Genomic DNA, 72,089 nt, shown 5'->3' with positions numbered 1-72,089 from the left:
TATTGTACAAGTTAGCCAGGCAAGACTTGTGGCCCGTTGTACAAAAGCTAGCCGAATTCCCTGTGTGTCAGGGGACGATGATCTATGGAATCTACGGGGTCCCTTTATGGTTCTGCATGGGCTACGAGTGTACAAAGAGCATCAGTCGATTAGAGGTTCGGGCCGCTCGGGAGCGTAAGACCCTATGTCATGTTTGTGTTTGGTTGATTATGTGGGTTCAGGTACAAGAGTGCAACTACCCGTCAAGAATGCTCAAGAGGTGCAGTTACGTGTGCAATTGAACGGGGTGTCTACCTCCTCAAAGGTAGACTCGGGCCTCATTTTATAGTTCAAGGGGTCACCACAATGTCTATAATGGTCTTTTCGTGGGTGTACAGTGCGTACTGCAGCTACAAACACTACTTGTTAGGATAGGTAGTGGGAAATACCTAACTCTAATGGACTGTTACACTTGCATTGATTGCGCCATGAGATGGCGCGCTGGCAACGTTCCCCGTAAAGGATTGCCTCTCCTTGTGCACCGTCCGCCGAGCTTCCTCCTAATATTGTGTCGTGCCGTAGGACGGGTTTCATTAAAGCTACAACAGGCCCGCCATCGTGGCCACGTGCCCCTGCTAGCCCCGCCTGGCCGCCTGCCTGCTTGTCACCTTAGCTAATGTAGAGAATTATCCTCATCGTGAGGTGGAGCGGTGGCTTGGTAGGCTGGAATCTTGCCCGGCATTGCGTGTGGGTGGCTTTACTAACTGTTGAGAGTATTGTTGCCTTGCTTCGGTCTTGGCTTCGAGTTGCTTTGAGGGTTGGTATGAGATTGAGTTGCCAGCCTGAGGGCCGCAGTTTCCCATGCATATGTCTGGCTGCTAAGGACCCCATTTCTTAGTACACCGACACTATGCATAGTCAATAAAATTACTCTTGGGCTGCCAAGGTTCCTAGCCTACTCTATTGTGCTCTTATCTCTTTTTTCTCAAAAAGGAGAAGAGACACTCGCGTCCAAGTACACCCGACGGAGTAAGGGTATCTTATGGACGCGTTCAAGGACAAACACCTCATGACACGGAGGACTCTGAGATTTGTTCATTGCACGTTGTTCCCCTTGAATGATTCCAATTATATGGGAAAACCTGCAAGCGAAGGGACCTTGTCGAGACTACTTACGCTCTTTGTTGTTTCGAGTTTTCTCAACAACTTAGGCAACCACAGCAAGAACGACAATGTGGCCTTGCCGGCAGCAGCACTCCTGGACAAGGCGCACGGACCGGAAGGAATTCCCAATAACCGTAGGAGTCAAAAACATACAATACAAATCGACCATGGGGAAACTAGTCAACATTTCAGAAACAAATATAATACATTCCAACCAAGTTGTGGTGCTAATTAAGAACAAAGGTTTTCATACATGCCCCATGCAGCGTGAAGGAGTTCACCCTTTCAGGGTGACTGAGCCAATCCTGTGTGAGAATCGGGTGATGAGGGCATCAAGGGAGCTGGTACCAAATCATTTCGGTAGCTTGTACAAGGCCTTCCTCAAATCAACCCTCGGGTTTTGATAAGAGATCTTCACCAAGACCATATGGAGGGCCTCATGGCACAACTCGCGGGAAACACGAAGGAACTCGTTAGCCCACTCGGCCTCATACTTCGCCAACTTGTCTACAAGCTTCGTGAAGAAAATGGATAGCCTGACGGTGGTAGTCACTCGGAGGTCATTGGAGAAGGTGCATCCATGCAATCCCATATCCGCGAGATGGGCAGAAAGCCTATCGGCGGTTTCAACGAGCTGTTCCATATATAGTTTGGTGTTCTCGTGTAGCTCATTGGAGGTCCGGGCGGCTGAAGCGAGCGGTGTTTTCTCCTTCTACAGTTCCTCGAGCAACTCACGCTCCTTATTATTTGTTACCTCGAGATTGTCCTCGTAGGTGCTCATGTTCACCTACAGGTCGGAGCTGGCGTTTGTGGCATCATTTAATGCCTTTCTGTTGTGAGAGAGGCTGACGTGCAGATCCTCCACAGCGTTGGCCGCCTTCTAAATATGTCCTTCAACTTCTAGGCCTATTGGCGGGACAAGGCAAGGGCCAACTCCAACTATTGCACCATGCTCTCCAGCGCGTCCTTGGCGGACCTGGCGGCTTTGTCAACCTCAACAACCTCTTTGAGCTTCTTAGCATGCCCCACTGTTTGATTCTCGAGGGCATCCTTATGCTTTGAATCCATCTCTCGGATCTGGCTCCTGGGACCCGTCTTGAGGGCCGCCTCCAGGGCAGCAAGTTCCTCTTCGTGCGCATCAAGCTGGACTTTCTGCACGCTCTTCTTGGCTTCATTCTTAGCAAGGGACTCCTCGGCTTCTCTCCAGGCCTTCTCTGCCTCGGCATTCTGGTTTATGGACGCAATTTGGTCCTTGTCGAGGTCCTCTTGTTTCTTGGTGAGCTCCTTGCACTTCTCAACGAACCAGTCCTACAAATCAGCGACGCGCTCTCGGAAACAGTTTCCCGCCATTCAGAGAATGTGTTCCCGGCGGTCCAACCACTCCAAGAGGTTGACATCTTGCGCTTGCAACTGCCTAAAGCCCTTTCCCAGGGAGAACAAAATGGCATGCTGCTTGGCCTCACTGTTTCCGCCAAATAGGTCAACTCTCACCTCCCCTTCGGCGTTATCGATGATGTCATGGACACCTTCCTCTCGGGAGAAGGTCTTAAGAATTGTGTCGCGTGGAATGCTAATGAATTGCAAGTCTCCCACCTTGAAGTACAATCTTGGAGGTAGCGCCTCCAACGTTGACAGTCGAGTGGCAGCACCGTGGGCCACCCCGGTCATGTTGAATGCGCTCGCTCCAGACACCCTGATACGTCTCCAATGTATGTATAATTTTTTATTGTTCCATGCTGATATATTATCATTCTAGAATACTTTTAGGGTATTTATTTGCCATTTTATTAATTTTGAACACTAACCTATTGACCTAGTGCGCAGTGCCAGTTGTTGTTTCGTGCGTGTTTTTCATTTTTCACGTTTTCCATACCAAACGAAGCATTGGATTTTCTCGACCAAAATAAGCCCACCAAGCATTGGAAATTTTTGGTGATTTTTCTCGACCAAAATAAGCCCACCAAACTAATTGCCTTCAAACTTTTTGGTGATTTTTCTTGACCAAAATAAGCCCACCAAGCATTGGATGAAGGCTGCAGGCCTCATGAAGGGCCCACAAGGCAATAAGGCGTGACCTGGGCGCGCCCTGATAGCTTGTGCCTCCCTCGCGGACCTACCGACTCTGTTCTTTGGCTTATAGATTCTCATCTACCCTAAAAACAACACATGGAGTCCCAAATTTTTTTTATGCCGACGGAAGTCTCTGTTCCGATTGGAGGCCCTCTAGAGCTTTTTTCTTGCACCCTACTGGAGGGGGAATCATTCACGGAGGGCCTCTTGATCAACCTTGCTGCCCTCATGATGATGTGTGAGTAGTTCACCATAGGCCTACGGGTCCATTGTTAGTTCCTATATGTCAATCTCTCTCTCTTCGATCTTCAATATAATGATCATCGCATCTTCGCTTTGACCCATATGATGTAATCCTTTTGTGCAGTCCGTTGGTTGGGATCTGATAAATTGTAGGTTTATGTTCATATTATTCATGATAAACATTTGAGTCTCCTCTTAATACTTACATGATTCTTATGTGCATGATTGTGATAGCTTCATAATTCTCTTCGAGCTATTGAAATAGTTTCGCCAACTAGATCGATATTTTTTTCAGTGAGACAGGTGTGTTGTGGTAGGTTCAACCTGGAGAACTTCTATATCCGAGTGACATAAGGGGACAAGATGCATCTTGCTATTTCCACTACTAAGGATAAAACGATGGTGTTTATTCCTATTAATTGAGTTTACAGTGTCTACATGATGTCATCGTTCTCCATGCATTACTCTCTTTTACTTAATAATCTAGATGCGTGCTGGTTAGCATTCAATGTGTGGAGTAATTGTAATAGGTGAAGGCAGGAGTCAGCCTATTTGTTTATGTATGATATGCCTATATACACATGATCATTGTCGTCAATATCGCATAACTATCCGCTTTTCTGTCATTTCCCAACAACAATTGTTTTACCCTTCCGTATGTTATTATTCATGCGAGATGCCATTAGGGAAAGCTATGTCCCCCGGGTCTATTCACAACACATTGATAAAACATTCATTACTTTGTTGTTATTTACTTGTTTTGGTTTTATCTCACTATCTACAATTATCTACATACCTCACTTGCTTGCACATAACAAGACAAGAGGATTGACAACTCTCTTGCCCATGTTGGGTGCAAGTTGTTTGTTTTCTGTGCGGAACCTCTTAATACAGTTGAGGTTGATATTGCTATTGGTTCGATAAACCTTGGCTTCGGAACTGAGGGAAGTACTTACCCACATTGTTTTGCGATATCCCGTTCCTCTTCACGGAGAAACCCAATGAGGATTTCTGGCGCCGCTGCCGGGAATATCATCACAAACTACCAAGTAACTCCACACAAGATTTCATTCACTTGTTACTCTTTTTTATGGTATATTTAGTTTGTCTCATAAAAAATAAAAATACAAAACTATTTATCTTTGCTTGTTTTTCTTGTCACTAGATCGCATCTTCTCTCTCTAGTTTACTTGAAAGTTATTGTCGAATGTGCTAGTGAAGATAGCACTAATGATTTGTACAAAGCGTGAATAAAATTTATTAATCCCACTCAAGACCCTCCTACGGATCAAATCCTTGGTACTAACACTCACACAAGCCTAAATTTTAAAATTTATCATGTGGGTAGTGGGAACATTATTCGAAAGAATGCCATCCAAAAATTCTTTGAGTATTCATTAGCTTCCCCTTTCCTTTAAATATCTATACTTGATTAAACAAATTATTATGTTCGTGCTATAACTATGCTTATTTTGAAAATGGAAAGAAAATTTGTGGATCTCGATCATATCCTTCAAAAGATATTCTTGGGACTTCCTGGCTTGTATGATCCCAAGATTGAGGAATTTTCCACCACCATTCCATTCATGAATTTGATTATATTTTGCAAGAACCAAAGGCACTTTTTATCTTCTATGGCATAAAATATGAATGTCCTCTCATAGAAGCTATCCTCCATAACAAAGATGTTATGCATAGGTTGGAATCCAATTTGATATGAATATGAGGAGGAATGTACTTCCCGAAGAATTAACCCAATCTTTGTTTCTCCACACATGTGATAAATTTGAATGGATTTCTAAAGGAATTAATGAAGGTTTTAGTGAATTCGCAAGAAATGCTATTAGGGAACCTATTAGTTATGAAATACATGTCTCATATGAGGAACCCTTAGATGATAGTGATGTTAGCAATGATTGTATAAATCCCTTTGAGTACTCCAGTGCTTCAACCAGGCTAGACAAGGGTGATTTATTAAGTAAAATTTTGGAGGAACTAATTTTGAAATATGTGAAGGGATCCAACACTTGAAACTACGCAATATGCCTAGTTAGGGCCATAAAATAATAGCGCTTGTTGGGAGGCAACCCAATAGTTATTTAATTTTTCTATTTTTATTTTCTGCTAGTGTGTGATAACATGATTATTGTGTTGGAATTATGCCCTAGAGGCAATAATAAATGTATAGTTATTATTATAATTCCTGTATCAAGATAATAGTTTATTATCCATGCTACAATTGTATTGAATGAAGACTCATTTACATGTGTGGATACATAGACAAAACACCGTCCCTAGCATGCCTCTAGTTGGCTGGCCAGTTGATTGATGATAGTCAGTGTCTTCTGATTATGAACAAGGTGTTGTTGCTTGATAACCGGATCACGTCATTAGGAGAATCACGTGACGGACTAGACCCAAACTAATAGACGTAGCATGTTGATCGTGTCATTTTGTTGCTACTGTTTTCTGCGTGTCAAGTATTTATTCCTATGACCATGAGATCATATAACTCACTGACACCGGAGGAATGCTTTGTGTGTATCAAACGTCGCAACGTAACTGGGTGACTATAAAGATGCTCTACAGGTATCTCCGAAGGTGTTAGTTGAGTTAGTATGGATCAAGACTGGGATTTGTCACTCCGTGTGACGGAGAGGTATCTCGGGGCCCACTCGGTAATACAACATCACACACAAGCCTTGCAAGCAATGTAACTTAGTGTAAGTTGCAGGATCTTGTATTACGGAACGAGTAAAGAGACTTACCGGTAAACGAGATTGAAATAGGTATGCGGATACTGACGATCGAATCTCGGGCAAGTAACATACCGAAGGACAAAGGGAATGACATACGGGATTATACGAATCCTTGACACTGAGGTTCAAACGATAAGATCTTCGTAGAATATGTAGGATCCAATATGGGCATCCAGGTCCCGCTATTGGATATTGACCGAGAAGTCTCTCGGGTCATGTCTACATAGTTCACGAACCCGCAGGGTCTGCACACTTGAGGTTCGACGTTGTTTTATGCGTATTTGAGTTATATGGTTGGTCACCGAATGTTGTTCGGAGTCCCGGATGAGATCACGGACGTCACGAGGGTTTCTGGAATAGTCCGGAAACTAAGATTGATATATAGGATGACCTCATTTGATTACCGGAAGGTTTTCGGAGTTACCGGGAATGTACCGGGAATGACGAATGGGTTCCGGGAGTTCACCGGGGGGGGGGGGGGCAACCCACCCCGGGGAAGCCCATAGGCTTTGGGGAGACACACCAGCCCTTAGTGGGCTGGTGGGACAGCCCCAAAGGGGCCTATGCGCCAAGAGAAGGAAATCAAAGGAAAAGAAAAAAAAAAGAGGGAGGAACTGGGAAGGGAGGGGGACTCCTCCCACCAAACCAAGTCCAACTCGGTTTGGGGGGGGGAGTCCTCCCCCCCTTGGCTCGGCCGACCCCTTGGGAGTCCCTTGGACCCCCAAGGCAAGGTCCCCCTCCCTCCTCCTATATATATGGGGCTTTTAGGGCAGATTTGAGACGACTTTCTCACAGCTGCCCGACCACATACCTCCATAGTTTTTCCTCTAGATCGCGTTTCTGCGGAGCTCGGGCGGAGCCCTGCTGAGACGAGATCATCACCAACCTCCGGAGCGCCGTCACGCTGCCGGAGAACTCTTCTACCTCTCCGTCTCTCTTGCTAGATCAAGAAGGCCGAGATCATCGTCGAGCTGTACGTGTGCTGAACGCGGAGGTGCCGTCCGTTCGGTACTAGATCGTGGGACTGATCGCGGGATTGTTCGCGGGGCGGATCGAGGGACGTGAGGACGTTCCACTACATCAACCGCGTTCTCTAACGCTTCTGCTGTACGATCTAAAAGGGTACGTAGATCACTCATCCCCTCTCGTAGATGGACATCACCATGATAGGTCTTCATGCGCGTAGGAAAATTTTTGTTTCCCATGCGACGTTCACTACAGTGGCATCATGAGCTAGGTTCGTGCGTAGATGTCTTCTCGAGTAGAACACAAAAGGTTTTGTGGGCGGTGATGTGCGTTTTGCTGCCCTCCTTAGTCTTTTCTTGATTCCGTGGTATTGTTGGATTGAAGCGGCTTGGACCGACATTACTCGTACGCTTACGAGAGACTGGTTTCATCGTTACGAGTAACCCCCTTTGCTCAAAGATGACTGGCAAGTGACGGTTTCTCCAACTTTAGTTGAATCGGATTTGACCGAGGAGGTCCTTGGATGAGGTTAAATAGCAACTCATATATCTCCGTTGTGGTGTTTGCGTAAGTAAGATGCGATCCTACTAGATACCCTTGGTCACCACGTAAAACATGCAACAACAAAATTAGAGGACATCTAACTTGTTTTTGCAGGGTATGATTGTGATGTGATATGGCCAACGATGTGATGTGATATATTGGATGTATGAGATGATCATGTTGTAATAGAAATATCGACTTGCACGTTGATGGTACGGCAACCGGCAGGAGCCATAGGGTTGTCTTTATACTAACATATGTGCTTGCAGATGCGTTTACTATTTTGCTAGGATGTAGCTTTAGTAGTAATAGCATAAGTAGCGCGACAACCCCGATGGCAACACGTTGATGGATGATCATGGTGTGGCACCGGTGACAAGAAGATCGTGCCGGTGCTTTGGTGATGGAGATCAAGAAGCACGTGATGATGTCCATATCATGTCACTTATGAATTGCATGTGATGTTAATCCTTTTATGCACCTTATTTTGCTTAGAACGACGGTACCATTATGAGGTGATCTCTCACTAAAATTTCAAGACGAAATTGTGTTCTCCCCGACTGTGCACCGTTGCTATAGTTCGTCGTTTCGAGACACCACGTGATGATCGGGTGTGATAGACTCAACGTTCACATACAACGGGTGCAAAACAGTTGCACACGCGGAACACTCGGGTTAAGCTTGACGAGCCTAGCATGTGCAGACATGGCCTCAGAACACAAGAGACCGAAAGGTCGATCATCAATCATATAGTTGATATGATTAGCATAGGGATGCTTACCACTGAAACTATACTCAACTCACGTGATGATCGGACTTGGGATAGTGTAAGTGGATCATGAACCACTCAAATGACTAGAGAGATGTACTTTTTGAGTGGGAGTTTAGCATATAATTTGATTAAGTTGAACTCTAATTATCTTGAACATAGTCTAAGTCCACTTTGAATATATTTTTGTTGTAGATCATGGCTCACGCAAGTGTCATCCTGAATTTTAATACGTTCCTAGATAAAGCTAAGTTGAAAGATGATGGAAGCAACTTTGTAGACTGGGCTCGTAATCTTAAGCTAATCTTACAAGGTGGAAAGAAGGATTATGTCCTTAATGCTGCGCTAGGAGATGAACCACCCGCTACGGCTGATCAGGATGTTAAGAACGCTTGGTTAGCGCGTAAGGAGGACTACTCAATAGTTCAATGTGCAGTCTTGTATGGCTTAGAACCGGGACTTCAACGTCGCTTTGAGCGTCATGGAGCATTTGAGATGTTCCAGGAGTTGAAGTTTATCTTTCAGAAGAACGCCCGGATCGAGAGGTATGAGACCTCCGATAAATTCTATGCTTGCAAGATGGAGGAAAACTCGTCTCTCAGTGAACATGTGCTCAAAATGTCTGGGTACTCAAACCGTCTGGCTGAACTGGGGATTGAACTCCCACAAGAAGCTATCACTGACGGAATCCTTCAATCACTGCCGCCAAGCTATAAAGGCTTTGTGTTGAACTACAACATGCAAGGGATGAACAAGTCTCCCGGCGAGTTGTTTGCGATGCTGAAAGTCGCAGAGTCTGAACTCCGTAAAGAGCATCAAGTGTTGATGGTGAGCAAGACCACTAGTTTCAAGAGAAACGGCAAAGGAAAGAAGGGCAATTCAAAGAAGAGCGGCAAGCCTGTTGCCAATCCGCCGAAGAAACCCAAAGCTGGACCTAAGCCTGAAACAGAGTGCTTCTATTGCAAGGGTATGGGTCATTGGAAGCGCAATTGCCCCAAGTATCTGGCAGATAAGAAGGCGGGCAAAGAAAAATCAGGTATATTTGATATACATGTTATTGATGTGTACTTAACCGGCTCTCGTAGTAGTGCCTGGGTATTTGATACCGGTTCTGTTGCTCACATTTGCAACTCGAAGCAGGAACTGCGGAATAGACGAAGGCTGGCGAAAGACGAAGTGACGATGCGCGTAGGAAACGGTTCCAAGGTTGATGCAATCGCCGTCGGCACAGTGTCACTTCAGCTACCATCGGGATTAGTGATGAACTTAAATCATTGTTATTTAGTGCCTGCGTTGAGCATGAACATTATATCTGGATCTTGTTTATTGCGAGACGGTTACTCTTTTAAGTCTGAGAATAATGGTTGTTCTATTTCTATGAGTAACATCTTTTATGGTCATGCACCGAATGTGAGAGGATTGTTCATATTGAATATTGATAGCGATACGCATATACATAACATTGAGACCAAAAGTGTTAGAGTAAACAATGATAGCGCCATATTTTTGTGGCACTGCCGCTTGGGTCATATTGGTGTAAAGCGCATGAAGAAACTCCATGCTGATGGACTTTTGGAGTCACTTGACTTCGATTCACTTGACACGTGCGAACCATGCCTCATGGGCAAGATGACTAAGACTCCGTTCTCCGGAACAATGGAGCGTGCAAGTGACTTGTTGGAAATCATATATACCGATGCGTGTGGTCCAATGAGCGTGGAGGCACGCGGCGGATATCGTTATTTTCTCACCTTCACTGACGATTTAAGTAGATATGGTTATGTCTACTTGATGAAGCACAAGTCTGAAACATTTGAAAAGTTCAAGCAATTTCAGAGTGAAGTGGAAAATCATCGTAACAAGAAGATCAAGTTCCTACGGTCTGATCGTGGGGGTGAATATCTGAGTTTCGAGTTTGGTGCTCACTTAAGACAATGTGGAATTGTTTCACAGTTAACACCGCCTGGAACACCACAGCGTAATGGTGTGTCCGAACGTCGTAATCGTACTTTGTTAGAGATGGTGCGATCTATGATGTCTATTACTAATTTGCCGTTATCATTTTGGGGTTATGCATTAGAAACAGGTGCATTCACTTTAAATAGGGCACCATCAAAATCCGTTGAGACGACACCATACGAACTGTGTTATGGCAAAAGACCAAAGTTGTCGTTTCTTAAAGTTTGGGGATGTGATGCTTATGTCAAAAAGCTTCAGCCTGAAAAGCTGGAACCCAAAGCGGAAAAATGCGTCTTCATAGGTTACCCAAAAGAGACAGTTGGGTACACCTTCTATCTCAAATCCGAGGGCAAAGTGTTTGTTGCTAAGAACGGAACTTTTCTCGAGAAGGAGTTTCTCTCGAGAGAATTGAGTGGGAGGAAGATAGAACTTGACGAGGTTGTCGAACCTCTCATCCCTCTGGATGGTGGCGCAGGGCAAGGGGAAACCTCTGTCATTGCGACGCCGGTTAAGGAGGAAGTTAATGATGATGATCATGAAACTCCAGTTCAAGTTTCTGTTGAACCACGCAGGTCGACGAGATCACGCGCTACTCCAGAGTGGTACGGTAATCCCGTCTTATCAATCATGTTGTTAGACAACAATGAACCTGCAAATTATGAAGAAGCAATGGTGGGCCCAGATTCCAACAAATGGCTAGAAGCCATGAAATCCGAGATAGGATCCATGTATGAGAACAAAGTGTGGACTTTGGAGATGCTACCTGAGGGCCGCAAGGCTATTCAGAACAAATGGATCTTTAAGAAGAAGACGGACGCTGACGGTAATGTGACCGTTTATAAAGCTCGACTTGTGGCAAAGGGTTTTTCACAAGTTCCAGGAGTTGACTACGATGAGACCTTGTCACCCGTAACGATGCTTAAGTCCGTCAGAATCATGTTAGCAATAGCTGCATTTTTCGATTATGAAATCTGGCAGATGGATGTCAAAACGGCGTTCCTTAACGGTTTCCTTAAGGAAGAGTTGTATATGATGCAACGCGAAGGTTTTGTCGATCCTAAAAATGCTGACAAGGTGTGCAAGCTCCAGCGATCCATTTATGGACTGGTGCAAGCATCTCGGAGTTGGAACAAACGCTTTGATGAGGTGATCAAAGCATTTGGGTTTATACAAGTGGTTGGAGAATCTTGTATTTACAAGAAAGTGAGTGGGAGCTCTGTGGCGTTTCTAATATTATATGTGGATGACATATTGCTGATTGGAAACAACGTGGAGTTTTTGGAGAGCATAAAGGATTACTTGAATAAAAGTTTCTCTATGAAGGACCTAGGAGAAGCTACTTACATTCTAGGCATTAAGATCTATAGGTATAGATTAAAACGCCTGATAGGACTTTCACAAAGCACATACCTTGATAAAGTTTTGAAGAGGTTCAAAATGGAACAGTCAAAGAAGGGGTTCTTGCCAGTTTTACAAGGTACGAGATTGAGTAAGACTCAGTGCCCAGCAACTGATGAGGATAGAGAGCATATGCGCTCCGTCCCCTATGCTTCAGCCATAGGCTCTATCATGTATGCAATGTTGTGCACTAGACCGGACGTTAGCCTGGCCATAAGTATGGCAGGTAGGTTCTAGAGTAATCCAGGAGTGCATCACTGGACAGCGGTCAAGAATATCCTGAAGTACCTGAAAAGGACTAAGGAGATGTTTCTCGTGTATGGAGGTGACGAAGAGCTCGCCGTAAAAGGTTACGTCGATGCAAGCTTTGACACAGATCCGGACGACTCTAAGTCGCAAACCGGATACGTATTTATTCTTAATGGGGGTGCAGTAAGCTGGTGCAGTTCCAAGCAAAGCGTCGTATCAGATTCTACATGTGAAGCGGAGTACATGGCTGCCTCGGAGGCGGCTAAGGAGGGTGTCTGGATGAAGCAGTTCATGACGGATCTTGGAGTGGTATCAAGTGCACTAGATCCAATAACCTTGTTCTGTGACAACACTGGTGCCATTGCCTTAGCAAAGGAACCAAGGTTTCACAAGAAGACAAGACACATCAAACGACGCTTCAACCTCATCCGCGACTACGTCGAGGAGGAGGACGTGAATATATGCAAAGTGCACACGGATCTGAATATAGCAGACCCGCTGACTAAACCTCTTCCACGGCCAAAACATGATCGACACCAGAACTGTATGGGTGTTAGATTTATTACAATGTAATTCACATGGTGATGTGAGGGCTAGATTATTGACTCTAGTGCAAGTAGGAGACTGTTGGAATTATGCCCTAGAGGCAATAATAAATGTATAGTTATTATTATAATTCCTGTATCAAGATAATAGTTTATTATCCATGCTATAATTGTATTGAATGAAGACTCATTTACATGTGTGGATACATAGACAAAACACCGTCCCTAGCATGCCTCTAGTTGGCTGGCCAGTTGATTGATGATAGTCAGTGTCTTCTGATTATGAACAAGGTGTTGTTGCTTGATAACTGGATCACGTCATTAGGAGAATCACGTGATGGACTAGACCCAAACTAATAGACGTAGCATGTTGATCGTGTCATTTTGTTGCTACAGTTTTCTGCATGTCAAGTATTTATTCCTATGACCATGAGATCATATAACTCACTGACACCGGAGGAATGCTTTGTGTGTATCAAACGTCGCAACGTAACTGGGTGACTATAAAGATGCTCTACAGGTATCTCCGAAGGTGTTAGTTGAGTTAGTATGGATCAAGACTGGGATTTGTCACTCCGTGTGACGGAGAGGTATCTCGGGGCCCACTCGGTAATACAACATCACACACAAGCCTTGCAAGCAATGTAACTTAGTGTAAGTTGCGGGATCTTGTATTACGGAACGAGTAAAGAGACTTACCGGTAAACGAGTTTGAAATAGGTATGCGGATACTGACGATCGAATCTCGGGCAAGTAACATACCGAAGGACAAAGGGAATGACATACGGGATTATACGAATCCTTGACACTGAGGTTCAAACGATAAGATCTTCGTAGAATATGTAGGATCCAATATGGGCATCCAGGTCCCGCTATTGGATATTGACCGAGAAGTCTCTCGGGTCATGTCTACATAGTTCTCGAACCCGCAGGGTCTGCACACTTAAGGTTCGACGTTGTTTTATGCGTATTTGAGTTATATGGTTGGTTACCGAATGTTGTTCGGAGTCCCGGATGAGATCACGGACGTCACGAGGGTTTCCGGAATAGTCCGGAAACGAAGATTGATATATAGGATGACCTCATTTGATTACCGGAAGGTTTTCGGAGTTACCGGGAATGTACCGGGAATGACGAATGGGTTCCGGGAGTTCACCGGGGGGGCAACCCACCCCGGGGAAGCCCATAGGCTTTGGGGAGACACACCAGCCCTTAGTGGGCTGGTGGGACAGCCCCAAAGGGGCCTATGCGCCAAGAGAAGGAAATCAAAGGAAAAGAAAAAAAAAGAGGGAGGAAGTGGGAAGGGAGGGGGACTCCTCCCACCAAACCAAGTCCAACTCGGTTTGGGGGGGAGTCCTCCCCCCTTGGCTCGGCCGACCCCTTGGGAGTCCCTTGGACCCCAAGGCAAGGTCCCCCTCCCTCCTCCTATATATATGGGGCTTTTAGGGCAGATTTGAGACGACTTTCTCACGGCTGCCCGACCACATACCTCCATAGTTTTTCCTCTAGATCGCGTTTCTGCGGAGCTCGGGCGGAGCCCTGCTGAGACGAGATCATCACCAACCTCCGGAGCGCCGTCACGCTGCCGGAGAACTCTTCTACCTCTCCGTATCTCTTGCTGGATCAAGAAGGCCGAGATCATCGTCGAGCTGTACGTGTGCTGAACGCGGAGGTGCCGTCCGTTCGGTACTAGATCGTGGGACTAATTGCGGGATTGTTCGCGGGGCGGATCGAGGGACGTGAGGACGTTCCACTACATCAACCGCATTCTCTAATGCTTCTGCTGTACGATCTACAAGGGTACGTAGATCACTCATCCCCTCTCGTAGATGGACATCACCATGATAGGTCTTCGTGCGCGTAGGAAATTTTTTGTTTCCCATGCGACGTTCACTACATATTGCGTGTGTAATGATTGTGTTTTTATGTTTTCAATATTTTTTGTGCAAAGTAAAGCCTTTGGGAAGATTAGCATGATGAGTAGAATTGATATGGGGCAAAACAAGAAACTTTGACGTCCAGTCCAAAAATTCTCTGATCCTAATGGAACGCCTTTTTAAGATGAATTTTTACAAAGTATTTGATGGGGTTATAGTCCCAGGGTAGGGTCATAGGTCTGCCTTATAGGTCCTACCCAAGGACTACTCTTCATAGAAGGCAAGGCCCTTAGACAGTTCCGACCGAACTAAGGACGCCCCCATGATCCTGTCGGCGACAATCCACTCGGAGCATATCTAACGTACCGACTGGAATCCACTCTGTACATCATAACCTCCCAGGAGGACAACGGTCATACGTTTTCATGTCCCGAGTCTTCATCAGGACCTTCGACGGTACGTGCAAACGCCATGCTGGTCACATAGAGCTTCAGCACTGTGTCCAGAAGCAAAACGAACCCCTGCGCGATTTCATCCAGCGCTGGACGACCCTCTACCACACGGTGGAGAACGTCACAGAGCACCAAGAAGTCTGCGCCTTCATGGCAGGCGTTCGGTACAGAGATTTGTACCTGAAGTTTGGTCGAACGGGCGACATCTCCATGAGCAAGATGATGGAGATAGCCGCGCGCTATGCAAATGGCGAAGAGGAGGACCGCATACGTAGCGGCAAGCATAAGTCAGTTGCTGATGGAGATGGTAACAACAGTTGGAAGCAGAAACAGAAAGATCAATCCACTCCGCAGGCAGAGGCAACAGTCGTTACAAATGCTAAGTTCAAAGGCAAGGGGAAAGCACAGTACACCCCCAAGAGGAAACAGTCAGGAAATTCCATCCTAGATCAACCGTGTCCAATCCACACGAAGACGGATGATGAAGGCAATGTCATATTGCCGAAGCATACCACTCGGCAGTGTCGCCTCCTGATCCAAGGATTCGGTGAAGGAAAGCCGAGTGAAAAGGACACCGAGCAAGATGATGAGGACAAGGAGGATCCGTTCCCCCATGTCCATGCAACATTGATGATTTTTGCTGATGTGGAAAGCAAAAGTCGACTGAAGCTGGTCAACAGGGAGGTAAACATGGCAACCCCATCCACTCCCACGTTCCTCAAGTGGTCACAGACTGCAATCACCTTTGATCAGTCAGACCACCCAGCACACGTACCCACCCCAGGGAGGCAAGCTCTGGTCGTCGACCCGGTGGTGGAAGGAGTTAGGCTGCGCAAAGTCCTCATGGACGGCGGCAGCGGCTTGAATATCATGTACGCCGATAGTCTCAAGGGAATGGGCATTCCGATGTCCAGACTTAGCGAGAGCAGTATGCAGTTCCACGGAGTCGTCCCAGGAAGACAGGCCAAATCACTCGGCCAGATTGTGTTAGATGTCGTTTTTGGCTCTGACAAGAACTTCCGCAAAGAGAAGTTAACATTCAAGGTGGTAGACTTCCAGAGTGCATACCATGCGATTCTGGGCCGTCCGCCATATGCGCATTTCATGGCCCGTCCATGTTACGTCTATTTGAAGCTGAAGATGCCCAGTCCCAAAGGTGTGATTACTATCACAGGCAATCGGCAGCGGGCCGACGAGTGTCTGCAGCAGGGGTCGAGAATTGCGATCATCAGATGGCTATACTCGAGCTAGATGAGTACAAGAAAACCGCCGACCCCGCTGACCTGATGCATTCAAAGAAGCCAGCTTCCGATTCCGCATTCCAGTCGGCGGGAGACACGAAGAAAGTCTGCACCCACCCGACGGACGACACCGCCGCCCCGACAAACATTTCCACCACCCTTGATCCAAAATAGGAACCCCAGCTCATCCAATTCCTCCGTGAGAAGTGGGACATTTTTGCATGGAAGCCTGCTGACATGCCAGGTGTACCCAGGGAGTTGGCCTAGCACCGACTGCATGTGGATCCTGCCGCTTGGCCCGTCCGAGAACGCCTGCGTCGGTCCGCCGCGCACAAGAGGCAAGCAATCGGAGAGGAGGTGGCAAACTTTTGGCAGCCAACTTCATTCACGAGGTACACCACTCCGAGTGGCTCGCTAATGTTGTCATGGTGCCCAAAAAGGACAAGTCTCTCCGTATGTGCATCGATTTCAAGCATCTTAATAAGGTTTGTCCGACAGACCACTTCCCGCTCCCCCGCATTGATCAAATCGTTGATTCGACTGCGGGTTGCGAGCGCTTATCCTTCGTTGATGCGTATTCGGGCTATCATCAGATCCGTCTGTATGGTCCAGATGAATTAAAAACAGCCTTCATCACCCCATTCGGGTGTTTCTCTTACATCACTATGCCATTCGGTTTGAAGAATGCAGGAGCAACTTTTATGCGAATGATCCAAAAAATGCTTCCTAGACCAGATCGGTCGAAATGTGGAGGCATATATGGACGATATCATAGTCAAGTCACGCAAAGGTTCCGACCTGCTGACTGACTTGGCAGAAACATCCGCCAACCTACGTAGGTATGAGATCAAGCATAACCCAACCAAGTGTTCATTCGGAGTTCCCAGCGGGAAGTTACTCGGTTTCTTCGTTTCCGAACGAGGGGTCGATGTCAACCCCGAAAATATCGGGACCATTGTTCGAATGGAGCGGCCGGTAAGAGTACATGATGTTCAAAAGCTCACAGGTTGCCTAGCGGCTTTGAGCAGGTTTATCGCTCGACTCAGCGAGAAGGCGTTACCTCTGTACCGACTCGTGAAGAAGTCAGATACCTTCGACTGGACAGACGAAGCCCAAATCGCATTCGACGACCTCAAAGCGCTGCTTTCCACCCAGCCGGTTCTTACTGCCCCGCTCAGTAAAGAACCCCTTCTTCTGTACATCGCGGCTACAAATTAAGTCGTCAGCACCGTTCTGACCGTCGAATGCGAAGAAGAAGGCAAAGCGTACAAGGTTCAGCAGCCAGTATATTATGTTTCCGAAGTCCTAACTCCTTCCAAGCAGAGGTATACACATTATCAGAAGCTTATTTATGGGATCTACATGACTGCAAAGAAGGTGGCTCATTATTTCCAAGACCACTCGGTATCTGTCATATCTGATGCTCCGTTGTCGGAAATTCTCCACAATCGGGACGCATCAGGCCGAGTGGCAAAGTGGGCAATGGAGATGCTATACTGCGACATCAAGTTCGAAGCCAAGAAAGCTATAAAGTCTCAAGCTCTTGCTGACTTCATAGCAGAATGGGTAGAACAACAACAACCGACTCACATCTACTCGGCTCATTGGACCATGTTCTTCGATGGGTCCAAGATGTTGAATGGCTCCGGCGTCGGCGTAGTGCTCATATCCCCAAAAGGTGATAAACTCAAGTATGTGTTGCAGATCCATTTTAATTCTTCCAACAACGAAGCAGAGTATGAAGCTCTCCTTTACGGGTTGCACATGGCCATCACACTCGGCGTCCGTCGCCTGATGGTCTATGGCGACTCAGATCTAGTGGTTAATCAAGTAATAAAGGAGTGGGATGTAAGGAATCCCACCATGACTGCATACTGCAACGCAATAAGGAAGGTCGAGAAGAAGTTCGAAGGTCTGGAACTTCACCATGTTCCCCGACTGAAAAACCAAGCAGCAGATGAATTGACAAAACTTGGATCCACACGAAGACCGGTCCCGAGTGATGTCTGCCTCGAGCACCTACACCTCCCATCGGTAAAAGAAGATCCTTTTATAGAGGAACCTGTACAACCGAAGAGCTCAACAGATCAGACTGAAGTCGAGGTTCCCGCTGTGGTTGACTTGATCATGGAGATTCTAGCTGTCATTCCCGAATGGACTGTGCCATTCATTGCGTACATCATGAGGCAAGAGTTACGGGAAGACGAAGTCCAAGCTAGGCACATCGTTCGCAGGTTGAAGTCCTTCACCGTCATTGATGACCAGTTATACAGGGAAAGTGTTTTAGGCGTCCTTCAACGGTGTATCTCTCCTGAGGAGGGACAGTTAATTTTGGAAGAAATTCACTCCGGAACCTACGGCCATCATGCCTCCTCAAGGGCAATCATCGCCGAAACATTCAGAGCTGGTTTCTTCTGGTTGCAGGCGAATGAAATGGCAAAAGATATAGTCGACCGTTGCGAAGGTTGTCAGTTCTATTCAAACAAGTCCCACAAGCCAACGTCTGCGCTGAAGACAATTCCTCTTGCTTGGCCATTCGCTGTGTGGGGATTAGATACAGTTGGACCATTCAGAACATGCCAAGGGGGATTCACCCATCTGCTGGTAGCAGTCGACAAGTTTACCAAGTGGATTGAAGCCAAGCCTATCAAGAAGCTTGATGCCCTTACGGCCATCAAATTTATCAGAGACATCATCGCCAGATACGGGGTTCCGCATAGCATAATCACCGACAATGGCACAAACTATGACTCGGACAGGTTCAAAGGTTTTTGCGCAGGCCAAGGTATCCGAGTGGATTTTGCATCCGTCGCGCACCCCCAAACAAATGGATAAGCGGAGCGGGTGAATGGACTCATTCTTCAAGGGTTGAAGCCTCGACTCCTGCGGGAAGTTGGACATGCAGCCGACGCATGGGTCACCGAGCTGCCTTCGGTGCTGTGGGGCCTCCGAACAACTCCGAACAGATTGACACGATGATCCCCGTTTTTCCTCGTTTATGGAGCAGAGGCAGTCCTTCCGAGTGACTTGCTTCACAACTCTCCACGAGTCGAACTCTTGTCCGAAGCCGAAGCAGAGCAAGCCAGACAAGACGGAGTGGACCATTTAGAAGAGCAGCGCGAGATGGCACTGATCCATTCAACAATTTATCAACAAGATCTGCGGCAATTTCATGCGCGGCACGTCAGGAGCCGAACGTTCCAAGCAGGCGACCTGGTGCTCCGAGTGGATCAACAGAGACCACACAAGTTGGCTCCCGCATAGGAAGGACCGTTCATCATTTCTAAGGTGCTGAACAACAAAGCATATCGACTCTACAACCTCGACAGGGAAACGGACGAGCCGCGAGCATGGAATGGAGATCTACTGAAGCGCTTCTACACATAGCCGCCGACAGACATAATGTAAAGAACAAGTATCATCAATGTAATACAAAGCGGATTAATTTCTTGCCAATTCAAAATTCCTCCGCGTTTGCAGACTCCGGTCTAAAAAACTAACTCCGAGTGTGCACTAAAAGTCACACTCAGGGACTTAGCTGCGACCCAGAGTCGCCTAAGTAACAACTCGCTCCGAGTGTGCACGAAAAGTCACACTCGGAGACTTAGCTGCGGCCCAGAGTCGCCTAAGTACAAACTCGCTTCGAGTGTGCACTAAAAGTCACACTCAGAGACTTAGCTGTGACCCAGAGTCGCCTAAGTAAAAACTCGCTCCGAGTGTGCACCAAAAGTCACACTCGGGGACTTAGCTGCGACCCAGAGTCGCCTGAGTAAACAACTCGCTCCGAGTGTGCACGAAAAGTCACACTCGGAGACTTAGCTGTGACCCAGAGTCGCCTAAGTAACAACTCGCTTCGAGTGTGCACGAAAAGTCACACTTGGAGACTTAGCTGCGACCCAGAGTCGCCTAAGTACAAACTCGCTCCGAGTGTGCACTAAAAGTCACACTCGGGGACTTAGCTGCGACCCAGAGTCGCCTAAGTAAAAACTCGCTCCGAGTGTGCACGAAAAGTCACACTCGGAGACTTAGCTGCGACCCAGAGTCGCCAAAGTAACAACTCGCTCCGAGTGTGCACGAAAAGTCACACTCGGAGACTTAGCTGCGACCCAGAGTCGCCTAAGTAACAACTCGCTCAGAGTGTGCACGAAAAGTCACACTCGAAGACTTAGCTGTGACCCAGAGTCGCCTATGTACAAACTCGCTCCGAGTGTGCAGTAAAAGTCACACTCGGGGACTTAGTGTCACGCCCAAGATGCGACCCTATCCGCAATTTGGCACGAAGGCCTCGTCAGCGATAAAAGCGCATCTCGTCGTGTCGCAAGAATGGATATCATTACAAGTACATGTACTGAAAAGATGAGATATATAATTAGAATTGGCTTACACTCGCCACAAGCTACATCAGAGTCACAACAGCACAGTACATATTCATCAAGAGTAAGAGCAGGGTCCGACTAAGGACGAAAACAAACGACAAAAGAAGAACGACGTTCATCCTTGCTATCCCAGGCTGCCGGCCTGGAACCCATCCTAGATTGATGAAGAAGAAGAAGAAGAAGCAACTCCAAATGAACAATCAATGCGCTCGCGTGAAGTAACCTTTACCTATACCTGCAACTGGTGTTGTAGTAATCTGTGAGCCACAGGGGACTCAGCAATCTCATTTCCAAAGGTATCAAGACTAGCAAAGCTTAATGGGTAAGTTATGGTTAAGTGGTGAGGCTACAGCAGCGACTAAGCTTTTATTTGGTGGCTAAACTTACGAGTACAAGAATAAGAGGGGGAAGATCTACGCATAACGGACGTGAACTACTGATGACCAAATGAATGATCCTGAACACCTACCTACGTCAGACATAACCCCACCGTGTCCTCGATCGGAGAAGGAACTCATGAAAGAGACAGTCACGGTTACGCACACAGTTGGCATATTTTAATTAAGTTAGCTTCAAGTTATCTAGAACCAGTGTTAAACAAAGCTTCCACGTTGCCACATAACCGCGGGCACGGCTTTCCGAAATGATTTAACCCTGCAGGGGTGCTCCAACTAGTCCATCACAAATTACCACAAGCCGCATAGAAATCCTCAATCACGAAGCTCGCGATCTTGTCGGATTCCCTAGTGGAAAACCTGAACTCTGAGATTACCCAAAGCATCACCGGAATCCCGATGCACAAGATATTTCGTCAAAGGTAAAACTAATCCAGCAAGGCCGCCCGACGTGTCGACGATCCCGATAGGAGTCGCGTACGTCGTTCTCAGGACACGACGGATGGGTCACACTAGGAGAACCAAACCTCGGGTTGCCCCGCGGTGGCCCCGTAGTCTGCCAATTTGGACCAACACTCATGGGGAGCACTGGCCCGGGGGTTGATTAAATTATCCTCGGGGTCCGGAAAGTCCCTATGCAATTTTATCAGGTGATTAGGCAAATGTAGTACCAAAGTTGGGCCTTGCTAGACTAGTCTTAATCTAAAACGAATTATCAAGGGGGTCCCCATAACAACCCCGATCGTGTTAGGAGCGCTCATTTATGGAACATAACCCCGGTAGCCAAAAACTAAGGGGGCAAAGGTGGAACAAAAGACGAGGCTAGAAAGGCCGAGCCTTCCACCTTTTACCAAGTATATAGGTCCATTAAATTAAATAGAATTTAAATATGGTGATATAACAAGGAACCCATGCTTTCACATGGAAGCATCTGCACCTGCAACTAGCAACGCTATCAACAGGGTTAAGCAAGCGGTAGTATAGCCAATCGGTGGTTTGCTAGGTCGAACAGGTTGAAGGTATTCATGGCATTGTTGAGAGGCTGATATTTAAGAGGTGGTAGGCAACGAGACATAAGCGATAGCATCGAAATAACTAGCATGGCAATGATAGTAATGGTATCTGGGGAAATGATCATCTTGCCTGAGATCCCGGTTGGAAGAAGAATGCCTCCGTGAAGCAGACGAACTGACGTAGTCGAACGGGTCCTCACAATCCGACACTCTGCGGAACTCTATCGAGACGAAGCAAACCAGAAACGCAAATCAACACACGAAATTCACCCCACGATGCAAAACACATATGATGCATGAGCTACTGAATACATGCAAGTCACGGCACGACAATTCACACAATCAAACACTACACATTAAGTGAAGTTCAATTTGCAACGAGTTGCATATTGACGAAACTCCATGTTTATTATTTAGTTCTATCCCGACTAGTTACACGGCAATATTAAATGTGGTTAAACATGGCAAGAGGTTAAGCGTAATTAATCTACCTATCTAGGCATTTTAAATGAGGTCGGAAATGACATATAGCATCTCCGGAACGACCTCACATGATAATTTACAATTCTGTCCAGATCTGAATTAACACCTTCAATTAGTTGTTAAACAGAAAAACAAATAGGTTCACGTGATTCTACGCGTCAAGGCAAGCAATCTACACGTAGAGAACATCTCCAACGGAGCTACGGATCCAAACACACAAGCACCGCAAGATATGATGGCATGAATGCAATATGCGTGCAACGGCAGTCACGAGCACTTCTACACATACAAACAGCAAGAGAAAATGAAACTACACGAGATTCTAAGCAACATTCATGTAGGACACGATCAAATCAGAGCTACGGTTCAAAAACTACGAGCAAAACAAGAACTCACTACAATCTGCCAAAATCAGCCACATAGCATTTTCTACGCCCCACAACTACGGCTACACAACTCCGATATGCCCAAGAAAGGCATGGCATGGAAGAGGTCAAGAAGCACTACTACAAACAACTAACAACAGCAAGCATGGCAGCAAGGATCACTAGACAAAGAAGTCACAAAATGGCATCTCACACACTATTTCAGACTTAGTGAAAATTACACCTCATGAAAATGCAGTTTTCGATCTGAAGCTATATTGACAGCAGCAAAACCTATAGCTACAGGACTCCAAATGGCATGAAACTTTAAAGCAAGCTAGAGAAACACAAGGGGTACAACTAACTCCACTGGACCAACCTCAAAAGAGCTACAGATAAAAACATAGAAGCAAGACAAGACAGCAACAAAATAATAACAGATTCCAGACTTAGAAATATTTCAGCTCCTCTAAAACAGCACTATTTCTAGCAACTTGAGAGCAACCAAAACGCACCTAAACATGCATTTCTATTGCAACTAAAAATACCAGGGGCTAGTCTAAACACCCAAGAACAACTCCCTAGTTGACAACTAATTCAAACGAGGCACGGAATAAAACCTACGAATTAAACAAAAGGGCAACTTAGCAAAATATCTCGTGAACTAACTTACTCGAAAGCTAAAACTAATTGCACAGAAAAATCAGTGGGATTTTTCTACCACGAAAACATATAAAATATGTGGGGTTGCAACACAAAATAAAGCCACATCTAAATGCGGGAAAATAACCTACATACGGGAAAATAAACTACCGGCAATCTCTACACGTAAAAATACCAGTGACCGTTCTAAAATACACGGAAAAATAGTTCCTAAAACGTAGGCATTTAATCTAAGGCATACGGGCTATCCGGATACGCACGAAAATTAAACACGAGCAATATAATATTGGGTCAGCACGAAAATCTAGGCATACCAGACGTCAAACAACGTCAGATAAATATGCAAGTTGCTAAATCATATTCTACACGAAATTCTACACCAAAACGATATACGATACATCGCGATCGGACTTACGGATTAAATGTTACGGGCATTTTAAAACTAACATTTATCTACGGAATATCTAATCCTGGGAAAAACCTAAAATGAACTAATCGGCCTAAACTGGGCATTCGTCACTTAACTAACAGATGCACGTGCGAGGAATAAGGAGGGCAGGGGGGATCTACCTCGGCCTAGGAGGCTGGCCTGGACGGGAGCGGTGCTGGGCCTCGAAGGGAGCTCGGCCCAGCTCGGCGCTGGAGAGGCAGGCCGCTTGGGGGGCGCTGGAGGCCCACGCACTAGGAGCGTGCTGGCGAGCGATGCTTGGCCTCGTGCTCCCGCACGGGCGAGTTCAGCGGCGACGGCGGCGGGAGCACACCGACGGGACGACGCCGGGCGGCGGCTGCCGGCGGGCTCCACGGCGGCGCAGGGATCCGGTGAAGCACCTCAGTTCGGCGGCGAGCTCGGGAAGGAGGAGCTCCACGACGCGCGGCTGACGGCGGTCTGCGGCCTGGGAAGTTTCGGCAACGTGGTCGGGGCCATCTCCGGCGAGGGCGCTCGCCGGCGGCAAGGCGGCGGAGCCGACGAGGGGCGGCGCAACGATGAACCGGCGGTGGGGCGCAGCGGCTCGGGCGGCTGCCCTCGAGCACGGGCATGGTGGAGCGGCAGGCGAGCCGGCGGCGGATGGGCTCGGCCGGGCCCGATCTGGGCTCGGCCGGGCCCGATCTGGGCTCGGCGGGCCGCGGCGGCTGGGTGTGGAAGGCAGGGAGAGAGAGCTGCGGTTGAGGTTGGTGGGGCGCTGAAAACGAGGCAACTGCTAGGGTTTGCTGCCTAAATAATGGCAGGGATCTATATATAGACAAACGGGGGGCTACGGTTATCCGAATTCGGCCCCGTTTTCGCCCACACGATCGGAATCGTATGAACTCGAGCGCGGGGTCGGCTAAGTGAACGTGTAGAGTAGGCTAGCCGGGGAAGAGAGGGAAACGGTGCGGCGTGGCAAGGCGATTTTAAAACACTGATAAACGTCCGACGGTAGACCGAATACAGTGCCGCTACGGTCGACCGTTCGGGTACCAGACGGACTCCGGTCGCGACAAAATTCGACAGGCGGCCTAGCTATATTAAAATAACACCGCACGTCAAATCTCAACTCGATGAGAGAAAGTTTAACGCACACTTTTAAAACAGGGTATCGACGGTGCCGCGGGCGCGTGCGAGTGCGGTCGGGCTCAGAACAACCAACGACGAGAACCGGCAACTTACAACGGATGCAAGTTTTGAAAAACTGGCGGCAACGGGATGCCGATATAATGCTGATGATGCGCATGATGCGATGATGATGCAACAAATGAAAATACCCACACGACGAAAACGGAAAGAAAAGGGGAATCTTCTCGAACGTCGGCACCGGGCTGTCACAACTCTCCTACACTACAAGAGGATCTCGCCCCGAGATCCAAGAATGAAAAGGGGGAGAGGAAGAGAAAGAACAAGAGGTAAAAATTTAGTCGCTTCTTTGACAAACGAGTGAAACTAATGATACTTGACGGTTGCAAAGAGATGAGGAATGATATGAGAAAGAAGGAAGAATTCACGGAACATTTCGGCAGCACTTCGGTAGGAAAATGGGACAAAAAATTCGATAAGAAGAGAGAATTTAGAAAATATTCACAACAAACAACTAAATAGAGCAAAGGAACACCATGATTTTGATAGAACAACAAGATTGACCCAAAGAGCAACATCACAATGCCTCCGGAACAATAGAATAGGAGCTAGCTCATACGGAAGAAGAGAAAGAAGAGAGAATGACAACTACTAACTGAAATGAACTTGGCAAGCATCCTTGCAAGGAGAATTGAACGGAGTTGTTGGAAAAACAACAACGAAAAGAACAAGACAGTAGTGGGCTTATGAACATCATCTCAACATATATGAGGTGACAACCAACCACTAAAAGAAATAAGGATTGATTGGGAGAAACAAGATATGAACAATTTCTTACACCAAGAGGATACAATGAGAACTTGGTTTAATGACAAGCACCATGATAGCAACAATCCATAGGAAAATATTTAGGTGAAATCCAAACCAAGATAGCTCAATGAAGAAATCTTGCATTGAAATATCTCATGATCATAGAATTGGTGGTTTTAATTATCTCATTCTTGAAAGGAAAACTCTTCAAGTCTCCTACACTAACAAGAACGCTATAATACCACCTCAAAGGATAAGTAAGAACAAATGCACTTGGAAATGCAGGAGAAAGGATACTTGAGGTTCTCCAACACGAATCTTGAAGAACACTTGAGAATGGATAGAAACCTTGATGAACCACCATGATGGACCACCGTATACAAATGAATGATGCAAACATATGAAGGATGAAAGAATAATATTGAAGCCTTGCAAAGTCTTCGATGAAGCTTCACGAAGAGAAACTTGAGCAAACTTGGAACTCCGGAAAAGAAAAGATAAGAACACTTGAGAAAATAGGAATTGATATCATGAGCCACTCCGGACGAAGAATTCAGATTACTATGAACAAGAATAAGAATTATGTTATGATTATCCTTCATCAAGTTTAATTGATGACAAGCAACGGATTTAGCATAGCACTTATTCTACTAGAAATGAATCTTGAAGAGGCAGAGAGATAAGCACCACTTGAGGCAAAATTAAGGAAGCACCGGTAAGAATTCACAATTGAATGGGAACACCACGAATTAATGGAGATACATGAGAATGAAGAGATCATGACCCATCTGAGATAAAACTGGAACAAGGCACCTGATAAACAAGAAACGACGAAGAGACAACAATGGAGAAGAATTGAGGATGAAAGTTGAAAGCTGAGAACGAAGAATCTTCTAAAATGATGGCCTTCGGAGGAACGAGAAATAAAAACAACTCAGAAATGCACTAGATAGCAAAAAAAGGATTACTCATGATAGAAATACTTGAAGATGATAGCACCAAGCTGAAATGATAATCTCCACAAGAATGAACCATGATTTGAGAGAAACACTCCTCCGACTAGCAAGCTGAGAATAATGACGAGAAACAACACCAAGAACTACTGAGACACTCCGGAATAATGAAGAATGAAATGTTGAGCCAAATAAGAATTAATTCGAATAGGCCTTGGAGAAGGGATATGACTGATGAAATTCATACTTACGTCATAATTGAAAAGAATTGAAGAACTCCGAAAAAAAGATTAAAAGAGCCAGATAAGATCCTGGAAAAAACATGTGGGTTATGGGCCCACTCAAAGAAACCACCGATGAAAAGATTTCTTAGAACGATAGATATTTCACCGGTATGAAGAGAACTAGATGAGGTTAGCACCCCGAAATAATTAAAGAATTGAGAACAAGGATTCTAAGATAACTTCAACGCTCCGGCTAGAATAGAGAGAAATAACAACAAGAAAATAGACTGATAAAAATTTCCAACATAGGGAGGAATTACAACGATGAACAGGATATGATGACCACGGATATCTAAATTAAATTCACCGGAAAAGATGACAAAAATGAACACATATGACACGAATCTCGTGAGAATCTTCACAATGAATCAGCGGGTAAGAGAGAAAAGAACAGACAGCGGAAGCACAATAAAAAAGAAAACTCTTGGATGAAAATTGAATCAGTGAAGAAAAAGGGCGGGAGGGCGGGGAAAAACAAAGACAACTTGAGACACATGAGATAACTCCGGAAAGAATTGAGAGAATAATCTGCAACATTAGAGAGGATTGAATTCACTGAAGAGAAGCACACCGATTGAAAAAGAATTAACATGACAACTCCGGTAGACAAGAATGAAAAGACAATTGATTTGAGCAAAGAGAATTAGCATTCCCACAAAAATATGAGAACACGACTTAGGAAAGATCTGAAATCACCACTTGACATCGAAGCAACTGAATTACCAAATTTCAACAAAACAAAGGGTGCGGCTTATGAAACAAGCCAGAACAAACTCATGAGAAAGATTTCGTCCGATATTTTCATGGACAGGATCGCACGGGCTTGATTTTACAGTAGCCATGAAGTGCAAGGCAGTTCACCCGACATACGAAGCGTCCCCGAGTCGTAGCAAGCTACAAGGACTCTTTAAGACACAACGTGTACCACTGTAAGTCGACCGTGAACAAACGAATCCACTAAATGTCGAACCCCAACCTAACATCAAGAATTTGTTGGAAGATTGTCCTATAAGCAACTACTTGAATTCCCACCTATGAATTCCTGAAATTTTCTAGTCATGCAATCTGGTACACAGATACAAGGAGTAATATCACACAACTCCTATACTAACCCGTCACCTGTATCACATCCATCAACACACAACCAGAATCTCGGACCTTCATCTACAACGGACCCTCGTGATCACAACGATACAAAGCATGACAGTACTCCCGAACAATCTGCACAAGTACTGGGACATCGGGGTTATCTTGCCACTACTAGTATTGAAGCAATTACGAACATGCTTCGTCCTGAGATACTAAGAAATCTGAATGATAACGATGTGCTCAAGAATCCCCTGGAGCTCAACTCCCCGGAAGAAAATCAAGTCAGACAGGAGGCACCAAGGCAGAACTCCGTCACATCGGCATCATATAGATTCCAAAAATATCCGCGTGATCCTAAAATTTTTTTGCGTGAGAAGAGGAGTAGCATAAATTATTACGTCAAGATTCCTCACCAGAGCATGGAAGAGGAGAAAAAAGAATCCTACTCTCCGATATATAACTAGACTCAAAGTAGTTTTCAATAGACTCGACTCGGCCAAGTTCGATCAATCAAGGGGGCTCCTAGGTCGGTCCTTGCTCTGATACCAACTTGTCACGCCCAAGATGCGACCCTATCCTCAATTTGGCACTAAGGCCTCGTCAGGGATAGAAGCGCATCTCATCGTGTTGCAAGAATGGATATCGTTACAAGTACATGTACTGAAAAGATGAGATTTATAACTAGAATTGGCTTACACTCGCCACAAGCTACATCAGAGTCACAACAGTACAATACATATTCATCAAGAGTAAGAGCAGGGTCCGACTACGGACGAAAACAAACGACAAAAGAAGAACGACGTCCATCCTTGCTATCCCAGGCTGCCGGCCCGGAACCCATCCTAGATCGATGAAGAAGAAGAAGAAGAAGCAACTCCAAATGAACAATCAATGCGCTCGCGTCAAGTAACCTTTACCTGTACCTGCAACTGGTGTTGTAGTAATCTGTGAGCCACAGGGGACTCAGCAATCTCATTTCCAAAGGTATCAAGACTAGCAAAGCTTAATGGGTAAGGTATGGTTAAGTGGTGAGGCTGTAGCAGCGACTAAGCATTCATTTGGTGGCTAAACTTACGAGTACAAGAATAAGAGGGGGAAGATCTATGCATAACGGACGTGAACAACTGATGACCAAATGAATGATCCTGAACACCTACCTACGTCAGACATAACCCCACCGTGTCCTCGATCGGAGAAGGAACTCACGAAAGAGACAGTCATGGTTACGCACACAGTTGGCATATTTTAATTAAGTTAGCTTCAAGTTATCTAGAACCAGTGTTAAACAAAGCTTCCACGTTGCCACATAACCGCGGGCACGGCTTTCCAAAAAGATTTAACCCTGCAGGGGTGCTCCAACTAGTCCATCACAAATTACCACAAGCCGCATAGAAATCCTCAATCACGAAGCTTGCGATCTCGTCGGATTCCCTAGTGGAAAACCTCAACTCTAAGATTACCCAAAGCATCACTGGAATCCCGATGCACAAGATATTTCGTCAAAGGTAAAACTAATCCAGCAAGGCCGCCCGACGTGTCGACGATCCCGATAGGAGTCGCGTACCTCGTTCTCAGGACACGACGGATGGGTCACACTAGGAGAACCAAACCTCGGGTTGCCCCGCCGTGGCCCTGTAGTCTGCCAATTTGGACCAACACTCATGGGGAGCACTGGCTCGGGGGTTGATTAAATTATCCTCGGGGTCCGGAAAGTCCCTATGCAATTTTATTAGGTGATTAGGCAAATGTAGTACCAAAGTTGGGCCTTGCCAGACCAGTCTTAATCTAAAACGAATTATCAAGGGGGTCCCCATAACAACCCCGATCGTGTTAGGAGCGCTCATTTATGGAACATAACCCCGGTAGCCGAAAACTAAGGGGGCAAAGGTGGAACAAAACACCAGGCTAGAAAGGTTCAGCCTTCCACCTTTTACCAAGTATATAGGTCCATTAAATTAAATAGCATTTAAATATGGTGATATAACAAGGAACCCATGCTTTCAGATGGAAGCATGTGCACCTTCAACTAGCAACGCTATCAACAGGGTTAAGCAAGCGGTAATATAGCCAATCAGTGGTTTGCTAGGTCGAACAGGTTGAAGGTATTCATGGCATTGTTGAGAGGCTGATATTTAACTGGTGGTAGGCAACGAGACATAAGCGATAGCATCGAAATAACTAGCATGGCAATGATAGTAATGGTATCTGGGGAAATGATCATCTTGCCTGAGATCCCGCTTGGAAGAAGAATGCCTCCGTGAAGCAGACGAACTGACGTAGTCGAACGGGTCCTCACAATCCGACACGCTGCGGAACTCTATCGAGACGAAGCAAACCAGAAACGCAAATAAACACACGAAATTCACCCCACGACGCACAACACATATGATGCATGAGCTACTAAATACATGCAAGTCACGGCACGACAATTCACACAATCAAACAAAACACATTAAGTGAAGTTCAATATGCAATGAGTTGCATATTGACGAAACTCCACGTTTATTATTTAGTTCTATCCCGACTAGTTACACGGCAATATTAAATGTGGTTAAACATGGCAAGAGGTGAAGCGTAATTAATCTACCTATCTAGGCATTTTAAATGAGGTCGCAAATGACATATAGCACCTCCGAAACGACCTCACATGTTAATTTACAATTCTGTACAGATCTGAATTAACACCTTTAATTAGTTGTTAAACAGCAAAACAAATAGGTTCACGTGATTCTACGCGTCAAGGCAAGCAATCTACACGTAGAGAACATCTCCAATGGAGCTACGGATCAAAAGACACACGCACCGCAAGATATGATGGCATGAATGCCATATGCGTGCAACGGCGGTCACGAGCACTTCTACACATACAAACAGCAAGAGAAAATGAAACTACATGAGATTCTAAGCAACTTTCATGTAGGACACAATCAAATCGGAGCTACGGTTCAAAAACTACGAGCAAAACAAGAACTCACTACAATCTGCCAAAATCAGCCACATAGCATTTTCTACGCCCCACAACTACGGCTACACAACTCCGATATGCCCAAGCAAGGCATGGGACGGAAGAGGGCAAGAAGCACTACTACAAAAAACTAACAACAACTAGCATGGCAGCAAGGATCACTAGAGAAAGAAGTCACAAAATGGCATCTCACACACTATTTCAGACTTAGTGAAAATTACACCTCATGAAAGTGCAGTTTTCGATCTGAAGCTATATTGAAAGCATAAAAACCTATAGTTACATGACTCCAAATGGAAAGAAACTTTACAGAATGCTAGAGAAACACAAGGGGTACAACTAACTCCACTGGACCAACCTCAACAGAGCTACAGATAAAAAGATAGAAGCAAGACAAGACAGCAACAAAATAATAACAGATTCCAGACTTAGAAATATTTCAGCTCCTCTAAAGCAGCACTATTTCTAGCAACTTGAGAGCAACCAAAATGCACCTAAACATGCATTTCTATTGCAACTAAAAATACCAGGGGCTAGTTTAAACACCCAAGAACAACTCCCTAGTTGACAACTAATTCAAACGAGGCACGGAATGAAACCTACGAATTAAACAAAAGGGCAACTTAGCAAAATATCTCGCGAACTAACTTACTCGAAAGCTAAAGCTAATTGCACAGAAAAATCCATGGGATTTTTCTACCCCGAAAACATATAAAATATGTGGGGTTGCAACACAAAATAAAGCCACATCTAAATGCGGGAAAATAAACTACCGGCAATCTCTACACGTAAAAATACCAGTGACCATTCTAAAATACACGGAAAAATAGTTTCTAAAACGTAGGCATTTAATCTAAGGCATACGGGCTATCCGGATACGCACGAAAATTAAACACGGGCAATATACTATTGGGTCAGCACATAAATCTAGGCATACGACACGTCAAACAATGTCAAATAAATATGCAAGTTGCTAAATCGTATTCTACACGAAATTCTACACCAAAATGATATACGATACATCGCGATCGGACTTACGGATTAAAAGTTACGGGCATTTTAAAACTAACATTTATCTACGGAATATCTAATCCTGGGAAAAACCTAAAATGAACTAATGGGCCTAAACTGGGCATTCGTGACTTAACTAACAGATGCACGGGCGAGGAATAAGGAGGGCAGGGGGGATCTACCTCGGCCTAGGAGGCCGGCCTGGACGGGAGCGGTGCTGGGCCTCGAAGGGAGGCCGGCCCAGCTCGGCGCTGGAGAGGCAGGCCGCTGGGGGGCGCTGGAGGCCCACGCACCAGGAGCGCGCTGGCGAGCGATTCTTGGCCTTGTCCTCCCGCACGGGCGAGTTCAACTGCGACGGCGGCGGGAGCACACCGACGGGACGATGCCGGGCGACGGCTGCCGGCGGGCTCCACGGCGGCGCATGGATCCGGTGAAGCACCTCAGTTCAGCGGCGAGCTCGGGAAGGAGGAGCTCCACGGCGCGCGGCTGACGGCGGTCTGCGGCCTGGGAAGTTTCGGCAACGCGGTCGGGGCCATCTCCGGCGAGGGCGCTCGCCGGCGGCAAGGCAGCGGAGCCGACGAGGGGTGGCGCAGCGATGAACCGGCGGCGGGGCGCAGCATCTCGGGCTGCTGCCCTCGAGCACGGGCGTGGTGGAGCGGGAGGTGAGCCGGCGGCGGATGGGCTCGGCCGGGCTCGATCTGGGCACGGCGGGCCGCGGCGGCGGGGTGTGGAAGGCAGGGGAGAGAGAGCTGCAGCTGAGGTTGGTGGGGCGCAGAAAACGGGGCAACCACTAGGGTTTGCTGCCTAAGTAATGGGAGGGATCTATATATAGACAAACGGGGGGCTACGGTTATCCGAATTCGGCCCCGTTTTCGCCCACGCGATCGGAATCGTATGAACTCGAGCGCGGGGTCGGCTAAGTGAACGTGTAGAGTAGGCTAGTCGGGGAAGAGAGGGAAATGGTGTGGCGCGGCAACGCGATTTTAAAACACCGATAAACGTCCTACGTTAGACCGAATACGGTGTCGCTACGGTCGACCGTTCGGGTACCAGACGGACTCCGGTCACGACAAAATTCGACGGGCGGCCTAGCTATATTAAAATAACACCGCACGTCAAATCTCAACCCGATTAGAGAAAGTTTAACGCACACTTTTAAAACAGGGTTTCGATGGTGCCGCAGGCGCATGCGAGTGCGGTCGGGCTCAGAACAAACAACGACGAGAACCGGCAACTGACAACGGATGCAAGTTTTGAAAAACTGGCGGCAACGGGATGCCGAGGCAATGCTGATGATGCGCATGATGCGATGATGATGCGACAAATGAAAATACCCACACGACGAAAACGGAAAGAAAAGGGGAATCTTTTGGAACGTCGGCCCCGGGCTGTCACACTTAGCTGCGACCCAGAGTCGCCTAAGTAAAATCTCGCTCCGAGTGTGCACTAAAAGTCACACTCCGGGACTTAGCTGCGACCCAGAGTCGCCTCAGTAAAGCTCGCTCCGAGTGTGCACCAAAAGTCACACTCGGGGACTTCGCTGCGACTCAGAGTCGCCTAAGTAAACAACTTGCTCCGAGTGTGCATTTCAAGTCACACTCGGAGACTTCGATGCGAACCAGAGTCGCCTAAGTCAAAAGCTTCCTCCGAGTGGGCACTTGAGATACACTCGAAGGCTTAGCAGACCCTCATTGAGGCTCATGTGGATGTGAAGACAACTGACAATTACATGTTCCGCATGTTTGCCATTGGCTTCACCAAGAGACGCCCAAAAAAATGAGCCAAAATCGTGTCAAAAAAAACTCAGCGAAAGAAGAGCAAAAGATCCGGTTCAAATTCAAATCAGTTCTGCGATCAGTCGGCTCGGTGTGAATCAAGTTTATCCACACCGAGCCACGAATGTACCGGCCAACAGTAGTGGCCAAAGTGTAATACAGACTCCACTCGGCATACCGAGGTAAATGTGCGTTCATCATAAATTTTGTCAAGCATCGCCGGGACTGGCAGGCTCCACAAAGGTGTTGAGGTCGATTCCATCTGCAATCCGAGTGGCTCTGTAGAGGAAGGTCTCCATGAAATCTTCAAATCGAAGCTTCTTGGTGTTGGCGACCTGCAACGTCTTCAGCTTGTCTTCACGGGCTTTCTTGCAGTGCACTCGGACAAGAGACAGCGCCACTCCGCACCACACCGAGCGGCAGACTTCTTCCATGCGTGCACTCTGCTTGGAACATCCCCCAGTTGAGTCATCAACCCCTCTATCTCGTTCCGGGAGTCATCTTCAGGCCACAGCTCCTTGTCGATTCGGCCGACAACTCCTCTCAGGCGACCAATGAAAGGGCCCACCCTGTTAAGGCGAGAATTCACTCGGAACATGTCCCGGTTAGCTTCATCGCCGAGTGGAACATTCGGAACAAGCGATCGTTCAATTTCGGCTGTTTCGGCCTCAACGTCCCAACAGAAATCTGCAAAGAAAAGACAAGCAGAAAATAAGCGTGGAGTGAACTCCAAAGTCAAAAGGCACTCGGCAAGAACTTACCACCAAGCAATGCGACCATCTTCTTCACCCAGTCGCCGACGTAGTTCTCCTGCGCTCTGCACCGAGTGTTCATTACCTTCAGCTGGCCCATCTATTTGGATCTCTCCCTCTTCATTTTTTCTACTTCGGCTAGCAGTGCCTTGTTAGCCTCCCCAGATTCCTCCAAAGATTTTTCTCGTTCAGCGAGAGCCTTCTTCGTACCAGCCAGGTCATTTGCAGCTACCTCCAAGTCGGCAGCAAGTTGAGTCTTCTCAGCCTTCAGAGCATTATAGGCCGATCCCATTTCACAAGTCTTCTGGCAAAGAGACACAAAGGGAGGATCAGCCAGATTCAACAAGGAAAAGGCCTCGACATATATGACAAAACAATCAAAACTCAAAATTCTTCACACCCCTGCCGATGCAAGCAATCGACAGCGGTCTCGGGGACTACACCCAGTGGGTTCACTGAGAGTGACCCCACTAGTATGAAGCTCGAACAGGTCGGTCCCATTGAGCTCCATAGCAAACCAACAACACTATGAGTAACACTACTCTCGGAGACTACACCCAGTGGGTGCACTCGGCGTGCCCCCACTGGTACCATTCGGGCAGATCAACTCTGATATGTAGAGATTATGGAAAATACATATAAAGACAACTACCGATGCAAGCACTCGACAGATGTCTCGGGGACTACACCCACTGGGTTCACTCGGAGTGAACCCACTGGAAAGTCAACCTACTGTATCCGAGTATCTCGCTGAAACCCCCAATGGGTACCAAGAGGAATGTAAACACTTACTAGCACACTTACTCGGATATCATCCCGAAGCTCCAAGCTCTTCTGGTACAGGGACGCGATGGAGTCATATGCTCCCTTGGCGTCACCCACCATTAGCTCCACTTGCACCATGGCGTCCTTGGCGGCTCCTACCTGATCCTCCGGGAGGCGTCGGGCATCATATCGAACAGCCGACGGCCCGGCGTGGCAGAAGGTTCACTGGGCATCCCAAGCTCTTCTCCAGTCGGTTCCGCCGTGAGGGCCACCATCTCAGTCGGCGGCACGTTCATGGTGGGATTGGCAACAGGTTGGATAACCCCAGGAGCAGGCGCCAAAACTGGTTCCGACCTCCTTTGGTCGTCGTCGTCCAGATGGATCACCTCCGAAGGAAGCCCGACTGAACAAAATGAAAAATACAGAAAAAGGTCAAGATCAAAGATAGCACTCGCGAAACAGTAATACAACTCTCAGAGTCGTGACAACGTACCCTGTCAGAGGTGGCGGAGGTAGCGGCTCTGTTGAGTGAAATCCACTCGGCGGATAAACATGAGTTCCCAAAAAGAAGAGTTCAATCGGATACTGAAGGAAGATGGAAGGGTAAAGATACTTACGCTGAGGCGACCGGAACAATGATCCTCATCCGGGGTAAGGCTTTCCGAGGTTTAGACCCGCTGGGTTTAGCCACCTTGGACTGCTGGTTCACGGGTTCGGTAGAAGCACCCCTGGTTCTCTTCACACTCCGGGCACTCGGGGCCATGGGAGGAGCTGGTGGAGCAGCGGGGTCATGACGGCGCTTAGTTCTGTGTTGTGGTGGTGAGGGGGACGAGCTCTGCTCTCCACTCTCCTCCTCTTATGTCTCCTCCTCCGTCTCCCCACTGTCAAAGACGTACTCGGTGCTATCCGCGCTGCCCTCCATGCTGCCTTCCTCTTCCTCGACTGGATTCCCATTCGAGACTGCAGAATGCCAGTTCGTCCACTCCTGCAGAAAACACAGTCGACAACGTCAGTCAGCAAGACAAGAAAAGCAATAAAGCTGAGAAGGTTAAAAGCACTCGACGACGTGTACTCACCTCATTCGGAGGAGGATTTTCGGTGCGGAAGGCCTTCACCCGCCGAGCTCCCACGGTGTTATCACACGTGCCCGTGATGCTGCGGACCCATGCGCTCACGGTCTCCTCGCTCACGTCTTTGGGATGGGACCGAGTGGTATCCGAAGGCCCCGGGTAATGCCATATAGCATGGTCTCGGGCTTGCAGCGGCTGGATGCGTCGACCCAGAAAAATCTCCAGCAGGTCCATGCCGGTGACTCCCCTCCGGACGACGGCTATCAGCACGTCGACCCAAGGCTGGATCTGGGTTCTTTCTCCCTTAGAGAGCGCAAGCTTCCTGGGAGGGCCCGGACGGTCTAAACTGAAGGGTGGCAACCCTCTCAAAGCATTCGGACAGGCAATGTCCTGGCAATAGAACCAGGACGATTGCCAGTTCCTAACCGACTCAGATAGTTGAAGGGAAGGATAACTACTCTTTGTTTTCTTCTGAAAGCCTAAACCCCGGCAGAGGTGGAGGATGTGTGTCTTATCATCCGACTAGCTAAGCTTCTTAACAGTTTGGGATCTAGCGGAGAAGACATATTTAAAGAGCCCCCAGTGGGGAGGACATTCTATAAAGCACTCGCAGAGGGTGACGAATGCGGAAAGATGAGCTATCACATTCGGACGAAAGTGATGGAGCTGTGCCCCGAAGTAATTCATGATACCTCGGAAGAAAGGATGGGGAGCCAAGGAGAAACCTCTGGCCACGTGGCTGAGCAGCAGAACGCGCTCCCCCTCCTTCGGCGCCGGCTCCGTCTCGCCTTGCGGTAGCCTCCAGGACTTGTTGACGACCATGCCGTGCTCCACCAGCTCCAGCATGTCGTTCTCCGTCACCGAGGAGGGGAGGAAATCCACCTGGATCCAGCCCGCCAGCAACGCCCACTGCCGCCGCTGAGTGAAGGCCGCCCCTTTCTTCTTCTTCTTTGCCTCAAGCTTGCTGGTCTGTCCCTTCGTCATGGCGAGGGCGACGGATCTGCGGAGGAGGAGAGGAAGGAGGTGGCTAGAGGTGTGCAACGAGTTGCGGGAGAGGGCGAGATTAACGGGAGGAGGATGAGCAGCGCGACAGGAAAGTCTGCCGGGGAAGCTTTAATAGGCCTCCGACTGAGTCACCTACAGGCCTCCGACTAATCCCCCTAACCATCCGCTGCATGATTAGTGGAGAAGATAATGGCGCGGTAATCAAGGAGGCGAAACCTACTCGATGGCGATGTCATCATCCCCGCTGAGCGCGCGGCAACCGAAATTTGAGGATCCCGGAAAATCCGGCGCTGTCAGTATGACCGGTCACGTCAAAAGATTCCGCAGAAGCAGTCGGTCCCTCACGGTTCGTTTCGCTTGCATATTCACTCGGATCACTGGCTAAAAAGATAAAATGGATCGAGGCAAACAACGCTAAAGTCACCTCAATACCAGTCGGCTCCAAACTCCGGACATCACTTCATCCTTCCAACCCCGATCCATTCGGGGACTAATGATGGGGTTATAGTCTCAGGGTAGGGTCATAGGTCTGCCCTATAGGTCCTACCCTAGGACTACCCTTCATAGAAGACAAGGCCCTTAGATAGTTCCGACTGAACTAAGGACGCCCCCATCATCCAGTCGGCGACGATCCACTCGGAGCATATCTAACGTACCGACTGGAATCCACTTGTACATCGTAACCTCCCAAGAGGACAATGGTCATACGTTTTCATACACCATTATTAGCATTTAAAGCTTACATTACTTGTAACGTAAGCGTTTACTCGCCACTACTCCACCCCTGTCCACCGGGCCATTATGAAGGGCAGCGCACTCTATATAAGCCGCCCTTCACCACTGGTACGAGGGTTGGCACTTGCTGTAATCCACAATACACTCGACATAAAGCTCCCAAGAGCACTGAGACGTAGGGCTTTTACCTCCACCGTAGAGGGGCCTAAACTCAAACATCCTCGCCATAGCTAAGGCTCTATCCATATACTTTCGTACCCCATACTTCTACTGTCAGACTTATACCCACGACAATATGTTTATGTAAATTCCTCAGGTTTTGCTAAAGTTTCATAATTTCATGAGTTACACAAGGATAGGTTCATTAGAGATTACTATAGATTGTTCTATTTCATTCATATTCTGTGTTTGCATGTGTAGTTTGCTTGTTTTGATGACGCTATGGATTTTATAGGGGGGGGTATAAGCCATGGAGGAGCTAATATACATCGACCTATGATAAAGTCAAATAAGGATAAATTTGTAACAACACCTGAAAGTATTTGATATGTTCCTTATACTAACGGATCTCACGGAGTTTCGGTGAGTTTTATGTGATTGAACTTTTTAAGTCTTGGGTATTGTCCCGATGGACAAAGGATTGAGGAGAAGCAAAATCCTGAGCTTTGTGATTCCCAAGGCACCCCAAGGTAATATTCTAGGAAGACTCAAGTGTCTAAGATTGGGGATGCCCCGGATGGCATCCTCTCTTTTCGTCTCAATCCATCGGTATGTTACTTGGAGCTATATTTTTATTCATCATATGATATGAGTTTTCCTTAGAGAGTCGTTTGCTTTTGTTTGGTTTTACTTTCAATTCGGCATAATCATTGTTTGTTGGACACAACTATTCGAGAGAGATACCACACCATAACAATTTGTTAGAATACCCTATGTACTTCGCTTATATCTTTTGAGCTTAGTAGTTCCTCTAGTACTTCACTTCTATCTTTTCAGGTTAGTAGTTCCTCTAGTACTTCACTTATATCCTTTTGAGCATGGTGGCATGTCGATATTATAGAAATATTATGCTCTTGTTCTTCACTTATATCTGTTTGAGAGCTCGAAAAATACAGATAGTAATTTGGATGGGTCATATAACTAGATAAAAATAATGAGTATTCAATGAGTAATAATTAAAACCATCATGTAACACATATGGAGAAATTGTGGGTTAATGCTATTGATGTGGTGATATGAAAAATGTGTGAGTGCATTATTATAAATTCAGATAGTTGTCAATATTAAGTGTGTTAATCTTGTTTCTCATCTAAAAAATTAAAAAGGCATGGTGACGATGTGTGGGCATTTCTATTCCTCATTGAAATCCTTGTGTTGTTTTTAGTCAAAATCGCGCGACGGTTAATTCCTACCAACCCTTTCCCTTGGGGCATGCGAGTGGTACTTTGATTTTTGATAAAACTAATAAAACACTGCAATAAGTATATGAGTTCTTCATGACTAATATGACACCATGGACATACGCACTCTCATCTCATATTTGCTAGTCTCTTCGATACCTCGCTTCGCTCGTTCTCACCTTGAGGATCGCTAGAACTTTCGCCGGTGCATACAAACCGCATGTCATGATAACCTCTGTTGCACCTAAACCTTTATGTATATTCCTCAAAACAGCAACCATATCTACCTATCATGGCATTTCCATAGTGATTCCGAGATATATTGCCATGTAAATGCCATTGTCACTTCACATGACTAGTTCGTTCATCATATTTTTGATGCATGATCACATAGAGTTGACATATTATTTCTGGAAAAGCATCCATTCATCATATTTTTGATACATGTCACGCAAGATCTTTGCACATCACGGGACACTGCGAGAGCCATTCATTCAGAGTCATATCATCCTATCAGTTTTCATATTGAGTTGTAAGTAAATAAAAGTGTGATGATCACCATTATTAGATCATTTTCCTAGGGAGGAAATATAAATGGGGGAGGAAAAATAACCCCACCATAATAAAAAAATGAATGAGAGAAAAACAAAGAAGGGACTTTTCTACTATCCTTTACCACACTTGTGCCACAAAGTGGCACCTTGTTCTTCATATCGAGATTCTCATGTTATATAAGTCATATGCTCCTCGGAATAACTTCATAATAAACTTGGCTTTTATATTCCAATGGCGGTATTCCTCAAATGCCCGAGGTCTTCATGAGCAAGAAAGTTGCATGCGTACCCCACTTAGCTTCAATGGAGCTTTCATACACTTATAGCTCTTGTGCATCCTTTGCACGACAATCCCTAGTCTTATATATCAACGCGCATATCCCTGGCTTGTTGGTACGGCTAGTTGATGTGAGACTATCTTCACTACTTTTACCTCTTTGAAACCTACCACTAAATTCTATTCCACCTTTATGCTATGTCCAATGCTTCACTCATGTATTCCGTGAAGCATAAAAAGTTGATGCATATTTAAAAGGTATTATCCAATTGCCTGACATGAACACCGTGGTTCCTGACATATGTATTATTGTGGTGGAGATGAAGCCATGCCTTACTAATATAAATAATCTTTGAGAATCGTATACTTTGAAAGATTAATGATTTTCTGCTTATACCTATAAGTATTGGTATGTTAATGTTTCTTAGTTCATCATTTCTTAATGAGCATACATGCATAAGGTTACATCATGGATAGCATGTCACATCAAAAGTAATGTTTTTATCATTTACCTACTTGAGGATGAGCAGGAATTAATCTTGGGGATGCTTGATACGTCTCCAATGTATATCTAATTCTTTATTGTTCCATGCTAATATATTATCATTCTAGAATACTTTTGAGGCATTTATTTCCCATTTTATATTTATTTTTGAGCACTAAACTATTGACCTAGTGCACACTGCCATTTGTTGTTTTCTGCGTGTTTTTCACTTTTTAGGTTTTCCATACCAAACGAAGTCCAATTGCCCTAAAAAAATTGGTTATTTTTTTGGGCCATAAGAAGCCCAACGAGCATTGGAAGAAGGCTGGAGGCCTCACGAGGGGCCCACGAGCCAACAAGGCATAACCTGGGTGGAGGCGCCCTGATATCTTGTGCTTCCCTCGTGACCCTCCCGACTCCGTTCTTTGGCTTATAGATTCTCATCTTCCCTAAAACACCAGAGGGAGTCCCAAAACATGTTTTACACCGCCACAAGTCTTTGTTCCGACGGGACACGACCTGGATCTCCATTCCGACACCCTGTCAGAAGGGGGATCAATCATGAAGGGCCTCTTCATCAACCTTGCTGCTCTCACGATGATGTGTGAGTAGTTCACCATACACCTACGGGTTAATAGTCAGTACCTATATGGCAATCTCTCTCTCTTTGATCTTCAATAGAATGATCATCACATCTTCGCTTTGTTCCATATGACGTAGTCCTTTTGTGTGGTGCGTTTGTTGGGATCCGATGAATTGTGGGTTTATTTTCAGATTATTCAGGATAAATATTCGAGTCTCCTCTGAATGCTTATATGATTCTTATGTTTATGATTATGATAGCTTCGTAATTTTCTTCGATCTATTGAAATAGTTTGGACAAATAGATCGGTATTTCTGTGGTGAGAGAGGTGCGTTGTGGTAGGTTCAACCTGGCGAATCTCTATATCCCAGTGACAGAAGGGGACAATATGCGTCCTCGTGTTGCTGTTACTAAGGATAAAATGATGGTGTTTAACCATATTTCTTGAGTTCACATTTTGTACATCATGTCATCGTTGTCCATGCATTAATCTGTTTTGCTTAATACTCCAAATGCATGTTGGATAGCGGTCGATTAGTGGAGTTATAGTAATAGGTGCGAGAAGAAGTCAGCATATTTTCTTATGGATGTGATGCCTATATACACATGATCATTGCCGTGAATAGCGCATAACTATCCTTTTTTCTGAATCACCCAACAGTAATTTGTTTACCAAACGTATCCTATTTTTTATTAGTGATGCAATTATGGAAAGTTCTGGCCTCCAGGTCTATTCATAACACATTTATAAAACCTTCATTACCTTGGTGTTATTTACTTGTTTTTATTTTATCTTGTTATCTACAATTATCTACACACCCCACTTGCTTACAAATAATAAGACAAGGTGATTGACAACCCTCTTGCCAGCGTTGGGCGCGAAATTTTCGTTATTCTGTGTCCAGCCCGTGAATATGGTTGTGGTTGCTATTCCTATTGGTTCCATAAATCTTGGTTTCATAACTAAGGGAAATACTGACCGACATTATGATGTGATAACCCATTCCTCTTCACAGGAAAGCCGAACGTAGATCACAAGTATCACACCCCAAGGGAACAAGTGCTCTCAGAGCCCCTAAGCACCTCCACTGATGATCCCTCGGTGGTATTCTTGTTGGCTTCCTTTGTGGGTTCGCAACTAGCCTCTTCCTTGATCGCAATCCGTCTTGCTTCCATGGCGATCTCTTTGGAGATCATCTCTACACTAGCGCAGACGTCCGCGCATTCAGACGGAGGGAGATCAACACCACCAAGGAAATTGAACTCAAGGAAGTTCGAGAAGACAAAAGAAGGGCACAAAACCAAGATTCCAGCAATAAGGGACTTACCCACGAGTTCTTGTGGTGGAGGGGCACCCTCTCCTCCAGCAACATCCATTGTCCTCGCGTTGCCGCCAGTAGTATCATGTGCCGGCGTGCCCTGAATGCGGACATGCTCGTTGGTGGAGGCCCTTACTGGGGAGCTTCCCTCCAGGGTAGAGCATTCGTTGGCAGCCTCCGGGCGCTCTGACTCTGTGTGCACAGGGATGGAGGTGGTGTCATCAATTCTCGCACTTGTGTTCCCGTCTGGTGCGGAGGAGTTGTCTCGCATCGGGGGCTGGCCAATGGGATAAGGTCTATGACAGCCCGCTCCTCATCCGGAATGCAACAAGAATTTAAATGAAGCCCTGGAATGAACACTTACTCGTCATCTTCCTCCGAGGAGCTGAGGGCGGACAAGTCCCTCATTCTCCCTCCGCGAGCAGAGGGCGTGGGAGATGGCGTGGCCTCCCTAGATCGTGCATCTGGCGCGACAGAGTTGGAAGGCCTCGATGCGTGCGTAGAGATACTCGCCGCAGGCACCACAATAGTCTCTGTCGTGTGCTCGGAATGAGGGACATCAAAGATGGGGTCTTCTTTCCTCATCGACCTCCTACGAAGGAGAAGGCCTGACCGGCTCCCTACTGGCAGCTCTGCGAACTTAGGACTCCTCGGGTCCTGGTTCCACGTCTACCCCAATTTCTTCATCCTCCTCCTCCTCGTTGGCGGTCTCATCACCATCATCCCCATGCATGGCCGCCGGAACTACTACCGCCTTCAGTGAGCCCGGCCTCCTCCACCCTACTGGCGATGAAATCAACCTCTTCATCGGTGGTGTCATGGACCCAGCATCCATCATCCCTAAGATGCACCGCGGTCAAATTTTCGCACCACTCCTATACGTGCTCTGATGCCGGCAGCTCCATATGGGGTCAACACCATGAGAATCACACGCTGGCATCATCGCCAATATCGATTCCCTAGCGGAGTTGTTGCAGAGTGGGATGATGTCTATCGGGAGCTTGTAGTTCCCTTCAGGATGAAAGAGTTGATGCTTCAAGATGATGGGTTCCATCATCGTCAAATTTTCCTCAAGCCTAGGGCGCAACTTCATAATGTCATCGGGGTTGTCACACTCCTAGACAAAGTGCCCCTGGTCCTGGAGGTGGCAATTTCTGTGGTAAGAAAATCATCACCCACCGTATCTATGGTGAACCCGAAAGCCCTCAGACGAGTGATGCACGGGAGAGCGATCTCCAACTTCTTGTCGTCTTTGGCGAGGTTTCTCAAATCATGAGCACGGACGGGTGTTGATGTCTGAACCTGGTAGAAGACTCGGAGCGCCTTGTCCAGGATGTAGCACCCCTTCGCCAGCCACTCTTCCCATTTCTTGTGCAGCTTTTCGGGAGATATTTCTCCCTATGGCTAGCACGGGGAGTCCATGTGATTCTGTGAGAGCGAGCATCCCCCTTTATGTGAGGAATGAAGAAGTGGCGGAAGAGGGAGACATTGGGAACTACCCCCACAAAATTTTCACATAAATGTATGAAGATCAACAGCGTGGACATTGCATTTCACGAGAAATCTAACAACCAAAACCCATAGGTGAGCATCAGATTTAAGAAGAAGGCGGAGAAGGGGGAACTAGCCCACAATAGAAGTACGCCATGAAGAATGGTTAATTCCCTATGTTGGGTGGGCAACCAACTGGGATCATGTGCGGCATCGGGTGCGCATTGGTCTTCTTCCCGACATGATCTTGTATGGCTCAACGAGGTCGTTCACCGACAACACGGACAAAATGAAGAAAACATTCTTCCTCCGCGGCTCCACGAATGCCTCTACCTCGAGGGAGGCTGACTTCTTGGCCTCCTTCGCCGGACCAGGGGCGGCATCCAATGACGTCCAATTGGATGCCATTGCGGGCAAGAGGGTGCACGTTAATAAAGACGGTGGACTGACTCGGGGGCTCTGCATTGTTCAAGGAGGTAAGAAGGGCAAGCAGCAGAATAGAAAAGGGTTGGGGATGAGCAGCAAACATGCGGTTTCCTTTTTATTTAAGCATGGAATGCACACAGGGTGCCTTTCCTTGCCCGATAAAACCACACCCTCCTGAGACACTCCACCACTCCCATAACACGCATTCAACCCGTGTCTTAAGAAAATAGTGAAAATCCATCATCCCGGACACAAAGAATATCGGCCACGCGTCTGTGTCGTGCTTTTGAGCCTAGCCCAACAACATCACGGACTTAAGTATGGCCAAGACAATGGGGCTACTCCACCACTCTGTTAGTACTCTAGCTCGTGCACACACAACATCAACTTCCTCATTCGGCAACACCCTACCGGAGGGAATCTCAAACAACAAAGTACAAGACAAGGCACCCGACAAGCCACGTTGCCGGGAGGGAGAAGACCCGACAGCCATCGCTCCCGGCAAGAATCCTCCACATCTCCGCTGCTCCAGCTCATGAGGCTGATCGCCAACATCAGCAAGGTGTTGAGCAGGCAGGCAGTTAGGTGAGCCTGGTCAGAGGCCTCTTGCAACAGAAGGAGAAACGGTCCTTGCGAGGAGACACTGCCAGCATGACACCTCATGGTGCATTTCTTACCCATGTCTTAATTTGTTAGGGTTAGGTATTCACAATTGTAGCTACTGTTAGTAGTTCTGGCAGCTATAGAAGCTACTATCCCCTCTCACGAAAAGACCATTTTAGCCACTGTAGTAACCCCTTGCACTATAAAAGGAGGGTCGATGCTACCTTTAGAAAAGTTGACACTTTGTCTGTTTGTACGTGTAGCTGCACTCCCCGTGCTTCCTTGCTGGGACATTGCGCACCTGTAATGTGAACCTCCACCCAGATCATCGACAAACATAGGCCGTAGGGTATTATGCTTTTGAGAGGCCCAAACCTGTCTAAAACCCTGCATGTGCATGTGATCATTAATGCTTGACACCGTGTGACAACATACCTTCCCCTGCAATGGCACCGGAAGAATTCTGCTAGCACTCCCCGGCAATCGAAACTAGAAGAATGTTGTTGACGGCCCACCAGCGCGTGGGATCGCAGCAGTTTTCGAGGGTAGAGTATTCGACCCAAATTTGTTGGTTCGCCAGGCAGGAGGTGAGAGGATACTCTCGAGTATTAGCAGCTGAATATATCAGATTCAACCACACCTGAAAGATTAGTATCTGCAAGCAAAGTATCAGCAACAAAGTAGTATGATAACAACGGTGTCAGAAACGACCTGTTGACACGACAGACTATTTCTAACGGTCGTATCAATGGCGCCAGAAGTTGCCCCGTTGACGGAAATTGTCTGTTCCCGTCAACGATCAGCGAATCAAAATTGTAGTAGGTAGTAGCAGTGTAACGAGTAACAACAGTGGCAAGGAACAACAGTAGTGACATCAGTAGCAAGTAGCAGCAGTAGCGAGCGACAGTACCAACAGAGCACGACAAGTAACAGCAGTAGAAGCAGAGCAAGACAAGTGACAACAGGAGTAGGACAAACTCGTAGGCAATGGGTCGGTGATTTGTTTGGATGATATGCATCATGCAACAGTTATAACACGGAGAGATATGTGGCTAGCTCCCGTTCGTCAATGTGATGTAGGCATGCATTCCGTGTGTCGTCATACGTTCTTGGGGAAAAGAACTTGCATGACATCTATTGTCCATCCCTCCCGTGGCAGCGGGGTCAAAAAGGATACTACGGGATATTAAGGTTCTCCTTTTAATAAAGAACCGGAAGAACGCATTAGCACTTGGTGAACACATGAACTCCTCAAACTATGATCATCACCGGGAGTGGTTCCGGTTATTGTCACTCCGGGGTTGCCGGGTCATAACACATAGTAGGTAACTACCACTTGCAAGATCGGATCTAAAACACACATAAATTGGTGACAACATAATAATTTCAGATCTGAAATCATGGCACTTGGGCCCTAGTGACAAGCATTAAGCATGGCAAAGTAGTAGCAACATCAATCTCAGAACATAGTGGATACTAGGGATCAATCCCCGACAAAACTAACTCGATTACATGATAGATCTCATCCTACTCTTCACCGCCCAGCAAGCCTACGAATAGATTATTCACGAACGATGAAGAGCTTCATGGAATTGGAGAGGGAAGAAGGTTGATGATGACGATGGCGACGATTTGCCCTCTCCGGAGCCCAAAACGGACTCCAGATTTGTCCCCCAGATGAAGAAAAGGATGTGGCGACGCCTCCGTATCGCAAACGCGACGAAATCTTCTCTTCCGTACTTGTGGCCCACTAGCCCACCCCCTGTGGTGGATCTTGGCGCAGGTATTTTTCATATTTTCCATAGAAATTCTCCGTAAATTTTCATGACGTTCCGAGAACTTTCATTTATGCACAAAAACAACACCATGGCAATTCTGCTGAAACCAGCGTCAGTCCGGGTTAGTTCCATTCAAATCATGCAAATTAGACTCCAAAACAAGGGCAAAAGAATTTGGAAAAGTAGATACGACGGAGACGTATCAATGCTCTCTGTGCAAGCGCACCCAATCCTGTACCACAAGGGGCCTCGTTTGTACCATAGATCATCATTCCAACCCCAACTCCAAGATACCATGAGTAGCCTCTGAACTACCTCGAATTGCCGAGGACAACGTCCCTTTTCGGAACATCAAATTACTTGGAAGATTTATTCGGCTTGGCAGATGAGCATTAGATTCAAAGTCCTAATGGATCTCCAGTTAATTCGAGCATCACATTACCTCGGAATGCGTGCATCTTTTCAGGGACTACTAGCAATGACCCCACTTCCTACCTTTATGGCATCGTTATCAATTCTCGTGCCACCTAGGGTGACATGTGGTTCGATGACCAACAATTTAAGTGTTCAGTTAGGAGACTTATTTAATGGTGTACAGGCATGACATATGTAATATCTACTATTCTCTGCTGCGCTTCGATCCAAAATCCTTCCATTCCATCTTTCTCCGTGGCCAACACTCCAAGCTCCTCAGCATGCCTACATTTAACCCTCTAAGGGAACTCGCTTAGTTGTACCATCTCCCACCTCCGTTTGAACAAGTTGTCAGTCAGGGATATCTCCCCAACACAGACCTAGCCCCCTTCCGTGCAAGTATAACCTTCATAAACAGACAGGCACATGTTGAAAATCATTTGTACCCTCATGGTGTGGAGTGGATATGTTTTATTACCTTTCTTCTACGTGGTATGTGTTTTCCAATCCATCCCTTTCTCCCTAGCTGGCTAGCCTTCTATAGAATCTAGCTCCACCACCACACCCCCAATTCCATTTTGCACATCACTGGGTTCGGCGCCCTGTGTGAGATGTACCTCGAATGCCAGGCCCATTGAGGCTTGTGACAGAATTACTTTTTCCTCATACCTTGCTCTCGAGGAGGTGCTGTATACGAGGTGGGCGAGGCTGATGTGTGCAGAATTGTTGGCGTTGGATACCCAACCGACATGCCTCCGAAGTATATCGAGACATGCGACTCGAAATGGTTTACATAGACGACATCACATTATATGACCTTGGTCGCCAAGTACTACCCGAGTTCACACCCTCGCCTCCTAAGAAGCGATTCAACTAGCGACAGAGGATTTCATCACAAGATACAGAGAAGGAAGTGAACACATGGTATATCAAGTCTCCAGCCTTAGCCATAACAAGCTCACCATCATTGATGTAATTGGAATCTCCATTCTCCAACGCGTACAACATATTCAAAAATGCATGCACCCCTCATGGGAATATAATGGTACGAGCGATGCAACTCATTCCGTGAAGGAAGATTTTGCCAACCTTGGAGCCCTAGCTAGCGCCCTTGCCGGGATTTTCAAAGTAGAAGAAGCATAATTATCTCGGAGGAAGTTCGTACATGGCCTTTCATCCTATAGACCAACTAAGGCATTAAGTTGCTCCTACTTTACATTGTCTACCGAACAATTTAATTAGTTTTGAACAACTTTTCAATATTTTCGAGCAGGGATGGATACGCTTCATAAAGCACATAGAGTGCCTTACTCCTCAATCGGAGTTCTCGAAGACAACACAGGATTCCACGAGGGCCCTGAGCTATTCTCCATTTTGAAGAATGGGGTCTTTTATCAAGAGAGTATAGAGTGCTCTGAAATGACACTTCTTGCAGACTCACCAGGGGCTCTACCATCAAAAGTAAGTGTTTGATGCCTCGCCTCCTAAGAGAGATTCTGATCCTAAGGTTTTGACTTCCCTTTCCAACGGCCACCGCTCAAAGCGGCGAGCACCCAAAGGGTTGATCCAAGCAGACCAGCAAAGGACCAGCAGAGCATCTAAATGGATGGCCAATGACCATGCGAAGTCGACCACGTCGAGCATGCCGAGGACTCGCACGATTCTTGCACACCTCTTGAGATTCCCCAATTCGAAGACTCAGACGAGAAACCTCATCCTGAGGACTCGGGGGTTTTCTTTGCCACTGTCTCTGAGTCTGAAAGAATGATGAGACATCGGAAACAGAAAACCTCCATGAGGAATCTGATCCTTTTGGACCAAGGAGTTAATGATCTCAACGCGGTTGATGCCTACCTCAGAGCAGCTCAGGCTGGCCTTGAAGACGTAGTGGACATACTATCACCTGGCATACATGTACTATTCTTTGAATGAACCTAGTTTCGATCTCCTTATTTAAGGCGTATGATCTATTAATTCTAGAGACCAGCCCGCTCGCTATCTAGTGTATCTCAGCTTCGATATAAAACTAGTGTATCTCAGCTTCGATATAAACCTTGCATAAGCAACCTAGTATGAACATCATCTAGCCCCCGACACTTAACTTTGGCCGGTATGAAGAAATTAAGGGTCCGATATCTTAATTATATTGTGCATGACATAGACTCCTCGAGAGAAAAATGCCGAGATCTTCAAGGAGCTAAAATTGACAAATGTTGAGCTAGCATCTGCCACGTCTGATCTGGAAAATGGCAAAGCAATCACTCGAGGAGCTCGTGGTATGCTTACCTGGAAATATGACATTCCATAGAAATATGAATTCCATGCTTAATAATTCCTTCTGATTTCGTCGTCGAAACCATTGGCCAGCTGAAAAAGGACCCGGAAGAAGGCAGAGAAGACACACGTTATAATGAATCTCACGAAGAAGCTGGCCACCAAGTGGATATGTGCAGCATTGTGGGAAGCAATGCTCTAAAGTCAAAGAATGATCAACAAACAAGTGACATCGCGAGCTTGAAGATTTAGTGGGCCGCGGTCAAGGAACAGAAGTAGAGGACAGACAAAACCATCTCTCATGATTTTGAGTTACTTTATGAAAAATTCTATTCAATTGCACAACTAGTTTCTCAGCTTCGTTCTTGTTTTCCAGTTCTATTGACTAGTCAGTCGGAAGGATAAACAAACCCCACAACACCAATTTTTTTGTCATGTGTTGACGTATATATGTATTGCCTAGTCACTTCCATCAGATTGGTCTTTTGGTTGCATTGGCTAGAGCATGCACTTCTACATGGTATCAGAGCCAAGAGGTCTTGAGTTCAAGACCCAGCTGGCGCAATTAAATTGCAACCCACTTTCGGTCCATGTTTAGGCCTGAGGGAGCAACACGTGAGGGGGAGTGTTGACATATAAATGTATTGCCTAGTCTCTTCCATCAGATCGGTCTTTCGGCTGCATTGGCTAGAGCATGCACTTCTACATCATGGTTGAGGGAGCTCCTAGAAAAATCATATTGCTCCATGAAAGTCGTGTTCAAAGCTTTATGTCCTTGTGAGCCGATTCTTGAGGGAATCCTTGAGCTATATGATCATATGAAGGGAGTGCAACGTCATCTTAAAGTATGGAAAATATCTGCATGCCGAGAAGGAGTCGAAGAAGCCTCATCGATGATCAAGACACGGTTTACCAGGTAAGATCCTGAACGCCATGCTCGGGTCAGCCCAATAGGTGCAAAGAGACATGAGATTCCCACTCACTTGGTATAGAGCAGTTCATGGCGATAGCTCACTTTTCTCAACAAGATTTTTCCCTTGATATATTGATAGACGGTTCACATGCATTGCAATAATTATAAATTGCATTTGGTGGTTCTATGTATTTATATACTTTTCACCATTGTGCTCGTATCTGTAATTTAAACTATATTAGCCATCCATCCGTGTCTACGTCCTTGCCCAATGGCCGAGGAGTGTTTACTTACTTCTGCTCCGAGAAGTCAGTCCAGTTACATCGGAAAACAAGGTGCCATAGAGAGATATGTTGTATCAATGAATATAGTAAGAAACATCTTATGAGGAAAATAGTTCTTCTAAGAGTTCCTTCCCCTAGGCGTGTCATGTTAACCTCGACTAGGTTTAAATAACGTCCAATTTATTTGGAGAAAAATAAAAAAATAGGTTTGAATCCTATAGGACCAATTAAAAAGGAAAATTTTATTCACTTCCATTGGAGACGATCACTTGTTCTCTTAAGTATGCTAGCTTTTCGCTTTACCCATCTGAGCTACTACGTCGGTCAAACTGGAAGTAACAATCATAGCGGTGCTCCATTTACCTCCTAGCTCTACAATCGAGGACGTAGGAGGTAAGGATAGGAGCCAGACAACCCAGCTTGGCAAATTCTTAAGGCCAGCCGATGCATATAATGGCTAAAAATATTACAAAGGGAAGGGGAATATATGAGTGTTTTGAAATAGGTGAGAGATTTATTGATTAAAGCCCCTATGGCGGTACAAGAGTACATTTTAAATATGTCACCAAAGTACTTAATATACTTTGGTTGTATCGAGCATTATAACTCTATGGTTTTGACAACCTGTAGATAAGACACATAGCTAAAAAGGCTTACTATGCTATCTAAAGATTGTAATTGAAGACATATAAAACAAAAGGAAGGATGTGGGAGGGAGCTGACAGTTAACCATAGAAACTCCAAAGCCGCGCAAAATTCCATGCATATGGCTGCAACCTATTCTCCTTAGGATCTCCGAGGAGTTAGGATCCCTAGGTAAGTACGTGATCGATTATAGACGGGTCATCCCATTTGGGTGAGAGCTTGTGCTTTTGCTTCTCAGGATAATTCCACAGGACTAGGCACCCCACATTATATGCCTTGGCTCAAACCTCCATGCTCTTATAATGGCTAGCCTGCTGTTGATAAAGCACAAACCACTCTCGAGCTATATTTTGTTCCTCCTCTAATTTCTCTTGCTCATCTTGCCTGTTGGGCTCGACCACCCTCTCCACACGCATGCATAATCTAGGTGCATCATGTATGAAGTCACATGGTAGAACTGCCTCGGCTCTGTATACCAAGAAGAAAGGTGGGTAGCCGGTGGATCTATTTGGAATGGTGCGCAAGCCCCATAGTACAAAGTCCAGTTCCTCCACCTATTGGGTGTGTGCCTCCGTTAAGGAGTGGACCAATCGTGGCATGATGCCAGATATCCATTGTGCATAAACATGGGCAGTAAGGTGTTCTTGGGGACGGGGTTGCATTTCACACCCATTTGAGCAAGAATATCTATGGCTTGATTGCTATCTCTTGGGATATGGTGAAACTCTAGCACCTTGAATCGAACGTAGATTGTTAAAACTGCATTTCAAATGTGGTCATTTTGGGGTCATTTGCATCGAACTCACCGTTTACGTGTGACATAGCAATGTTAGAGTCGCCTCGGACCTCTAGGCATCGGACTCCCATGGAGACTACCATCCCAGTTCCATTTGGTAATGCTTCGTATTCGGCTGCGTTATTAGAGTCAGTGTACATAATTTTCAATACATAGAGAATGTTGCTCCATGTGGGTGATGTGAGTACCACTCCGTCCCTTAACCCGACGATCGTCTTGGAGATGTGAAAGTAGATTGTCCAGTGTTAGTATATACTGTCCTGAGATTTAATCGGAGAGAACCTGAGATTTAATAGCTCGGCTTGGACGGTATGCAATTTCAAAGGGTTAGATCTCAATTGGACATTTGGTGATTTGTCCCGTGGTGTCTTGATTCTTAATGATGTCATCAAGGGGAATTTTGGATGGATAACTGATGCTTGTGATATGTGATGTGTTTTCCATGAAGAGGAACGGGTTATCGCAGAACAAGTATTTCCCTTGATTAAGAAACCAAGCTTTATCAAACCAATAGGAATATCAATACTCAACCGTCTACAGCGGCACAAAAGAGCAAAAAACATGCACCCAACGTGGGGAAGAGGGTTGTCAATCCCATTGATCTCGTTATTTGGAAGGAAATGAGTTGTGTAGATAATTGTCGATAACTGTGACTTGCAAAATAAAATAAAAGGCAAATAATAACAGAGAAGAAAGTATAAGTTTTCTGAATATATAAGTGAATAGAGCCGGGGCCCATAGTGTTCTCTAGTTGCATCTCTCATGAAAGCAACATATTATGGGTAAACAAATTACTGTTAGGCAATTGATAGAACAACAAATAGTTATGCGATTTTCATGGCAATGATCATGTGTATATAGGCATCATGTACATAAAAGAATAGGGCAACTCGTGTCTGCAACTATTACTATTATACCACCCATCAACCGCTATCCAACATGCATCGATAGTATTATGTAAAACAGAGTAATGCTTGGGGTATGATGACATGATGACATCATTGTTTTATACTTATTGGAAGCAAAGTAAAATCAATAAGTAGGAACTAAACCCATTGTTTTATACTTATTGGAAGCAACACATAGACAAATCTTGTCCCCTTGTGTCCCTGGGATATAGAAATTCGCCAGGTTAAACCCACTACAACGCACATCTACCACTAAAGAAAGATCAAACTAGTTGGCCAAAGCAATTCAATAGATTAGATAAACTTATGAACCTTTGATGATCATGCAAATGAGAATCATAAAACACATAGAAGACTCATATACTTTTCATGAATAATCTAAACATAAACCCACAATTCATAGAATCCCAACAAACACACCATACAAATTTTTTACATAGGATAGATCAATATGAAGATGAGATGATCATTGTATTGAAGATCAATAGAGAGAGCCATCTAGATACTAACTATGGACCCGTAGGTCTGTGATGAACTACTCACACATCATCACTAGGGCACCAAGGTTGATGTAGAGTGCTTCCATGATCGATCCCCTCCGGTATAGTGCCACAACGAAGCTCTGGATGGGGTCGCTATAGAACAAAGACTTGTGGCAGCGTAAAAAGTGTTTCATGGATATCTTTAGGGTTTCTGTAATATTTGGGAATTTAGAGGCCAGAGAAGGAGGCAAGAGGGGCCATAGGGAGGCGGCAAGGCATGAGGGCATGGCCACCCCCTGGCGCACCCTGTTGCCATGTGGACTCCTCGTGTGGCATTAGGTCTTCCCCAAAAGGTTCCAGGTTTTCTTTTGGTCCAGAAAAAATCATAAAAAAGTTTTGTGGAATTTGGACTTCGTATGATACTAAAAACCTAAAAAACACAAAATACATAGAAAACAACAACTGGCATTGGTCACCGGGTTCATTGGTTGGTGCTCAAAAATAATATAAATTGGTGCATTATGAACCAAAAAGCATCTTAAGATGTTAATATGACACCATGGAAGAACCAAAAATTATAGATATGTTGGAGACGTATCAAGCATCCCCAAGCCTAATTCATGCTCGTCCTCGAGTAGGTAAATGATAAAAATCAAATTTTGCATGTATGCTCATTAAGAAACGATGAATTAACAAACATCAACATAGTAATATTTATGACCATAAGCAACAAAATCATCGATCTTTTAAAGTATACGATCCTAAAAGAATGTTTACCCCATTAATGTTTCATATTAGGAAACCATGGCTTCACCTTCACCAAATTAATACAAATGTTAAGATCACAGTGTCCAAGTTAGGCAATTGGATCATAATTTTTCAAAGTGAATCAATCTTTTATTTGTCTCGCAATACATGAGCGTGAGCCATAGACATAGCGTATGGTGGAATAGAATATGGTGGTAGATATCAAAGAGGTAAACGTGGAGAAGATAGTCTCACATCAACTATGTGTACCAACAAGTTATGGAGATGCCGATCGGTAGATGTCAATGCAAGGTGTAGGTATTGCCAAGTGTCTGAAAGATCAGATGAAGCTGGTGGGGTGTGAATCCAACTTGCTTGCTCATGAAGACCTTGGGAATTTGAGGAAGCCCGTCATTGCAATATGCAAGCCAAGTTATAGTAATGATAATATGACACCCAGTAGCATATAAAAATGACAACCTGACACATTCTCCATGAGGAACATGGTGCTACTCTAAGGAACAAGTGTGGTAAACGATAGAAGCAAAGTCCCTTCTCTCCTTTTCTCTCATTCATCTTGCATTTTTTTAATGGTGGGCCCATTTGGCCTCCCCCATTTTTCATTTTTCTTCTGGAGTCTCTTCCGGACTTGTTAGGGTATCATGGTATCCATCATCCTTTCCTCACTAGGACAATGCTCTGATAATGATGACCATCACACTTTTATTACCTTACAAATCATGAAATGTTGATATGACTTAGTATGAACGCCTCTTGCGATGTAATGGGAAGTGCAATGATCTAGCGTGCCATGTATCATAAATGGTGGCTTTGCTAGAAATCCCATGTCAGCTCTATATGATCATGCAAAATAATATGATGATGAATGAATGTGTCATACGATGTAAGGGTGGAACTTTAATGGCAATATATCTCAGAATGGCTATGGAAATGCCATGATAGGTAGGTATGGTTGTTCTTTTTAGGAAGATAAAGAAAGGTTTATGTGTGATAGAGCATATCATGCCATGGGGTATGGATGCACCAGCTAAGTTCGCACCGATCCTCGAGGTGAGAATGGGCAATGCATGTTAACGAAGAGGCTAGCAAAATATGAGGAGGTGAGATTGCGTATGTCCATGTATTCACATTAGTTATGAAGAACTCATATAATCTTTGCAACGTTTTCTTAGTTTCATCACAACTCAAAGAACGACCCGCATGCACCGAGGGAGGGATTGGGAGGACTTAACCATCGCGCGACTCCGACTCGAAACAACACTAGGATTTCAACCAGGAATAGAAATGCTCACACATCCCATACATGCCTTTTTAATATTCAAAGAAACAATGAATTAACACCTCTTAATACCTCTACTAGTACAAATCAATAATAATGAACTTACACCTTTTTCATATTACCACATTAATATCATTAACCCACAATTTATCTTTATGTGCTACACGATGGTTTTTTATTATCATCCATTGGATACTTATTAATTTTTGTACTAGCTTTATGACCCATGAAAATTACCACTACTAGTTATTAACTCCCAAACAAATATAAGTGAAGAATGAGAGTTCAAATATTTCTATAAAGTCTACACGCCACCAGGTTCATAAAGATATAAGTGAAATACTAGAGCAATTGTTTAGCTCAAAAGATATAAGTGAAGCATAAAGAGTATTCTAAAAAATCGTGATACATGTGCATCTCTCTCAGGTTGGTGTTTCCCGAAAAATATGATTGTGTAAAACTAAAAAAACAAAATTAAAGAAAAATATGCTCCAAGTAAAACTCATATCATGTGATGAACAAAAATGTAGCTTCAAGTGACATACCGATGGATTGATATGAAGGAGGGGATGCCTTCTAGGTATTCCCCAAGCTTAGATGCTTGACTCCTCCTTGAAAATTACCTTGAGATGCCTTGGGCATCCCCAATCTTAGGCTCTAGCTTCTCCTTATTCCATTGTCCATCGCGATAACACCAAAACTAGAAAACTTCAATCACACAAAACCCAACAAAACTTCGCGAGATCCGTTAGTATAAGCAACATAACAAATACTTAGGTATTGTTGTAATTGATTCATATTTCATTATTTCATAATAGGTACTATATTATAACTTCTACATGGCATATACTACCCAATACAATCCATAGCATCATCAAAACAAGCAAACAATGCAAGCAAAAACAGAATCTATCTAAAACTGAACAGTCTCTAGCAATATGTAATGAACCTATACTTGTGTAAATTCACAAATTATGAAAAATTAGGAAGATCTGATTTATTTGTAAATAAATAGTTTGTAAGAAAATCAGCTTAGCAAGACGTTATGGTAAAAGCATAGAAATTCTGCACTCGGCGTCAAAGTTTCAATTTTTCCACCATATCAATTATCCCAAAGGATTTACTTGGCACAAACACTAATTGAAACATAGAAACACAATCAATGCATAGTAAATAATCATTTAATCACACCAAAACATAAAGTAAAAAAGCAAAAATTATGATAACTAATGGGTAGCTCCGAACAAGCACTTTTATTTTATGCCCCTAGCTAGGCATAATGCATATGATCAAGTGGTGTCATCTTTTCGCGACTGACCCATCATCCTATAATCATATTCCCTCCTTTAAGGAGAAAATTTTCTGCTTGGTAAGAAAAAATACTTGAATAGACTGAATATCACAACGCAAGAATCGGAAAGATCTACCTCGGGAGGAACATGAGGGTCTTCTTTAGGTTTTTCGTAAGTGATAGTTAGCTCCTCGTTATATAAGTTCCGATAGAGGTATTTTCTTAATTTTATTTCAAGCTCATAACCCAATCCAAGTTTTGGTATAGCAAATTGATCATTGTGTTCAAAAATCTCATGAACTAAAACATTATGCGTAACCTTCTTTCTAAGATTCTCATCATAAGCAACATACACTATCGATCTTAGTTTTCTTATTTCTGCCAACCCATAAAGAATCCCCTCTATTGGTGGGCACTCACCATTAACCCTATAATGAGAAAATCTATATCTAGCTTATTGCAGGATATTTCCAAATTGTTCACAAATAAATATAGTAGCTAGACATTTGGTGATAACTTCATGGATATTAGAGAATTCTAGAAACAACCATTGTACGAATGGATGCATGTGGACAAATTGTCTTTCCAATTGTACCATAAGCAAAGATATAGCATCCTCATAACTTGTAGTTCTAGAAACAATAGAACCTCCTCTCAATGTTAATGATCCCGCACAAGTGAAAAAATCTTGAATCACATTCTTTCCAATAATATTACCACTACCTATGAGGAGTTTCATAGTTTACATAATAGCTTCTACATTAGAAGGATAATCATCCCCAAGATTACCAAGTTTTTCATTTGAAACTTTATATATATTTATTTTATAATTATCATAGCAAGGTGAAGTTTGAACATCAAGGGCTTTCCCATAGAGGCGGAGGCAGCAATAATTTCAAACTCTGACATGATAGCAATTTTCAAGCAAACTAGAGAGCGAAGATGTAAACTAGTGACAAGCTAAGCAAGCAAAGGTAAATATTTTTGGTATTTTTGATTTATTTTAAGCAAGCAAGATATAATATAAAATAAAAACAAGGACAAGTGAATGATAATTTGTGTCAAGTTACTTGGCAGTTGGTGATGATCTCCCCCAGCAACGACGCAAGAAAACCTTCCTCATGATTGTGATCTGCGTTGGGTTTTCCATGAAGAGGGACGAGTTATCGCAGTACAATGCGGTTAAGTATTTCCCTTGATTAGGAAGCCAAGGTTTATCGAACCAACAGGAATATCGATCCTCAACCGTCTTCAGTGGCTGCACACAAAAATGCAAACAACTTGCACCCAACACGGGCAAGAGTATTGTCAATCCCCTTGATCTCATTTTTAGCAAGTAGATGAGTTGTGTAGATGACTGTTGATAGTTTTGACTTGTGAAATAAAATAAAGGACAAATAGTAACAATTATGAAATAATAAGTTTTCTTAATATATAAATGAATACACCTGGGGGCCAGAGTGTTCTCTAGTGGCATATCTCATGAAAGCAACATATGGTTGGTAAATTTTTTACTGTTTGGCAATTAATAGAACAACAAATAGTTATGCGGTTTTCACGGGAATGATCGTGTGTATACATGCATCACATCCATAAGAAAATAGGTCGACTATTGTCTACACCTATTACTATTACTCCACCCATCGACCCCTATCCATCATGCATCTTGAGTATTAAGTAAAATAGAGTAATGTTTGGGGAACGATGAGATGATGTAGACAAAGTAAACTCAATTATTATGAACTAACCCCATCGTTTTATCCTTAGTGGAAGCAACACAAAGACGCATCTTGTCCCCCTATCCCCGTAGGATATAGAAATTTTCCAGGTTGAACCCACTACAACACACATCTACCACGGAAGTAAGGTCAAACTACTTGGCCAAAGCAATTCAATAGATCAGATACATTTACGAAACTATGATGATCGTGTAAATAAGAATATAATATTAAAATACTGTTCATGAATAATTTGAACATAAACCCACAATTCATAGGATCCCAACAAACACACCATACAAAATAATTACATCAGCTAGATCAAACGAAGATGCGATGATCCCTGTATTGACGATCAAGCGAGAGAGAGATAGCCATCTAGATATGAACTACGGACCCATAGATATGTGGTGAACTAGTCACTCATCATCACAAGGGCACCAAGGTTGATTTAGAGGTCCTCCGTGATCAATCCCCCCTCCGGCAAGAGTGCCAAAATGGGCTCCAGATGGGGTCTCCGTGGAACAAAGACTTGTAGAGGCATAATAGTGTTTCGTGGATATCTTTATGGTTTCCAAAATATTTGGAATATGCAAGCCAAGTTTATAGTATTGATATTATGATACCCACTAGCATATGAAAATGACAACATGAGACTTTCTACATGAGGAACATGGTGCCACTTTGAGGAACAAGTGTGGTAAAGGATAGTAGCAAAGTCCCTTCTCTCTTTTTCTCTCATTCATTTTGCATTTTTTTCATGGTGGGCCCATTTGGCCTCCCCATATTTTCATTTTTCTTCTGGAGTCTATTCCCGACTTGTGGGGGTATCGTAGTCTCCATCATCCTTTCCTCACTAGGACAATGCTCTAATAATGATGATCATCACACTTTTATTAACTTACAACTCATGAAAGCTCGATATGAGTTAATATGGACACCTCTTGCGTGTAACGGGATGTGGAATGATCTAGTGTGACATGTAACAGCAATTTCATAAATGGTGGCATTGCCAGAAATGCTATGCGAGCTCTATATGATCATGCAAAGCAATATGATGATGAATAAATGAGTGATATGATGTAACGGTGGAATTTCCATGGCAATATATCTCGGAATGGCTATGGTAATGCCATGATAGGTAGGTATGGTTGCTGGTTTTAGGAAGATAAAGAAAGGTTTATGTGTGAGAGAGCATATCATGCCATGGGGTACGGATGCATCGGTGAAGTTCGCACCGTTCCTCGAGGTGAGAATGGGCAATGCATGGTAACGGAGAGGCTAGGAAAATTTGAGGAGGTGAGATTGTGTATGTCCATGTATTCACATTAGTTACGAACAACTCATATAATTATTGCAAAGTTTTATTAGTTTCATCACAACTCAAAGAACTACCCGCATGCCCCGAGGGAGGGGATTGGCAGGACTTAACCATCATGCGACTTTGACTCCAAACAACACTAGGATTTCAACGAGGAATAGAAATGCTCACACATCCGTGCCATGTCTTTTTAATATTCATAGAAACAAGTTATTAACACCTCTTAATACCTCTACTAGTACAAATCAACAATAATGAACTCACACCTTTTTCATATTACCACAATAATATCATTAACCCACATTTTCTCTTTATGTGCTACACGATGGTTTTTTATTATCATCCATTGGATACTTATTATTTTTGGACTAGATTTATGAACCATGAAAATTACGACTACTAGTTATTTACTCCCAAACAAATATAAGTCAAGAATGAGAGTTCAAATGTGTATATAAAATCTACACGCCACCGTGTTCAAAAAGATATAAGTGAAATAGTAGAGCAATTGTTTAGCCCAAAAGATATAAGTGAAGCATAAAGAGTATTGTAAAAAATCATTATACATGTGCATCTCTCTAAGGTTGGTGTGTCCAGAAAAATATGATTGTGCAAAATTCAAAATAATAAGAAAAGTAAAGCAGATGCTCCAAGGAAAACTCATATCATGTGATGAATAAACATATAGCTTGAAGTGACATACGATGGATTGATATGAAAGAGGGGATGCCTTTTGGGGCATCTCCAAGATTAGATGCTTGAGTCATCCTAGAATATTACCTTGAGATGCCTTGGTAATCTCCAAGTTAGGCTCTTGCTTCTCCTTATTCCATTTTCCACCACGATAGCACCCAAAACATGAAAACTTCAATCACACAAAAGTCCACAAAACTTTGTGAGATCCGTTAGTATAAGCAACATAACAAATACTTAGGTAGTGTTGTAAATTCATTAATATTTCATTATTTAATAATAGCTATTGTATTATAACTTCTACATGGCATATACCGCCCAATACAATCCATAGCATCACTAAAACAAGCAAACAATGCAAGCAAAAAACAGAATATGTCTAAAACAGAACAGTCTGTAGCAATATGTAATGAACCTATACTTGTCTAACTTCACAAATTATCAAAAAATAGGAAGATATGAGTTATTTTTACAGAAATACTGTGTAACAAAATTAGCATAAAAGACGTTCCAGTAAAATCAGAGAAATTCTGTAGTGGACGTCAAAGTATCTGTTTTTCCACCATATCAATTATACTTATCACACAAATCATCACAAAGGATTTACTTGGCACAAACACTAATTGAAACATAGAAACACAATCAATGCATAGGAAATAATCATTTAATCACACCAAAACAGAAAGTAAAAAAAGAAAAAATGATGATAACTATTGGGTAGCCTCCCAACAAGCGCTTTTATTTTATGCCCCTAGCTAGGCATAATGCATATGATCAAGTGGTGCCATCTTTCCGCGAATGACCCATCATGCGATAATCATATTCCATCCTTTCATGAGCAAGTTTTCTGATTGGTAAGCAAAAGTACTTGAAAGTACTAAATATCACAACCCAAGGATCGGAAAGATCTACCTCGGGAGGAACATGTGGCTCTTCTTTAGGTTTTTCGTAAGTGATAGTTAGCTCCTCGTTATATAAGTTCCTATAGAGGTATTTTCTTAATTTTATTTCTAGCTCATAACCAAATCCAAGTTTTGGTATAGCAAATTGATCATTGTGTTTAGAAATCTTATGAACTAAGACATTAGGCGTACCCTTGTTTCTAAGATTCTCATCATAAACAACATACACCGTGGATCTTAGTTTTCTTATTTCTTCCAACTCATAAAGAATCCCCTGTATGGGTGGGCACTCACCGTTAACCCTATAATGAGCAAATATATCTCTAGCTTATTGCATGATATTTCTAAATTGTTGACAAAGAAATATAGTAGCTAGACGTTTGGTGAAAACTTCATGGATATTAGAGAATTCTGGAAACAACCATTGTATGAAGGGATGCATGTGCACAAATTATCTTTCCAATTGTACTATAAGCAAAGATATAGCATGCGCATAACTTGTAGTTCTAGAAACAATAGAACCTCCTATGTATGGTAATGACCCCGCACAAGTGAAAAAAATCTTGAATCACACTCTTTCCTATAATATTACCACTACCTATGAGGAGTTTCAAAGTTTACATAATAGGTTCCACCTCTGAAGGATCATCATCCCCAAGATTACCAAGTTTTTCATTAGAAACTTAATCTAAGTGTCTTTTATCATTCTGACTGCATGGTGAAGTTTGAAAATCAAGGGCTTTCGCATAGAGGCGGAGGCATCAATATTTCCAATCTGACATGATAGCAATTTTCAAGCAAACTAGAGAGCGAAGATGCAAACTAGTGACAAGCTAAGAAAGCCAAGGTAAATATTTGTGGTATTTTTGATTTCTTTTTAGAAAGAAAGGTATAACAAAAAATATAATTAAGAACAAGTGAATGATAATTTTTGTGAAGTTACTTGGTAGTTGGTGATGATATTCCCCGGCAATGGCGCAAGAAATCCTTCCTCATGCTTGTGATCTGCGTTCGGTTTTCCGTGAAGAGGGACGAGTTATCGCAGTACAATGATAAGTATTTCCCTTAATTAGGAAACCGAGGTTTATCAAACCAACAGGAATATCAATCCTCAACCGTCTTCAGTGGTTGCACACAAAAGAGCAAACAACTTGCACCCAACGCGGGCAAGAGTGTTGTCAATCTCCTTGATCTCATTATTAGCATGTAAATGAGTTCTGTAGATAATTTTTGATAGTTTTGACTTGCAAAATAAAATAAAGGACAAATAATAACAATGGTGAAATTATAAGTTTTCTTAATATATAGATGAATACACCTCGGGGCGAGAGTGTTCTCTAATGGCATATCTCATGAAAGCAACATATGGTGGGTAAAAAAAATACATAAGTAGAACAAGAGATAGTTATGCACTTTTCACGGAAATGATCGTGTGTATACATGCATCACATCCATAAGAAAATAGGTTGACTGATGTCTGCACCTATTACTATTACTGAACCCAACGACCCCTATCCAACATGCATCTAGAGTATTAATTGAAACAGATTAATGTTTGGGGAACGATGATATGATGTAGACAAAGTAAACTTAATTAATATGAACTAACCCCATCATTTTATCCTTAGTGGCAGCAACACAAAGATGCATCTTGTCCCCTTATCTTAGTAGGATATAGAAATTTTCCAGGTTGAACCCACTACAACACACATCTACCACTTAAGAAACATCAAACTACTTGGCCAAAGCAATTCAATAGATTGGATAAATTTACGAAGCTATGATTATCACAAATAAGCAGATAAGATTAAAATATTTTTTATGAATAATATGAACAGAAACCCACAATTCATTGGATCCCAACAAACACACCATACAAAATAATTAGATCAGCTAGATCAAAGCGAAGATGCGAGGATCCTTGTATTGAAGATCAAAGGAGAGAGATAGACATCTAGATATGAACTATAGACCTGTAGATCCGTGGTGAACTAGTCACTCCTCATCACGAGGGCACCAAGGTTGATGAAGAGGCCCTCCGTGATCAATCCCCCCTCCGGTAGAGTGCTAGAATGGGCTCCAGATGGGGTCTCCGTGGAACACACACTTGTAGCGGAGTAAAAAGTGTTTCATGGATATCTTTAGGGTTTCTAGAATATTTAGGAATTTATAGGCCAGAGAACGAGGCAAGACGGGCGACAGGGAGGCGACAAGGCATCATGGCGTGATCACCCCCTGGTTGCACCCTGTTTCCTTTTAGGCTCCTCGCGTGGGTTCAGGTCTTATCCCGAACTTTCAGGTCTTCTTTTGGTCCAGAAAAAAAACATAAAAACGTTTCATGACAATTGCACTTCGTTCGGTACTGAAAACCTAAAAAACAAATATGAACAAAACTCCAACTTGCATTGGCATTGGGTTAATAAGTTAGTTCTCAAAATAATTGAAGTTGTTGCATGATGACCCAAAAAGTAACTTAAGATGATAATATCACAGCATGGAACAATCAAAAATTATAGATACGTTAGAGACGTATGAGTATCTATACATTCTTGAAAGTAATGGCTTAGCTTCTGAGATGCCATGAATAGCATGTACGCTATTTTCTCATAGTGAGTATACTTCGCTTTACACGGGGTATCCACCTCGGATACTTAGTACATAGGCCATTGGACGTGGAAATTTTGATCTTCCATGTCGCGTTCAATGATGAGGACGATGTTGACGACCTAGTTTGTGTTTCAGATGTATAACAACATCAGCTCACTAGCTCCAGGTGCGGCGAGTACAGGGCTGGTCTTGTTCTGCTTTAGAGCAGCCCATGCTTCATTAGTGCATTTAAAGTTCTTAGTCTGCTTCAGTAGCCTGTATAAGGGTAACGCATTCTCCACTAGGCGAGATATGAATCAGTTGAAGGCCGCCACACATCATGCGAATTTTTGGACGTGATCTAGTTTCATTGGCATCTCCACGTGAGTGAGGGCTTGGATTTTATCAGGGTTGGTGTCGTGGTGTTCTCACGACAGATTCCATGAGATGGCTAATTGTGTATGGTTGGGACCAGAGGATGCCGGTGAGTTCCGGAAACAAGAATGGGGACAAGCGGTGCACGTGCAGTTTGTTGACTACGGCAGCCGCTTGTAGGAGTTCTCCCAGGGAGCGCAAGGCCGGCTGGTCCAGCTGGAGCAATCCGGTTAGTATCTCTTTCCCCTTTTATTTTTCTCTTTCGTTTCTTCGAAAACCTTTAAAGTGAGGGTGTGCCAACACACGCACTTGGTGTAGCCCCGAGGCTTGGGTCTGTTGCACACAAGGCAAGTTGAGCCTTCTCTAGTGGACTTTGCCTTCCGCTTTTTCCTAACCCCCATGAAGGCCTCCATGACTAGCGGGTGGTGGCCTTAAACAAGTTGTTTGGCTTGTACAAGGAATCCAAAGCCCAATTTGCGATCAAGGAGGCAGAGGTGCAACAAGCCAAATGTTTGCGAATGTCTTTCTTCTAGTGGGGGCTGGTGCGTCAGTGCACCCGCTGGTTGTACACCTCAAGATTCAGGCTGAATGCGCAGCAGCCGGGTTGGATCTTCTTGAACTTCTTTTCTACTTCTTCTATTTTATGTCCAGATTTTACCAAGAGTCTTGCTTTGCCCGTATCCGCCGCTATCGACCCGGCTGAAATCCAGGAACTCAAGCGCCAGCTGAGCCAGGCTGACCAGCAGCATGACCTAACAGCCGCGTAGCCTGACGCCAACTGACCATGGAGAAGGGCCAGCTGAAGGAGGCCCAATAACCGAAGCTCGACCGGCTGGCAGAGCAGCAGAGCGAGGCGCTACGTGGGAGGGATGAGCAGGTGGGTAAAGCGACCGAGGAGGTCGCCCAGCTAAAGGTAGTGTATGAGCGACGGGCTAACGAGTGGTAGCTGAAGGAGCAGGTGGTGCTAGCTCAGGCACAACACATCAACATGCTCCTCTCTCGTAAGTTTTTGTTAGATATTCCAAACGGCAGTTAGAGTTTTAATTGCATACGTTGAGTTGAGTATGTGAGTCGGCAAGTTGTAATCACGGGGAGATTGTGGTGAGCAATCTGGTCTGTCAGTTAGACTTGTCGTGGTCGAGTTCGCAAGTAGATAAGTTGGACTAGGGAGAGATTGTTAGGTATTCCAAACTGCAGTTAGAGATTTAATTGCATACGTGAGTTAGTACGAGTCCTAGTTGTTGTTAGGTTGTGGGTTAGTCGGTTTTGTGTCCGTGTAATGACAAGTCATGTAATCAACTATTCTCTCCCTAATAATAAAGCAAATACTGTTTCTGGTCGTCCATCTTGAAAATTACACCTAAAATTTGCATAAATTACCCACCATGCCACCGGTAAGTAATAGAAAACGTTTTATAAAGCAAAAAATCTTGGACTGGGCCGGCCCATGTAAAAACGTCATATATTACGCTCTGCACGCTGAGAGAATATCCAACACACCGTATGGGCCGGCCCATGCACAGGCGCCTGCTTTTAGTTCCATTTATTTATTTATTTCCAGTTCCGCTTTATTTTTTTATTTTAAATAATTTAGAACTTTAAATAATCTTTAAAATTTTAATAAACTGAAAATTATAAAACAACACATTTCAAAAATTAAAATGTTTGTGACTTCAAAAACTGATCGGAGTTTTGTAAAAAATACTCGCATGTACAATAAAATGTTTGCAATTTTAGAAAAATATTTTACAATAAGAAAATTCTGTGATCTCAAATACAATTCCATGTATTAAAAATTATTAAAGGCATTTAACAAAATTCTTTCTAATTCAAACTATGTTAATTCATTGAAAAAATGTCCTAATATTTTAAAAATAGCTAATGCCTGTTTTGATAGTTTCTTTTTTTTAATTTAAAATTTTGCGCTCCATTTTTGTTTATTTATAATTTAAATAATTTAGAATTACAAAAACTTTTGCATACTAACATATAGGAATTTCGAATTAAAATACTGACGAATTTTTATTTTGAATTAAAAATAGGATTTAAAAAAAGCGCCGGATTTTTATATATTTTTTTGCAAATTCCAAAACAATGTCCATGAATTTAATAAATGTATTACTTATTTATAAAAATGTTTGTTTATTCAGAAAACTTCATGCGTTTCAAAAAATGTTTGTGAATTTAAAATAAAATCCTCCAACATCAAAAATTATGTTCGTCTTTTCTTGAATTGGTCGCCAATTCCAAAGAAAATATTTAAACCCGTTCGAAGTATAAAAAATATTCATGATTTTTAGTAAATGTTTGTAAATTGTAAAAAATGTTCTTGATTTTATAATTGTTCCCATATTTGTAAAAAAGTTCACGAAAGATCTAATGTATGTAGTTAAACATTAATGCTTCTAAGTCTATGTGACAATATATCTGTGTGAATTTTGAAGAATTAACTGTTGGATGCATCGGATTATTATTGTATGTTTTCTAAAAAAAATCTTGAAATTCAGAATAAATCTTTGAGTTACCAAGATTTTTGAAAATGTAAAGATTGCTTCAACTTGTGAATACATTTAAAAAAAGAAACTTTTTCTTATATTTGTGTATAAAATTTCTAAATCAAGCGATGATATGTGAACATAGTGTGTTCATCATCATTGGAGATTATGTTTTTTTTCTACCGTGGCAACGCACGGGTCATTTTGCTAGTATAAATAAAAGAAGAACAGGCCCTGAAGAGCTACGGGCTGAGGGAAAAAAGGATATATCGTGTATTCACTATTCCAAATCGGTGAGTTATTGCCGTATCGATCCAACAATCGGGCGGCTAGTTCTTATGTACGTATATGCTTAGCTAGTTCTGTACGTACACATCTAGTTGCACCGGCGTTCGACGTAAATCCGACATACGACAAGCAGCGTGATTTCCAGCAGTTTTCAGGCTGTCTCCTTGTCTTTGTGCCTGGTCGACATTTGCAGCCGACCAAGGTCTTGGTTCCTTTCTCATTTCTTCCCTTCATCCAGGGGCCTTCCCTGAAACGAAAAAGTCATCCGTGGAAGCCCACCGGGAGGAGCAGAGGGAGGGAGGTAGTCCACATCGGGTTGGTTGCCGCCTGGAAGATGGCGGAGGTGGGCATCGCCACAGAGGCCCAGTGAAGAAGGTCGGCCGCGTCATGAACCAGCTCCATGATGTCGGCTTAGCACTGGTGCGCATCCTTTTGCCACACGTAGTGCAGACCACCGAGACCGTCAACCGGCTGGCAAGGTGGCTGGAGGGAGGGTTAGCACTGGTCAATGCTTAGTGAGCCTCCACAGTCCGAGCCGTTGCGGAGATGGCGTTCACCTTCATGCAGAGACGGCGATCCCTGTTGACACCTCCCTGCTGGCCCTCGAAGAACCGGATGGCGGCGAGGCCAAGACGGAGGACGACGGGACCACCTCCAGCACCGAAGCGTATGTTGAAGCCGACGTCGAGGTGGACATCGGTGCCATCATAGAGCCAAAGCAGTCTGGGGTCAATGCACCCACCGGCTAGAGTTTTTAATTTGTTCCTGTCTTTTTTATGATGCTTGAACTGTTGTTACTTTGCAAGTGTTGAGTAAATAGGCAATTTTTCGAGCAGATTAATCCATGAAATAATTACTAACATGGCATTGGCTAGGTTCATGACATACTGATTACGGAGTATAGTAGCAAGTACTACGCATATAGGAGAAACATCTACGCATATAGGCAATACTACTAGTGCAGACAGAAACAGGAGAGAGACAAACACATCATACCCCCCGATCGGCCAGTTGGCCGTTGCAGCAGCGGTGGAGGCGGCAGTATCCTCTACCGCCTTCTTCTCGGCTTCGGCCATCTCGCGGACGAGACGGTCAGCTTCGTTTGGTGAAGACATGGCGATGAAGAGGGCTACGTGGACGTAGACGAAGCAGACGGACGAAGGCGAACAGTCGCGTGATCTCTCCCCAAAAACCTAATCGCCCTTCTCCCATACAAGAACCGGAGAGGCGAGGTTTCGAAGGCCTGCTCTCCCGTCGACCGTGTACGTGGTAAAGGCGACGGAGTCGCCGGCACCGGCAGCGGTCAAGGAACGAACGCGTGAGGCAGATGTGATCTGATTCTCGTGACGGCTAGGGTAGGCGATAGCCTGCTTATAAAGGCGGCTGGGTGGAGAGACGTGGGCCAAACCCACCTCCGAGTCGGTAACAACCACGATCCGACGTCTCGGATCGTGCCTTGTCCGTTACGTATTCTCCGTTCCTGACTGACAAAAATAAGCGCGTAGGTATGAACTCACCTCGGCTCATTCCCGCAACCCGCGTCGCGTCGGGACGAGGCGGGCAACGGAGGAGGAGTGCGTGAGGGCATCTTCTCTTCTCACTCTCGAATAGCATGTGGAAGAGAGACCCTTATAAAGGGGTCCAACTTCTCCTCCACTAGCGGGGTGGGACTAAACTTACCACCACCTTGTCATGCCACCACCTACATGGGCCCTTGGAGATTTTTCTGAAATTTGTCTTATGGGCCTAAGGCCTATCTCTAATTTCAACAGCAAGTCCACCAACTAGGGTGTTGGTTTATGTAATAAACTTCTGGTTGTGTCCCCTTTGCTCTGTATATAAACATGTTTGGTGCACATATGTGTTTTTCAATGTTTTAAATAACGGGCTACGGCAAATAGCAGTGAGCCACTAAATCAGCTATAGCGGGCTATAACGGCATATTTGTACATGATACCATTTAGCGGCATCTTGCTGAAAAGGCTATAACGCAGAGCTATAGCGGGCTATTTAAAACTATGTTTTTTTTTTGGTTGTTGGATCACTTTTAGCCTCCATCCGTGGTGCCATATTCTTGTAATCCTCCTCTTTCAGCTTCCGCCCACTAGCCGGATAGCAGGGCCAGGGAGATGGTGTGTAGCTAGGACCGTGAGTAGGCCTTCAGGAAATCAGGAGGGGGTACAATACTTAGGATTTTAGGACTTAAGAGGAACTACAATACTTAGGATTTCAGGACTAATGTTTGAGCGAATGACCGAAGGGAAACTGAACCGCAGATGGCATGGCCGGCTGAGTCGCAGCCAGAGAGTGCGCACGCTAATACCTTGTGGAGCCGGGGCACTCGAGCTCGACAGTTTTCCTTAGCCGTTTTTCGTGTGAGGGTTCTTTCATCCTTTAGCTCTTGCCAGTCGGACAGTCCGGATCCGTTTTGTGCCTCAAGACGAAGAGAGGGCTTTGACACCGTGCACACTACTAGTCCGGCTCGAAAAAAAGGAGGGCTCAAGTTGTCCGTCTACCCCGGACCGGACGAGCCTGACCCGAGCAAACAAAAAGAAATGCAATAAATAATAGAAAATGCTCGATAGATATGAAAAGTTATCACAGAGTGTCACTCGGGGTACCATCTGCTTTCATTAAACCAAAAGTGGCCATTCATACATACACTAGCTCACGTGTAAAATGGGCGGAGGAGCTCCGCGTTTCGTTGGAGCTCTGTATCCTCGCCGGAGGCGTTCTTTTTAAGCTTTTTTAACTTGTGTGCGTCAATGAGTTAGTACGCATTATTGTATAGGGCCTTGCTAACGATGAAGGGGCCCTCCCATGTAAAGGACAATTCATGTTGGCTCGCTCTCAGCTGGACCGACCGGAGCACCAGGTCAAACTTGCGGAACGCGAGGAGACGAATATTCTTGATGTGGTGGCGACGCATGCTCTTCGGGTAACTGGCTGACCGGGTCAAGGCTGTCTTCATGCACGTCCTTTCCTTCTACCTATTTGTACATGGTGATGTAAGGCAAATCGGACTTGATGTCGGTTTAGATAACCGCCTCGGCCCCATACACTAGAAAGAAAGGGTTGAAGCCAAATGACCACTTGGGCAAAGTCCTGAGGGTGTAGAGCACAGCCAGCAGCTCGTACGATTGAATAGACGGTCAAGGGTCCAGCGCCTCAATGAGCCCGGTTTTGATGTCGGCGAGGAGTACGTTGTTGACCCTTTTCACATGGTCATTTTCCTGTGGATGGGCAGCTTACGCGAGGTCCAATCGGATCCCCTGGGCTGCGCATAAACAATTGAGCGCATTCGTGGCGAAGTTGGTGCCATTGTGAGTGATGATGTTGTGGGGGACACCATACCAGACAATGATGTCCTTGATGAATGTGACGGTCATTGGGCCTTCCAGCTTCTTGATCGGCTTGACCTCGATCCTCTAGGTGAACTTGTCAATGGTCACCAATAGGTGCATCATGCCGCCTCGAGCGGTCATGAATGGTCCCACTATATCGAGGCTCCAAACGATGAAGAGCCACGTGATGGGGATGGTCTTTAGGGCTGCAACTGAGTAGTGGTTTCGAGTGCTGAAGCTTTGGCACCCATTGCACTTGTCGACCAGGTCTTTGGCGCCTTCTAGCGCAGTCGGCTAGAGAAGCTCTAGCGGAACGCCTTAGCCACCAGAGCCCTCTAGGAGGCATGGTGGCCATGTTCCCCCTAGTGGATGGCCCTGAGGATCTCGCGCCCCAGGGGAGGGGCGGGACGCCCCGAGCCGGAGGCGGGACTCGTCGAGTTCGTTGGGACGAAGATGGACACCTATGCTATTATATTATCATTCTAGGATACTTTGTATGTTGTTTTATATCATTTTTGAGAACTAACCTATTGACCCAGCGCCTAGGGCCCTTCGCTGTTTTCTGTGTGTTTTTGACTTTGCACTAAACCAGTACCAAATGGATTCCAAATGCTGTGAAACTTTTGGAAGGATTTTTTTGACAAAAAATACGACTTGCAAGCTTTGGAGGGAGGTCGGATTCTACACGAGGCTGCACCAAGGCAACATGGCGCACCTAGGGGGTAGGGCACGCCCTGTTACCTTGGGACCACATCGTGGCTCTCTCTGGCCTAACTCAACCTCTATAAATTCTCTAAAACCGGGAACACACCAGAGATCCACCCGAAATACTTTTTTCTCTGCCGCAAGTATCTGTTCTGACATGATCCATATGGAGCTCTGTTTCGATGCCCTGTGGGAGGGGGATCAATCATGGAGGGAATCTACGTCAACCTTGATGCTCCCATAATGTTGTGTGAGTATTCCACCATAGACCTATGGGTCCATAGCTAGTATATATATGGATCAATCTCTCTCATTTATCTTCAATAAAAAGTTCACGGAGATTCTTGCGGTGATCTATTCAATGTAATCTTGTTTGTGGTATGTTTCTTGGGATCCGATGAATTGTGCATTTATAATC

This window comes from Hordeum vulgare, chromosome 5H (genome assembly GCF_904849725.1).
Source record: "Hordeum vulgare subsp. vulgare chromosome 5H, MorexV3_pseudomolecules_assembly, whole genome shotgun sequence".
In the NCBI taxonomy this organism is placed as follows: Eukaryota; Viridiplantae; Streptophyta; class Magnoliopsida; order Poales; family Poaceae; genus Hordeum; species Hordeum vulgare.
The sequence above is the reverse complement of the archived record's forward strand: the minus strand, read 5'-3'. Positions refer to the sequence as shown.